Below are 72089 nucleotides of genomic sequence, written 5' to 3'. Positions count from 1 at the left end.
TCTTGTGTGCCTTGGGTATACCAAACAAAGAACCTATCTTGGGTTTAGGCGCATGAAAAAAATTGTACATGGTGTTAGAAATAATACCATCTATCAAACAAGCATATAACCATGCATCTACTTGTCTATATGCTTTGCAGATAGCATTCTTTGTGACCTTCTTATAAAAACATTGTCCTGTAATAAAAATTTAATGTTGCAAACATAATCTACTATATTAACTACTATCATGACACCCCCCCTTGTCCGCTTTCATTACTCTGATAGACTTGTCCCTTTGTAATGAAATAAAACTTTGTCTTTCTTCCACAGACAAATTGTGATATTTACATTTACTTTTACTAATCAACAAGTCCCTGATTTCCTTTTCACACATCTCCTCGAAAGCCTTTGTGGATGGGTGCAAAGGTGGATTAAAAACACTTGGAACTACAAAATATGTTTTCCTACTCAAAGTTTTATCATCAAAAAATGTCTCACATTCAGTTTTCGCACATACCCTTTCAAGTCTATTTGTTTACTAAATCAGACCTAGCAGAGGGAACAAAAGAAAAACCTCTACTTAAAACATTTTTTTCCTCTTTGGTCAGTAGTCTGTTAGCAAATTGTAAATTTTGAATTCAGACGGCATTACCTTAATGGATTCACAGTAGTACTGTTCCCCTTCCTTTAAAAAAGTGGATACAGCGCTGTTGGTGCTTGCCAGTTGTTTTTTGTCCATTGTTGTCTGGTTACCCTCTCTTTCTTCCCAAAATCTTTTTGATGCGGTCCCATTTGTTGTATCAACTGGTTGTTCTCCATTTCCCTCCTCTCTCCCAACCTTTTTGAGTGTCATGGAGATGGAAAAAAAAAATCCTATTGGTATTTGAAGTTGAAGGTGAATGCACTCCATGAACTCCGTTTTCATTGCTGACTTGATTTTCAGCCTCGTTGGTCAACATACAGTGTCTGATGCACTGTCAGAATCCACCAAGTCACGACTAACAGGAGGTGTGTTCTCTCTTTGGTAAAATCTCTTGTCCCTGTCAGCTTTCTTTTTTTGCGTTTTTTTTTTTTAGATTGTCATTTAGCCTTTTTACCTTTGGTTGGATCCTTTTGATGTTTTCCTCGATCTCTCTCCCACTGGCTGCCAAGGTTAACTTGTCCAAGGTTTTGTCAATCCATTTCCGCAATTTGGTTTCTTCCTCCTGTTGGTGGTCTCTAAGCAACTGAACAAAGGTCAAACCTGCATTTTCGCAAACTTCATTCCACTTATCGCGAAATGAAACACTGAATAAACCACTGGGTTGATCGTGAACCTGTAAGCCCTTCGGAACTCTCTTATTCTCCAAATAGTGTTCAAAAAAGGCTAAATCCCACTGCATCCTTTTGTTTTTTAACAGTGAAGCTTAAAAATCACTGAAAAGCCAATTTTTGTTTAAAATAACTCTAGGCAGTCTCTCTGGTGGATGTAAGGAATTGGTACATCCAACCAAAGAAAAATGAGGTGTAACCATAATGCTTCTAACAACAGATTGCCAAGGTCTGTCCAAAGAATGATCACCCCCATGGTTACAAGAAGCTTCATTTTCCACTCCTTGATGAATATTGTCCAAAGGATTGTGATGTACAGTCAATTAAAAGACTGTCGTCTTCTCTGTTGTTCTCAAGAGGCATAGTGGTAAACAACGAAAAACAAAATCCAAACCACAAAAGCCCCTAAACAGTGGTAACCAAACAATACAAATGAAAAACCACTGTAAGAAGAGAAACACCACACTGGAAATAATGTGTAAAAACTTTATCCACATAAGGTGTAAATCCACAGACAAATACAGGTAAAAATCCAAAGGACAAGGTTGAGCGCTTTCAACCATAGTCTTCATCAGAACACTGTACACAAAAAACACCATCTTTAAATAATGATTCAATAATGCAATCAACTAATTAAAAATCAAATACTATGGTAACCTTCTAAAAATGTTTTTCCAAAACAAATTTTAAAGACACAATGTCAGTGGTTAAAACTATGCTTTTCATTTACACTTATCATACTGACATATGTCATTTGATTTGTTTTGAATCTTTTAAGTTGGTTATGTAAGATGGAATTCTTTTAATCTGTTCACAGTTATTTGGACTAATTAGTAATTCAAAAGAAATAGCATTATGATTTGAGAGGGGACATAAATTACTTTAACCTTACCCAAACTGTTAACTCATTTGAAACATATAATCTATCACTTGTAGAATATGTACCATGCCTGTGAGAAAATTGAGTGAAAAAAAGAGAATCTGGGTCAGAAAAGTCATTAATATCTCTAATGTGGAATGCATCAGTACAGTCTTTCAAGATTTTAGCTGAGTGTAACATTCTCCTTTTACCAGAGGTATAGGAATATTTGTCTTTTAAAATATGATTAAAATCTCCTGCAAGAATAATGTTTCCTTTAGAAACTTGAACGGTCTGATTTAGATGTTTCACAGTGTTAACACCAATTCCTGGAATACAATAAATATTAATTAGGGTATATAATTTTCTATTAAGTTCCAATGTAACTGAACAAAAATAGAAGTTATGTCCTTACCATAACGTTCCATGTGGAGTGTTCATCTCGCCTTTGTTCTTACACCTGGGTTCGGAGCCGATCCTCGGCTCCGTGTCGGCCGCTTGGCAAAGCTCTGCATCGAGAAGAAGCTTGAGACCAACCTATCTCCCACAATTCCCCTCTGCCTTTACCTCAGATCTAGTTTGCAAACAAACCAGAACCCAACGGGAGTGAACACACAACATACATGCTAAGGCATAGCTGAAAAACAGCTGTAACAACTGAGAGAAACAGAAGCGGGAGAACCAAACCAGACACCTAAACTGGAAGTTCTTCCTGAGGGTGGGAGGGTGGGAATGTAAGAACAAAGGCGAGATGAACACTCCACATGGAACGTTATGGTAAGGACATAACTTCTATATGTGAGAGTGTTCAATCTCGCCGTTTGTTCTTACACCTGGGTAGCGTCCCTAGCTCTGTGATCCTGAGAAACTCACGGAAGAACGTTCCTGAGCACAGTGGAACCAAAGGTTGCCCTGTCCCTGGAAACCCTATCCACTTTGTAATGAGTAATGAATGTATGTGGTTTAGACCAAGTGGCAGCCGCACAAATAGTGTCCAATGGTAGGCGGGCCGCATGAGCCAGGGATGTAGATATTGATCTAGTAGAATGCCCTTTGGGCTTGACAGGTAAGCTCTGCTCAGAAGCAGTATAAACAAAAATAATACAATCGGATAGCCATTTTGAAAGGGTTCGTTTCGTAACTGCCATGCCCTTTCTGCTGTCCGCAAAGGCTATAAAAAGCTGATCTGATTTTCTGTGATCCTTTGTTCTATCCAAGTAAAACCTGAGTTGTCTATGAACATCCAACTTGTGTAACATATATTCCAACTTATTGGAATGGTTCTTGAAAAATGTGGGGAGCTCAGTGGACTGATTAATGTTATTGATGGAGCAAACTTTGGGAAGAAAGAATGGATTAATGCGAAGAGATACCCTATCAGGGTGAAAGATCAAATATGGGTGTTTAACGGAAAGAGCTTGAAGTTCCGATACCCGTCTGGCTGATGTGATAGCTACCAGAAAGAGGGTTTTCCATGACAAAAACTTCAAAGAACAGGAAAGGCTGGTTCAAAGGGTGGTAGCATTAGCTGTGATAATAGAAGGTTCAAATTCCATGGTGATGTAGGTATCCTGACTGGTGGCCTGATATGGAAAGACCCTTTTAGAAAGGCCTTACAAAGTCTATGAGCCATAATAGGCGCCCCATTTTCTCCCACATGAAAGTTCGAAATGGCAGCCAATTGAACTCTCAAAGTGGCAGGAGAAGCTCCTTGGTGAAATAGTACGGATAGAAACTCCAAGACTCTGTTCAGTGGGGCTATTACGGGATCCAAATGTTGTGTAGTTGCCCAGTGTACAAAACGCTTCCACTTACTAGTGTAAATTTTTGTAGTGGAAGCCTTATGAGTAGCCACTAGAATATTTTGAACCGCAGGAGAAAGAAGATCAGACCTGGCTAAGAAGGGAAGCGGAGCAGCCACGCTGCTAGTCTGGGGGAGAGAAGCGACGGGTGGGGAGCCCCTGACGAGTGGGTCAGTAGATACGGCTCCGGGTCCAGGATCCAGGGTTCCCGAATTTGGTGTGCTTGAAGAAAAGGAAACCAAATTTGACGAGGCCAGAATGGGGCAATGAGGATTATTGTCCTCTCCAGGTTGTTGGCTTTCTGTAGAAATTTTGCAATCAGAGGTATAGGAGGGAAGGCGTACAGGAGGCCCGGGGGCCAATCGTGAATCAGTGTCTCCCTGGGGACTTCCCCTGGAGGGGGTAATAGGGCAAAGTAGCTTCTGCATTTGGCGTTCATTGGAGACGCAAACAGATCGCAGCAAGGCTGGCCCCACTTGCGAAATATCTTGTCCGCAATTGTTCGTTTGAGGGACCACTCGTGAGGTAACAGGATGGCTCTGCTCAACCTGTCCGCTATGACGTTGGATAACCCCGGGATATGCGTTGCTATCAGAAAGCGACCCGTGGACTCTGCCCATTGCCAAATTCTCATGGCCTCTCTGCATAGTTGATAAGACTTGGTTCCCCCTTGTTTGTTTATGTACCAGACTACGGACATGTTTTCCGACTGAACTGCAATGGTCCCTAGAGGTAGAAGGGGAGAAAAGTGTTGCAACGCTAGAAACACTGCCCTCATCTCTAGAACATTGATGTGCAGATTGTACTCCAATTTGGTCCATTCGCCTTGGACTGTCTGTCCCTGAAAGATGCCCCCCCACCCTCACCGTAGCTGTCGGCGTGGGTAACACAAATTGTCGGCCGCCGGAGAGATTGCAAGTCTGAAGCCACCAAGACAGGTGCGATTTGCAGATGTTCGTGATGTGAATTTCGTGTGTCAGGGGTAACTGTTGGAATGACCATTGTGCAAATAGCAGCCATTGAAGAACTCTCATGTGCAGTCTTCCCAAGGGTATCGCAATGAGGGAAGCTGCCATGAGACCCAAAACTTTCAGAACCAGTTTTGCTGGGGATTTTTTGGACAACAGGAGAAGAGATATATGATTTTGTAGAGAGGCTATTCTTTCTGGAGGAAGCCTTAGAATTAAGCAACGCGTATCCAATTCTGCTCCTATGAATGAGATATGCTGTGATGGCTGTAATACAGATTTTTCGAAATTTACGGAAATTCCGAGATGAACACAGAGTTCTAGTGTGTAATCCCTGGCCTGAATCAGTCGACGCTCGGTGGTGGCAGTAAGGAGCCAGTCGTCCAGATACGGAAACACCTGGAATCCTAGGTGTCTCAAGTGAGACTGCCATACATTTGGTGAAAACCCTGGGGGCTGAGGTCAGACCAAAGGGCAGGGCTCGAAACTGAAAGTGACTGGCTCCCAGCCGGAAGCGCAAGTTGATCCCTGGATGCCCTGGCCAGTTTGATGTGGTAGTACGCATCCTTTAGATCTATTGAGCACATCCAGTCGTCCTTCTGTAAGAATGGAAGGATCGATTGAAGCGTGACCATCCGGAACTTTTCTTTCTTGACAATGGTATTGAGTTTGCTTAGGTCCAGAATTGGCCTCCAGTCCCCTGTCTTTTTTGGAACTAAAAAGAACCTTGAGTAAGTTCCGAATCCTCTTTGGTCCACCGGGACTGGTTGGATGACTCTTTTTTTCTAGCAGCTTTGAAATTTCTATAGCTGCAGGTTCTTGCAGATGGGGTGGTACATCTGGGAGTCTTTTCTGCGGAAATGGGGGCAATAGGAACGGAATTCTGTAACCTCTGGTAACCATGCTTTTTACCCAATTGTCTGATGTAAGACTTTGCCAGGCCTGAGTGTATAAAGCTAAGCGACCCCCGACTGCCTCCAGAGCAGGACAGTCGGGCCTCCTCTCAGGAGTGCTGGAAAGGTTTCCCGGGGAGTGTATCCCTGTCACCTTGGTTTTGCGGACCCCCTCTGCTGCCAGGGCGACGTCTTCCACCTCTGCCCCCCCCCCTCTGCCTCTAGCGGGGGCATCACCCTGTGTGCCTGGGAAAGAGCCTTGAGGTTTTCAAAACCACATTTTTCCACCACGTTGCCCTTTGGGGTACGGTCTGGATGGGGTGGAAAATCGGACTCGGACAGCAGACAGTGTCTTTCCCTCTTGCTCACACCGGGTAAGGGTCTCCTTTACTTTTGGGCCAAAGAGAGTGGCACCGTCAAACGGGGTGTTAGTAAAGGAAGACTTGAAGGCTTCCGCAAAGGAACATAAGCGCATCCAGGATTGTCTACGAAGAGCAATCGCTGAAGCAGCAGCCCTACTCGATCCTTCGGCTGCATATGAAATGAGCCTCATGGACAAGTTCACAATAGATGTAAGGGTATTGAGTTGTGCTGTAACTTTCTCTGAGACAGCAGCATCTGTAGTACCCTGGAGGGTATCTCCCAACTCTTTGATTAGATCCCTCTGTAACCGTGTGAAATGGGTCAAATAGTTCAGCGATCGCATGGAAAAAGCCGCTGAACTAAACATGCACTTCCCATACCTGTCCATAGTCCTAGAATCTCTGTTAGGCAGATGGACAGATGAGGAAGATTCAGACATCTCCTTTTTAGTGGCCGCTGCCACCACCATAGCGTCCACTGGAACTCCTTTTGTGAGATAAGCCTTGTCTTGGGGGGCAGTAATATATTTATTAGGCTTTCTAGGGACTGGCTCCACTGTGTCAGGTGTCTCCCACGCCCTTCGAGCAATCAGTTCCATCAACTCATCGAAGGGCGGAGTGACCCAGGAGGAGGAAGGGCGAGCACCGAATGCCTTCAGCAAGACTGACTCATCCTCAGAAGGGGGTAGGGCTTGCCAATCACCTCTCCGTTTTAGGATCTCCAGGATGTCAGAAAAGGAGACATCCTCTGAGAGTGATTTCGGGGACCCTTCTGACTCATCTAAGTCAGTGTCCGATGTCAAGGATTCTTGTGGAGAATCCAAGTGTCTCCTCTTACACAACCTTTTCCTCGGAACTTCCTCGGGGGGGACATCCGATGAAGCCTCCGAGGAAGAGGGGGCTCCCTCTGGTGGTGGCTGAGACACCGGTGCTCGACGCTTTGACGTAGCCGTGGGTGCAGAGGAGGATAAACGGATCCTTATGGGAAGGAGAAGCTGTTTCTGCAGAAGTGGTTGCCTGAGTCTACAACACCTTCCTCATGAGGTCGAAGGCCCCCGGGTCCCGAGTCGAGGAATCCCTCGGATCCGAAGAAAGCGGAGGGATCCCCAAGACTGAGGGCATCGACCCCGAGGACAGAGCCGAGTCGATCCGAGCCGAGGCACCGAGAGGGAGAGTCGGAACCGAAACATCGGTCCGACTCTCGGTCCTCGAACCAAGGATGGATTGTCGGCTCTGCGATTCCGGTAATGGGTCCGTCGGAGTCGAGGTGAACGGTGCCAACCGAGAGAAGGACGGTTCCGGCACTGAGGGCTCCACGATCATCAGATCAGCCTCTCCCGGCTCCGAAGACTGAACAGGTCTCGGAGGAGGAACAGATGGAGATAAGGGAAGGCCTTCGAGTCTCGACACCAACTGGGAAGAGACTGAGATGAGTTTGGACAAGGCCATATTCTCCATCAATTTCTGCACCACGCGGTCTACATCGGTGTCAGAGAGGGGCCTAGAAGAACGCGTCGAAGGAATCGAAGATGGAGCTGACCTCAAGAGCACAGGAGGTGGAAGCTCCGTCACCGGTTCCAAGACTCGAGGCTCGGTAACAGACAAAAGTTCAACACTCGGCCCCGAGGTCTGTGGAACCGGTGAGCGAACTTTAAATGAAGAGCTCGGAGCTGATGACATGGGCTCCGACGTCTTCGATTCCTTTGAGGATTTAGATGTCTGGTCCGATGCATCCAGAGCCTCTTGGAAAGCAGGCTTCAAAAGGCCTCTATCCATGAGTTTCCTGCGCCTATCTGTCATGACCCTTCCACTGAAAGAATGACAAATGGAGCAGTCTTCTTGCAGATGGAGAGGGCCAAGACAGTAGACGCAGGAACTATGGTTGTCTGTGACAGACATTTTCTGTCCACATTGGCACCGTTTGAAGCCTGACTTAGCTTTCTCAGACATAATTACAATAAAAGTCAAATCCAGTAAGACTATACAGCACACAGTCTTGAACAGACAGTAACAGTCAACAATAATGTCAAAGCCAGTAAATTCAGTCAAATCCGGTAGTTTGTCAAATCCAGTAGTAGTTTGTATAACTTATATAAGTTCTATAAGTCTTATAAGTTTTATAAGTTTAGAGGGTGGGGTAGGCCCCGAGGGAACTAACTTATTATATATATATATATATATATATATATATATATATATATAAAAATATATACGTACTCGAAGAAAGCCCTCGACTCACTACACACACACACAAAAAACGTAAAGGTAAACTAGAAGAAAAATCATCTAAAAATGTTAGATAAAAGTAATCTTATCTGTCAGGTGGTCCGAGCTCATCAAAAATGATGCGAATGTTGCAGCGGCAAACTAGATCTGAGGTAAAGGCAAAGGGGAATTGTGGGAGATAGGTTGGTCTTGAGCTTCTTCTCGATGCAGAGCTTTGCCAAGCGGCCAACACGGAGCCGAGGATCAGCTCCGAACCCAGGTGTAAGAACAAACGGCGAGATTGAACACTCTCACATCATACCTTTGTTGTCATTATATGTATCTGTAACTTTAGCTATAGATAAAGAATTATTCCACAATATACCTACTCCTCTCTTCGTTTGAAAATGGTGAGAGCTAGATAACACAGAATAACATCTAGTATTAACTCATTACGAGTGACACCTCCAGGTGCATTTGCAGTTAACGCCTACTGATGCCTCTAGGTATCAAATATTGCTTGTTCATATTTGCATCAATTCCAAAACCATGCTATGTAGAAGATTTTAAAACATTTTATCTTAAAGCTTATATAACAAACAATGTCAACTGCATTACTATTTGACCTTGGTCTAGAGCAACAAAATAGATATTAACTGTTTTTTATTATATTAATTTACATAGGTAGAATTTTCACAAGTCTCCCAACCAAGTAACACATAACTCCTTGACCTCCTATGAAAGCTCTCAGCTAGCTGAATAACATGCTGCTGACAGTATATGTGCAACTTGAGTGGTTGCTGAGATATTGTAAGTTGTTTTCAAAATATTACAAGTGTAATAGTTACCATGTTTACTGTGACTTATAAAATTCAGTTTAAGACCTAGAACCTAAAGAATACTATCACAATAAAACTTGTTTGTAAAGAGTTTGCCATTTATATTTCTTTAATAATCCCTATGATTCCAGAGACATGAACATTTGTTTGAAATGTGAGGACATAATTTGATTCTGTCAAAAGGTTGAGACTCCGCCCTTTGGAAGTTTCAATGCAAACTTCCTGAACTCCATTGAAGTGAATGAGTTAAGTTTATCTATATCTTCAGACAAAAGGTGCATTTCTTGTAAGAAAACAACTTGAGAATTGAGTGAGTTCAGATATTTGTGTAGACTTCCCCTCTGGCAACCATTATTCAAAAGATTGATATTAATAGATATGCATTTTAACTAAGACATGAAACATGGTGAAAGAGTTTACATATAACCATTAATTTGATTTGTGAGCATACATAAGTCATCACTCCATCAGCTTTGATATGAATAAACCTATGTTCAGTCATAAATGAGACAGTAATATAAATCAAAATCATATAGTTTAGACTCCAAAAAAGAACAAAAAATTCCAATATGAAATAAACCTGGAGTTCTGTATCCCAATAACCCCTCCATGCAGTCAAATACTCCTAGCCTGAACAGCATTCGCTGCCCAAGCCAACCAGCTAACAAGCAACAACAGTTTACTTTCCCCCACTACTTGTTAGAAATTTATTTATATAATCATCTAATAAAATATAATAAACTCAGCTAAAGCTAAATTGCACCATTCAAGGAAACTTTTCTGATTTTTGAGAAGGAAAATTAACTTTAGTTAAAAAAAGTTGTAATATTTTATGCTTATATTACTATGTAATTGTGCCATAAGATATGTTTGTATAAATGACTCTTAAATTAGTTTGATATGAAGTACGAAGTTAAATATAGAATAAGACCAAAAATAAAAAATGTTACCAATTCCAGAGTAAAACATAAAATGGTTAATTAAAATATCTTCCATATTAATTAGATAAAATTCTTAAAAAGGGAGAGAATCATTATATATGATTGAGTAACGAGTAAAAAGTTTGCAATATTTTTTTCCTCTTGAGGATGTATGCAGTTATCTAAGCTTGTATAGATGATATCTGAGTTGTGAACCAAACAACAGATTCAAACAAAATACATATATGCGTCTCATATCAGTCAAAAGTATATGCAGTCACAGCAAATGGGTCAGTAACATTGGTAAACAGAAAAACTGTTTTCTGACCAATGACATTCTAAGGTAATAATTTCTTCAGTTATAGTCTGTTCTTGCTGGTGTTTCTAAAATAGCTTTGGAAATAAAATATATTGTTACAGCTGTCCAAAATACATAAAGTAATGTATTCTGACTTTTATAAGATAGGTAAGATCAATAACCAGTACTCCATACCAGATGATGAAAGGAAGGAACAGCTAATACAAAAAAGTGTCTGACAAACATCTTCACAAGCTAAATAAATTATACAGTTGTTTGAATAAATGAAAAAGGGATAACCATCCTTTATGAGGCAGTAAATAGTAAATGAACCAGTCCCAGAAGGATGGAAAGTTAAAATGAGTCTTTAGGATGACTGAATAAAACTAGATGAAAATGTCTGTGGTGAACTGGTGTTCAGAATTACATGCTTGAAATAAAGCTGATGAGTCGGAAAATCAAAATACATTCCTCAGAGATGATCCCGGTCTTCCTTCCCATTCATCTTTTCTTTTTCTTTCCCTACTTATCTCTTTTTTTCTCCTCCTTCCTTTCCCTTTTTAGAGATCAATAAATGAATAAAACAAGAGAACTGGCATCAGCACTTGTTCTCAAAGTGTTATAAAGTCAGAAACACACACAACTTCTGCCAGTGATCGAGACCAGTTCTTAATAAATTACTACTAACTTGTCAAAAAAAGCACCATCCCACAAACAATAAAACAAAGTTAGAGGGTAAAAATCTGAACACTTTGTCTTTTATCAGATTAGTTGCTCTCAACATCATCATTCACCAAGCTACTACTGACTTGCAAACTTTTCCAAACGAACCAAAGATATGGACCAGAAGCTTTGATACACTGGATATGACTGTATGATCGAGAGGCATGGCAACCTTACTATATTAACAAAGTGTAATACACAATAAGGCCATTTGAAATTTCCAAAAAAAAAAAAAATTTAAGCAAGATGATCTATAAAAATAAAGCCCACCTTCCCCTTTAAATATACATAAAATAATCAACCAATTAGAGCCGAGGAAGCAACTAATTACATCACTCGGCTGAGAGAGAGAGAGAAGAAAAAGAAAAAAAAGATAATACTATGTAGTTTTCAGCAGGAAACCTAGTCCGCTCGAGCCACAGGAGAAACAGACTTGAGAAAGCTCAAGCAAGAAAAAGAAACCACAAAACATACAGAAAACAACACCGAAAAAAAAGAGAGACCAAGTAAAGATCAATGTATTTAACTGCAAGCACTTCAGTCAGAGACATTACACCACAGCCCTTCCAGTGCAACCACTGCAATCCCATCAAAAGCTGCCAGGCAAACCATGTCCACAATCCAAAAAAGAAAGACAAACCAGTCAACCAACAGGAAATGTACTGAAAAATGCAGACGAATTAGCCCATAAGAAACATATCGAAGGGTGCAAACAAACACAAGTCCAAACACACACATGCAAGCAAGCTATCGAAGCATAGTTCACTCAAAATATACAGACAACCTCAAGCACCCCCTCCAACCAGATAGATGTCACAGACCAGATGCAGATCAGCCCAAACAATTCAAACAGTATAGCAAACACTAAAAGGTATATTGAAAGCAGTTGAAAACAACATTGAAGTGAAGAACACGGATCTAAAAAAGTTATTTATATATCTAGTTAGGTTGTTTTCTTATGATAAATTACCTGAACAGATTAGTGAAGCAGTTAAGGTAAAATGAGCTATAAACAGTAATGGAATGAACAAGACCAAAATTATTATTTGTATATGTAAGGAAAATAAAGGCATTAAAAGATCAACATCATCAACAAAGATAAAATAGACATACTAATTACCTTTTAGGAAAGGAATCCACACTTCCGACTTCATTTTCTGAAGTATATGAAAACCAGATATATATCAAACATTTTCTATTAAGAAAGTGGCACTTTTACTACTAGGGGGAAAAGTTAAATAAGAAGTCATTTATCTTTAAATTTCTTCTTCTTGTCGTTTGTGGGTGATAGGCTTCTGATCCCTTTCTGACACCTTTTTTTCTGAGGGCATGTTCTAGTCCTGCAGGAGGCCAGGAAAACCAATGCTAGGAGAGCCTACTTTGTCTAAACGGAAGAGGTTCTGCATCTGGTGTCTGAAGAAATGGCTTGATCCATTTTCAGTGGGCATTCCCCTGGTTCTTTCTTATTTGTTTAAGCTGCTTAAGGCTGGATTGACTTGCTGTTCTGTTAAAACCCACTCATCTGCATGTCTGTCTCTATCTCCTCCTCTAGCTTCTAGGCTAGAGGTTAAGCTTTTTCTTAAAGGCATCTTTCACATCATACCTCCCAAAAAACCTGTTCTCCCTCAATGGGATTTGAATTTTGTACTGTAAAAGCTTACTGAGTGAGGTTCCTTTTGAGCCTGCAGTCTCCGCTTTGAAGTTTTTCACATGGAAGACTATTTTGCTGGTAGCCATCACCTCTGCTAGAAGAGTTTCTGAACTAAAAGCCTTAATGGCTTGCCAGCCTTTCTGCATCTTTCACAAGGATAGCATTTCACTCCATACTAACTGATCCTTCATGCATAACTAAAGTGGTTACCGACTTATTCCTCGACCAATCTATTCATCTACTACTTTCTTTCCTTCCCCTCAAAATTCTACTGAAAAGGTGCTACATACCTTGGATGTGCATAGACAACTCAGATTTTACCTAGACAAGATCCAAGTCCATTAGGAAATCAGAGCAATTGTTTGTCTCCTGTCATCCCAGGGTGCTGGGGAAACCTGTTTCTAAACAAACTATTTCCACTTAGCTCCTAAGGCATTTCCTTCTGCTGTGTGTTCCATGGAAAGACACTGTATTCCTCAGTAAAAGCTCATTCCACTACGACTGTAGCTTCCCCTGGGGCCTTCTTCAAAGGTCTGGACACTGCCTCTATTCTGGAAGCAGCTACATGGTCTTCTATCCAGACCTTCATCAAACATTAAAAGCTGGATACTATATCCAGATCCAGGGCAGGCTTTGCCAGGGCAATCCAGCTTGGCTTCATGGTGACTTCTACTGCCCCAACTTCCCTTTCCCTTCCATGAGCTTTGGTACTCACTCTAATGCTATGAATACTGCAACATGGGAATAGAAGGACATAGAATAGTTGTGTAAAATCTTACCATAACCATAGATGTCCTTCTTTTCCATGTTGCGGTATTTTCTCCCAGTCTCCTTTCCCCTTGGTTTGTGTTTTTCTTAGGATGGTATTTTCTTTTACCTCCTGTCCTTGGGCTGGTGTTCTGACTGGGACATTCAGTTCTGAGAATGGTATGTGCAGATGTCACTTTTACAGCCTATGTAGGCTACTATCCTATATGCCAAGTCACACACAGCTTGCAGTAGTAAAAGTCTTGCGCGTACTGGCCAGACATTCGGGTCACATAAATGGGGAATCCCTCATGTTACGGATACTGCAAAATGGAAGGAAGAGAAGGACATCTATGGTTATGGTAAGATTTTTACACAACTCTTCTTTCATAACTGACCGTTTGCAGATACTGCTCAGAAGCAATAATTGACAAAGAAGAAAAAATGTGTAACCATGAGGAATTAAGTTCATATCAAAAACAGAACAGAAATTAACAATAAATAAAAACTGTATAGTAGCATTTACTTGATATAACAATTATGAAAGAAATGCCTATGCTTGCATATTTACATAATGAATGTATAATATATAAATGTCAGTTTGCATATGAATCACTTCACGTGCTGGGGGTGGGGTCCCTGGAACAGTCCAGTAACCTTCAGTCCTCTGTGGCTATATTGCTTCAGGACACCACTCTTTCATTCAAATGTACTATCAAACTCAGGCTGTCTGGAACAACAGCATGCAGCACATTTATATTGTTTGTAATATTTTACTCTGATTGTTTGGCTTCTTTTCTTAAAAATGCTGTTTTTCTTTTATAATGTCTTAGTGAAATAATTTCAGATAGTATTAAATGTATAACTAAAAAAAATTGTGATGACTGAGCCTTGCATTTCTCAAGTTCAAAGATAACAGGATTCATTGTAGCCGTTAAGCATTAAAACTTCAAGTATACAAGGGAAGAAAAGCTAAAGGAAGTAAGTCAAATGTGAAAAACAGCCTGAATTCCATGACATTTCTTAGTTTTACTGACTACCTGTATTAATGATGTGACATATATAGCATAGCAGTGCTCCTTTTGTAATGTAGTGTTTCCTTAACATTACTACAGTCTGTAAAGCACATAAATGTTAAGAAAGGTATACATGTATAGATAGTGAATATATGTCAAAATAACTTGAATCACTTAATCTTCACTGACATAGCCGTGCACCAGTAAAATCTGTTTTTGACATATGAGCAGTCCGGCACATAGTTCCACCATTTATGCAGCTCAGGGTTATGCACATGAAACCAGTTGCAGGAGTTGTGTAAATGTTTTTGCTGCCATAATTTTTAAAGCAAATAAACCATCAGTAATCTAGAAGGATGAATGTTAATAAGCTTACAATGATTTTCCATTTATTCTGTTTCACTGTTGCAGTCATTACATTTGGGTAATCTGCTGGCAGGTTGCCCTCAGTCGGCCTGAATATCAAGGTCTTGGGTCCTGCGTCGGTTGCTGTCTCCTCTTCCATGACGTCAGGTCGTCAGGGGTATAAAACATGTAGCCGACGCCATTTTATTGAGTCTTTCTTGCCATGCGGTGCCCGAAGCAGAAGCAGTTCGCAAGTGCCGGTCAGCCGACACCTGAAATTTTCACATTCAAGTTTCAGAACCAAAGTCTTCAATTAAAGCTAAGTACCCCATTGGGGAAACTTTTTCTTGCTCCTTACCGATGTCAGTAAAAGTTAATAATTGCATTACTTGTGGGAAGCAAATACCTCATAAGGATTTTCATTTGTACTGTATTCCTTGCCTAGGCCCTGATCACAATGTGCCTTGCTGTCGATTTTGTGCTAGATTTAACCAACGCACTATTAAGCGTCTGTATATTTTTGCTTCAAAATATTTTGGATCCAGATTTACTTACCCTGAAATGTCGTCGGATAGCAATCCGACTACCGGAGTTCACAAAAAACGCAAAGAAAAAGACAGACTGTCGAGGTCCAAAACCGACAACGAAGTTTCTCCTAAGCCAGTCGCCAGTTTGCCGGTACTCAGTGAGGCGTTTTTGCAGCCCCTGATACCCGCTACTTTTGAGTCGCAGGCCTCTACTGAAACCCATGCGGAGTCCGGTATGCCGCAAAATTCTCAGAGTATTGTACCCGCAGATGTCTCTCCCTTGGATGGGTCTGGAGCTGCTGAGCAGGCACCGGCTTCTGAGGGGGTCTTCAGGCCTCAACATTTCTATATAAAACCGACGCCAGCTTCAAAGACAAAAACAACTTCTAAGTCTAAAAAAAATGACGCATGAGCCATGTGCTCAGGCCCCTATGCCTAAAAAACAGATGATCAAAATGGCTGAAGACTTAATTACCTTGATCAGGGGTTCCCAACCCCCCCCCCTGCTAAGAGGCCTAGGCAAAGCACTGATTATGAATCTTCAGATCAGGTTTCTGTTTCCTCTTCTAATCAGGAATTTTCTATACCACCCTATGAGGATTCAGATGCAGAGGAATCTATCCCATCTGCATCTCCTTCTGAGGATTATTCTTTTGGAGAAACCCTGCATACTTTAAGGGAGCACTTTCATTGGGAGAGTAAGGATTACTCAGAATCAAAAAAGAGACTAAGGGATTTCATTCTTCTTCCTCAGCATAGGCCTTTGGCTTATACCTCCTGTATTAGACATTGTTGATGATGTGTTTTCGGAATCAAGCATGGCTCCTGATTCCCTACCTCTGGCTTGCAAGTAAGCCAGACAGATATTACAGGGTTCCCGATTCCCACAAATTTTTATTTAAAAATCCTGCTGCTGATTCTGAAACTATTTCACAGGGCCCCAAAGGTGTAAAGGCCTCTACAGCCAAAAATCCTACTCCCTCTGATAGAGATTCCAGGGCACTGGATAGATGGGGGAAGAAGGTTTATACGTCTGCAACCTTGGCAATTAGGACCCTAAACTGCCAGTTTCATATGCTGAAATATCAACAGCATGTTATGGGCTTATTGAAACAGAAAATTATGTTGATTTCTGATTGTGTGGAGAATAAAGAATTACAGGAATTATTGCATGCAGCAGAACAGGTTGGAAAGCATACTTTGCAATGTGGTTTTGATTCCTTGGAGGCCTCTTGCAGGGCCGCAGTTACTGGATCTGTGATTAGAAGGCATGCCTGGCTCAAGGAGCAAAATCTGCCTTATGTTAAAGCTAAATTGCTGGACATACCTTTACAGCAGTTTGGTAATAAGGAGGAAGAGGTTTTAAAGAAAATCGAAGACAAAGCTAAATCTATGCAAACTGTAAAAGATTTCTTACAAATACAGCCACCCAGATTCAGTAGGCACTGGCCCACTAAAAACTGGTCCTTTCCTGCGTTCAACAGATCCTCACAAGCCAAATCCAGGCACTCAAAAGGCTCTAGATACCAATCACAGAGTTCTTAGAGGTCAAAGCAGTGGGGTGCCTCTACCTCCAAATCTGGAGGAAACAAAGCGCAACCCTACAGTAAGCAGTCTCAATGACTTCCCTCTACCATCACCAAACACTAATCTTTTGGCAGCCCCCTTGGGGGAGGGAAATTAGCACTTCATGTTCAAAATTGTCAGTTAATAACCCAGGACAAGTGGGTATTAAACATAGTATCCCAGGGGTACAGATTTAATTTCCATACTTTGCCAGTTCCAAACGGTTGGCCAGATCTGCCACAAAATCAATGGGCACAGGCTCAGAAACAAGTTATATCCCTCATGGATATGGGGGCTATTCAACCGGTACCAGAACAGGAAAAAGAACAAGGTTTTTATTCAAAACTGTTCCTGGTACCCAGAAAAGACAATGCCTGGCATCCAATACTGGACTTATCAAGTCTGAGCACGTTCTTGGACATTCCAAAATTCAAAATGCTGACTTTACAACAGCTACTGCCCATGCTGGGCAAGGAAGCATGGTTAGTGACTGTAGACTTAAAAGAGGCATACCTGTATATCCCAATAAGGGAATCGTGCAGAAGATACCTCCGTTTCAAGACAGGTTTTATGCATTACCAATTCTCTGCACTGCCCTTTGGCGTATCTCCTGCGCCCAGGGTCTTTACAAAGTGCCCAGCACCAGTAATTGCATTTTGCAGACAAAGAAGTATACAAATCTATCCTTACTTGGATGACTGTCTCATTCAAGCAGAAAAAGTACAGTTTTGTACCTACCATAAATGTAGATGTCCGATAGGTATGCATCTGCAGTCCTAACATATGGGTTGTCCTGCCTCAGGCAGCCCTTCGGTCGGCCGGATTCCAAAGTCTGGGTCTGGCCTCGGCTGATGTCGCACTTCACCCGATGTCATAGCTGCTGTGGTATAAAGGCATCAGCCGACGCCATTTTCCTCAGTGTTTTTGCCCCAGATGCCAGGTGCCCTCTAGGAAGGCTAAATTTGGATAAATGCAAATAATTCCAAACAGTAGAGAGCAAAAAATATATATACATATATATATACAAAACAAATACACCATAATAAATTCCCCCAGCCAGCTAAAAGAGGGGTAGGTACCCTAGGAATACCACAGAGGGGAAGGAGGGTGGGTAATCCTGACTGCAGATGCATACCTATCGAACATCTACATTTATGGAAGGTACAAAACTGTACTATGTCCTTCAAGGATGCATCTGCAGTCCTAACATATGGGTAGAATACCATAGCCAAACTGGGGGAGGAGGCACTAAGATAAAGATGGTGTAGTCAAAATCCCTTGCAACACAGCAGTTGCAAAACCTGCTCGGGATCTGGAGTATAAAGGAAGGTTATAATGTTTGGCAAATGTATGCACGGAGCTCCAAGTAGCAGCTTCTGAAATGTCTTTGGTAGCCACTCCTCGTAGGAAAGCTGTAGTGGTGGCTGTAGCTCTTGTGGAATGAGGTCTGATATTTTCAGGAGTTGTCTTTCCATTAAAAGAGTAGCAAAATCGAATGCGATTTCCTATCCATTTTGAGATTGTCTGTTTTGAAATTGCTTTTCCTTGCATTCCTGTTGCATATGCTACCAGAAGTTGGTCAGTTTTTCTGTTGGTCTTAGTTCTGTCCAGATAGTAGCGTAATTGTCTGTGCACATCCAAGGTATGTAGCAGTCTTTCCCCCCTGTTCTGTGGGTTGGGGAAGAATGTAGGTAAATGAATCGCTTGGTTCAATGATACTCTGGAGACCACCTTTGGCATAAAGGTAGGGTTGGTTCTCAGAGACACTCTATCCTGATGGAAGATAAGGAAGGGCTGTACTGCCATTAATGCCTGTAATTCAGATACCCTTCTTGCTGAAGTGATTGCTAGCAGGAAAGCAGTTTTCCAAGACAGGAACTGTAAATCTGCCGTTGCTGCTGGTTCAAAAGGGGGAAGTGTTAACTTTTCCAGCACAAAGTTGATATCCCATGTAGGTAAAGGTGGTTTCCTTGGAGGCTTTACATTTTTGATTCCTCTCAAGAACTGCCTGAGTAGAGGATGAGGGAAGACAGGAGGATCCATGTTGTATTCTGCTGAAATTGCTGATGCATGAATCTTAATGGAGGAGTAGGACAGGCCATTGTGGAACAGTTCTGCTAAGTATTCCAGGATGTGTGCTATGTTTGCCAGTGAGACATTTTCTCCCTCTGCTGCACTCCAAATGAGGTATCTTTTCCATTTGGCTGAATAAGTTTTCCTTGTGAAGGGTCTGCGAGCCTCCAGGATAATGTCCTTAACCCTCTGAGATAAATCTGGGTTATTTTGTTTTATGCAATATTCCAAGCAGCTAGCTGCAGTGTTATCAAGTTTGGATGTAGGATCTTGTAGTTGTTCTGTGTTAGAAGTAAGGGACATAGAGGTAGAGGCCATGTGTGTGTCCGAGACGTGCTTCTCAGTAGCGGGTACCAATGTTGCCTCGGCCAGTCTGGAGCTATCAGGATTACCCTTGGCTGATCCTCTTTGATCTTCAGTAGGACTTTGTACATCAAAGGAAGAGGTGGGAATGCATATGCTGTCAGGTTTTTCCAGCTGAAGGAAAGGGAGTCCACCATCCAAGCAAGTGGGTGGTATGCTCTTGTACAGAATTTCTTCAATTGGTGGTTGTGTGGGGAGGCAAACAGGTCTATCTCTGGTAGTCCCCATTTCTTTGTTATGGTTTTGAAGATATCTGGATGCAGCATCCATTCGTGAGCATCCATGGTAGTTCTGCTTAAGGTGTCTGCTAGTGAATTTTCTTTTCCTGGTACAAATCTGGCCTGAAGTTGAATGTTGAGATTCAGGGCCACATTCCACAGGTCCATTGCCATCCGGCATAGAGGATATGAGTGTGTACCTCCCTGTTTGTTGATGTACCACATGACTGTGGTATTGTCCGTCCTTATCAGCAGGTGACCTTGTTGAAGGAATGGTCGGAATGCCTGGATTGCATGTTTCACTGCCAGCATCTCCTTTAGATTTATGTGTAGATTCAGCTGGTCTTGGGTCCATAGGCCTTGTATGCACTTGTCCACCATGTGTGCCCCCCGGCCTAGGTCTGAGGCGTCCGTGGTGATGGTCTGGCTTGGATGAGGTTTGTGGAAAGGCAGTCCTCTGTTCAACTGACAGGCCTGAGCCCACCACAGGAATTCTTGCTTCAGGCATGGAATTATTGGAATCTGGGCTTCTAGACTGTGCTTGTGTTGAGACCATACATTCCTTAGGTACCATTGCAACTTTCTCATATGCAGCCTGGCATGCGGAATCAATATTATGCAGGATGCCATGTAACCCAGGGCTTGCAGGACTTTCCTTGCAGTAAGCTGAGTTTGTGTTGTTAATGTCATGAAATAGACTGGTAGTTGCTTTTGTTTTTCTTCTGTGAGAAAAGCCATCTGAGTTGATGTATCCAGTTCTGCACCCAAGAATGTTATCCTTTGGGATGGTACTAGTCTTGACTTTTGCATGTTGACTGTGTATCCCAAGGCTTGCAACAGTTGTATGACCTTTTCCAAATCTTTTGCTAATTTTGCCTTGTTGTCCGCTTGTATTAGGCAGTCGTCCAGGTATGGGTAAATTTGAATTCCCTGAAGCCTGCAATAAGCAATTACTGATGCCAGGCATTTCGTGAATACTCTGGGTGCAGTAGATAAGCCAAAGGGCAATGCTGAGAATTGATAATTTGATAATGCTCTGATCCTGCAAGAATTCTGAGGTGTCTTCTGCAATCTGGTCGTATAGGGACGTGCAGGTATGCCTCCTTGAGATCTAGAGTCACCAGCCAAGACTCCTTGCCCAGCATGGGAAGAAGTTGCTGGAGGGTCAGCATTTTGAATTTTGGAACAATGAGGTATGTGTTCAGAGCGGACAAGTCGAGAATAGGTCTCCATTGATTTTCTTTTCTTGGTACAAGGAAAAGCCTGGAGTAAAATCCTTGGCCTTGTTCCATAGGCGGTACCTTTTCTATAGCTCTCATCCTTAGTAAGTTGTTGATTTGTCTTAGAGCGTCTGTTTTTTGGCTTGGTGGTAGGTTTGGCATTCCTCTCTTTTTTGGTAGAGTGTGGAAGTGAAACCTGTAGCCTTTGTCTATTGTTTGTAAAGTCCATTTGTCTCCAGTAATGTAATGCCAGTTGTCAGAAAATAAGGCTAGTTTTACGCCCAAGGGTACTTCCAGTTGTTCCCTGGTAGGCGGAATCAGAGCCAAGTCATTGTGTCTGTCCTGTGGAAGTGGTTGTAGTTGAATCTGTGGCAGTACTTCTCTGGTTGGTAGGTTGCCACTGACGTCCCCTGTAGGCACCCCTGGATTGACCTCTGCCTCTTGGGTGTCTTTTTCTGCCTCTCTGTGCTCTGGAGGTGTCTGGAAAGGACCAATTCTTCGAAGGCCAATTTCTGCTAAACCTCGGAGGTTGGACCTGTAAGAAATCCTTGACTGTTTGGACAGATTTTGCTTTTTCTTCCACCTTCTTTAGAACCTCCTGTGCAGGGGAGCCAAACAAACTTTGTTTCTCCATAGGAGCATCTAGGAGTTTTGACTTAACATGGTCTGGTAAGGATTGTTCTTTTAACCAGGCATGCCTTCGTATCACTGTTCCAGTCATAGCTGATCTAAAGGAAGCCTCCAGTGCATCATAGCCACATTTTAAGAAATGGTTACTGACCTGCTGAGAGTTATGTACCAAATCCTGAAGGGACTTGCGGTCTATAGGTTCAGGAGAGGACAGTTTTTTATTTAGCTGGTCTAACAAAAATTCCTGGTACTGAATCATGTGAAATTGACAGTTTAAGGCCCTGGCCGAAAGAGTAGCAGAAGTATAAACCTTTTTACCCCATCTCTCTAATGCTCTAGATTCCCTTTCAGAGGGGAGAGGATTTTTGGCAGAGGCAGCTGCCACAGCTTTAGGGCCCTGTGAAATGGTTTCAGGATCTGCAACAGGAGCCTTATACAAATGGTAGTGTGAGTCCGGGACCCTGTAATATGTCAGGCTTGGCAGGGGCCGGAGGAAGAGAATCAGGGGCAGTACAGGCATCATTATATGCATCATCAACAACTGTTAGTACTGGAGGAATGGCTAAAGGCCTATGCTATGGTAAGTGTAAGAAAGTCCTTAGCCTTTTCCTTGAATCTGAAAAATCCTGGCCCTGCCATTGAAAGTGTTCCCTCATAGCATGTAAGGTTTCCCCAAAAGAAAATTCTGCAGGAGGAGAGGCAGAAGGAATGGAGTCTTCTGCATCAGAATCCTCATAAGGAGAATATGGGCCTTCCTGAGGGTCTGAAATATCTGAGACATCCGAGGAATAATCTGTAGAAACAGGTTCCGGGGGTTCAGTCCTAGGCCTCTTATCTGGAGGGGGTTGAGAGGCCCTGTCTGGGTGAGGTTGGGATCCCCTGATCAAAGAAATGAGATCCTCAGCCAGGCTGAGCATTTGGGAGCTAGAGGTGGGCCTGTGTGAGGGAGTTTTAGCAGGTAAGGCCTTAGAAGATTTAGCTGCTTTAGCCCTGGAAAAAGCCTTGATAGACATAGATGCAGGGGGTCTAGCAGCCCCACGTGCAGGGGTAGATATGTCTAAAGGAATAGTATCTGACAAATCCTGGGTGCCTGCTTCTGTAGGGGTAATTTCAGTAGCAGATTCAGCCATACTTTGTGAGGCCTCGGCTATTGGAGGCATGCTTTCGGCCGAAGGAAGAACCGAGGACTCGGTTTCAGCCGAAACCGAGACAGTCGCTGTTGGCCTAACCGTGGTTTCAGCCGAAACCGCGGACCGCGAGTGTCGGTCCTTTTCCTTGCGCTTTTTAGCTAATTGTGTAGTCGGAGTCTCCGACGGCATTTTGTATGCAAAAGCGGGACCAAAAAACTCCTCTGCAAACTCCGACCGACGTCTAAGTGTTCGTCGGTTGAAGGAAGCACAGGCTAAACAAGCTGATACGTCGTGGTCCGGGCCTAAACAAGGAAGGCAGTAAGAGCGGAAATCCTTATGAGGTATTTGTTTCCCACAAGTTAAACAATTATTTACTTTGTCTGACATCGGCTGAGGCAAGAAAGAGTCCCCAACGGGGTACTTAGCTTTTTAGAAGTCTTCGGTAGTAGAAGTCTCTGGATCTGACCGACCGGCACTTGCGAACAGCTTCTGCTTCGGGCACCGCGCGGCAAGAAAGACTGAGGAAAATGGCGTCGGCTGATGCCTTTATACCACAGCAGCTATGACGTCAGGTGAAGTGCGACATCAGCCGAGGCCAGACCCAGACTTTGGAATCCGGCCGACCGAAGGGCTGCCTGAGGCAGGACAACCCATATGTTAGGACTGCAGATGCATCCTTGAAGGACATCAAGGACATTCTTCTTCAACATCTAGCGTTTGTAAAAAGGCTTCTAACATGCCTAGGGTATTCAATAAACAAAAAGAAATCACAACTGGTACCCACTCAAATTATTCCTGGGTGCAAGCTTGAATACAACTGCCCAGATGGCTTACCTTACGCCAGACAAACAAAGGCAACTGAATATATACGTCAAACAGATGGCAACAAAAATCCGGTTATCTGCAAGACAAATTCTGCAGGCTTTGGGTTTCATGGCATCCTGCATTCTACTAATTCCATATGCAAGACTGCATATGAGGAAACTTCAATGGTATCTAAAAAGTTTATGGAGTCAACATTGTCACAGTCTGGAAACAATGATTCCTCTCATTCCCTGCCTACAACAGGAGTTTCTTTGGTGGGCAGAGACATGTCACCAAAACAAGGGACGGTCTTTCATTCTACCCCCGCCACCCAAACCCTAACTACGGACGCATCAGACTATGCTTGGGGGGCCCACCTGGCAGGGAGATGCATTCAGGGCATATGGAGCCCAAAACAAATGCATCTGCATATCAACCAGAAAGAGATGCTAGCTGTTCAGAAGGCCCTGACAGCCTTCAAGGACTTACTTCATCCAGGACAACTACTGATAAAGATGGACAACACCACAGTTATGTGGTACATAAACAAACAAGGGGGTACACATTCGTACCCCCTTTGCAGACTAGCTATGGCATTGTGGGACACAGCCTTGTCTTACCAAGTACATCTTCAAGCACAATTCCTGCCAGGAAAACAAAATACTCTGGCTGACGACCTAAGCAGAAATCTTATGGACCCTCACGAGTGGAAACTAGACCCACAAGTCTTCAACATGGCAACACAAAAATGGGGGAGCCCAGACATAGATCTGTTTGCCTCTCCCCAAAATTTATCAACTGGACAAATTCTGCACAAGGACTTACCCACAGTCAAGCATGGAAAGTGGATGCCCTAGCCTTCAGTTGGAAAAACCTATCAGTTTACGCCTTTCCTCCTCTGCCTCTTCTCCCCCTTCTCCCCAAGGTCTTACTAAAGGTCAGACAGGAAAAACCAAAAATGATCCTAATTGCCCCAGACTGGCCTCGCCAGCACTGGTACCCAATAACTCCCTCCTTGGTGCTTGCCTCAAATACCTCATCTACTGTCTCAGCAGAGCAAACAAATTCTGCACACTCAGCTCCAAACTCTGAACCTGGCAGCATGGCTGATCATGTAATTATTCAAACAACACCTCTCAGTAAATCTGTGATGGATGTCATTTTGGAAGCCAGAAGGCGTAGTACTAGAAAATCCTATGCTGATCAATGGAAGAGATTCTGTGCTTGGATCCGAGCACAAGGAATGGACACAGCAAAGCCAAATATTCCTCAGATTTTACAATACTTGACTGAGATGCTTGACAAGGGGCAATCTTTTTCTTCAATAAAGATCCATGCCTCTGCCATTTCGGCTCATTACAACACAGAGCCTCCGATCTTTTCTTATCCTCTGCTAAAACAGCATCTTAGAGGGGCCAAAAATTTAAGGCCTCCCAGAAAATCACCAACTCCTGCATGGGACCTCAATTTTGTGCTGGAAAAACACACCCTTCTTCCTTTTGAACCAGCAGCTACTGCGGATGTAAAGTTTTTATCTTGGAAAACAGCTTTCCTTTTGGCAATCACTTCAGCAAGAAGGGTTTCAGAACTACAGGCCCTCATGGCTGTGGAGCCATTTATTACATTTCACCCGGACAGGGTGTCCCTCAGGTGGTATCCAGTGTGGCTCTTAACCAAACTATTCACCTGCCAACATTTTACCCATATCCGCAGAACAAGGGGGAGCATATTCTGCATTCATTGGACGTGCACAGACAACTAATATTCTACTTAAACAGGACCAAATCTCTAAGAAAGTCTGAGCAACTACTGGTGGCATTTGCTGCAGGATAAGAGGGGAAGGCTATATCAAAGCAGACTATTTCTAAGTGGATAAGCCACTACATTCATTTATGCTACTTGCATCATAGTAAACTGGTGCCCAAGGGAATCAGGTCACATTTCACCAGGGCTGCTCTACCTCAGCAGCTTTTCTCAGAGGAGTCCCAACCAAAGACATTCCAGAAATTGCTACTTGGAGCTCTGTTCATACTTTTACAAAGCATTATCATTTGCCCCTCTTCTCTAAGTCCAGGGCAGGCTTTGCCACTGCAGTTCTGCAGGGCCTTATAGCCGCTCCTAATGCGATTTAGTTATATCCTTCCATCCATAGCTTTGGGATTCTACCCAAATGTAATGACTGCAACAGTAAAACACAAAGAACACCGTACAGTTGTGTACACTTACCATAAATGTAGATGTTCGAGCGTATTCACTGTTGCACTCCGGGTTACCCACCCGCCTTCTCCCTTTTTTGTAGAACTTCTCTTTCCTTCACTATAATCTAAAGCCTTTGTGGTGTATTTGCTTTTAGATAAAGGTAAAGTTTATGTTGCTATTAGTGCATTTATAGATATATTTTGCTGTTTATTTATATGTGTGTGTGTGTGTGTGTGTGTATATATATATATGAAATATATATTTTTGCTCCCCATTTGGGGGGCACCTGACATCTGGGGCAAGAAAAACTAAATAAAATGGCGTCGGCTGCATGTTTTATACCCCTGACGTCATGGAAGAGGAGACAGCAACCAACACAGGACCCAAGACTTTGATATTCAGGCCAACTGAGGGCAATCTGCCAGCAGATTACACAAATGTAATGACTGCAACAGTGAATACACTCGAACATCTACATTTATGGTAAGTGTACACAACTGTACTTTGCTTGTACATCTTTTTTTTGAGACTGAAGAGACTATTTTTTGTGCTTCTGCCATAGTAGAGCTCTACTACAGTGCCTTGAGAATAACCTGAGAGCCACAATGCCACCATAAATGGGTGCTGTATGAGAAACCATTTATGAAGAGCAGTGTAATATGTCTGGTTCTGTTTCTGGAAAAGTTTAACAGGTAGCTTCAAATTCTAGTGTTGGCAAACATTTTCTTGGAGTTCATTTGAATTTGCAGATCTTTTTGTCGTCCAAAAGCTGATTAAGGTAGTTGGAACTGGATATTGATGGTACCAAATTCATACAAGCATTCTTTTCTTAAACATCTGTAATGAATTATCACTTAAAACACTGGCAGATGTACAGTATATAAAAGAAAAGTAACCATGTTAGCATGTTCCCAGTTACAAACATTATACTTTGTTTTTGTACAACTTTCATCACTCCAAAATTACATAAATTGATCAAATTCCTGCTTTCCCTTGAATTTCACTTCTCCAAAACATTCTGCATATATTGTTCCCTCAAGTTCCATTTATTTCTAAATAATTTGCTCTTACCCTTTTCTAAAGATCCCACTTCCAGTTTATCTCTGTTACAATATTCAGTACTTCAAGTACCATTGGTTTAGACTTTGTCATTGCTGTATTCTTGTGTGTGTAACTGCGGTGGTGGTGCTGCGGTAGCGTTGTCGCCTCATAGCAAGACGTTGTCCTGTTCGATTCCCAGCTAGAGCATCTTCAGTGGGGAGACGTGCGTGAATGGGCGTACCTTCGTTGAAGGTTGTGCGTCAGGGCCAGCAACTCGGCACGTAAAAATCTACTGCCATTCATTAGCAGACCGGAGTTCCGCTGTGGCGACCCCTAACCGTGAAAAGCCGAAAGACAAAACAACATTCTTGTGTGTGTAACCCTTTGGATGAGAAGTTAAACGGAGGTCCTCTCTGCTTGAGTTGGTAGCTCAGGTGGATCTAAAAGATCCCACAGCACCTACTGAAAAGAGTACGGGTCCTTTATTTATAAACAGAAATAACTTATTTACAAATATTTGCAGGTGTACATGCGTAAATATATAAATATATATATATATATATATATATATATATATATATATATATATATATATATATACAAATCTGTTTACACAGTCATAATAAATTTTCATCCCTATTAGACCCCCCGCTCTTTTTCCATAACCGCCATCTCATTTTACTTAATTTTCTTGCTGAAATCCATTTGCCATTAAAAATTTCATTTATTCCTTCATTCCATGTAACATTAAATAACTTTTTATGTATTCTTTTAACATATTCTTTGCTTCTATTCTTATATCTGTATTTAATCATATACATGTTTATTTTATCCACTTTTTATATCTCCAAAAAATCATCTTTACATAGTTTTCTTCATAACATTTTTACTCTTTTACATTTCAAAAACATGTTCTTTAGATGTTCATCATGTTTCACTGTTGCAGTCATTACACTTGGGTTATCCTGCTGGCAGGCTACCCGCAGTCGGCCCGAGTTCCAAAGTCTAGGTCCGGCATCTGTTGCTGTCACCTCTTCCCTGACGTCAGTGCGCCAGGGGTATAAAAGATGCAACCGACGCCATTTTCCCTAGTCTTTCTTGCCGCGCGGTGCCCGAAGCAGAAGCAGTTCGCAAGTGCCAGTCGGCCAACTCCTGAGATTTTCGAAATAGAGTTTCAGAACCAAAGTCTTCAATAAAGCTAAGTACCCCATTGGGGAAACTTTTTCTTGCTCCAGACCGATGTCAGTACAAGTTAACAATTGTATTTCTTGTGGGAAGCAAATACCGCATAAGGACTTTCATTCTTACTGTATTCCTTGCCTAGGCCCTGACCACGACGTTACTAGTTGTCGGTTTTGTGCTAAATTCAACAAACGCACTATTAAATGTCTGATTTTGCATTACATTACTTTGGCCGAAGGTTTAACTATATAATGCCTTTGGAACAACTGACGACCGGAATGCGTAAAAAACGCAAAGACAAGGAAAAGGACAGGGATCCGAGGTCCAAAACAGACGATGAAGCCTCTTCTAGGCCAGTCGCCGGTTCTCAGTGAGGCGCTTTCACAGCCCCTGACACCCACTACCTCAGAGCCACAGGCCGTATCCGACTCCCACGTGGAGACAACTAGGCCTCTGGATACTCAAGGTATTGGGCCTACGGAAAATATTCCCTCAGATGGGTCCGGAGCCGCTGAGCAGGCTTCGGCTTCTGAGGGTGTTTTCAGACCTCCACAGCTTACTATTAAATCCTCTGTAGCAGCTAAAGTACAGTCAAAGACACCATTAAAGACAAAGAAACAAGTACAGCATTCTCCTGGACAGTCAACCATGCCAAAGAAACAGATGCTTAAAATGGCCGAAGACTTAATTACTTTGATCAGGGGTTCCCATCCCCCTCCTGATAAAAGGCCTAGACAAGACACTGACTATGATTCCTCTGACTAGGTTTCTATTTCCTCAGATTCCTCTTCAGATCAGGGCTATTCTCTTCCTCCCTATGAGGACTCTGATGCTGAAGAATCTATACCTTCAGCCTCTCCACCTGCAGATTACTGTTTTGGGGAAACTCTGCACACCATGAGGGAACATTTCCACTGGGAGAGCCAGGATTATTCAGAATCCAAGAAAAGGCTCAGAGATTTTCTTTTACTGCCTCAACACAGGCCCTTAGCTAGGGTCTAGATCATGAAATCGAAAGACGTAAATGTCGAATACATAATGGTCGACACCTACTACTCGAAATACCTAAACGCTGAACAACGTAAACATCGAAACTCGAAATGTCGAATGATTTTGTTTGGCCCCGCAAACAACACCCGGTGTGATAACGCCAAAAAACACAATATAAAACACACCCCACTGCAGTGCAACACGTCACTCAATTTACACCTCCAATAACACTTAAATATATAATATATGTCCTAGTGCACATAAACTAAAATAAAGAGTATGTCCCTTACTAACTCTACACTATGTGAACGGTGCATACTATCTACAGTCCATAGTATGTCACGTTATAGCTTTAACAACATGGCAACAGCTCTGAGGAATTGGGCAGTACTATACTCCTGCCTATTACAAAGGACAGATTTCAGACGTCCCTCACGTTCCATAGTCTTCCTTTTCTTGGGTGACACGGCACATGCAGACAGCAGCTGTAAACGTATCTCATCCACCCTATTCTGCTCTCGTACTAAAACAGAGAGCACACGGTATATCAGAGATTCGCCTGCCAAGTAGACAACGTATTCTGCGGTGCCAACCCTCCACATGATTTTGTGTACGTGACAGCCCATGATCATTTAAACTAGACACATTCCAGAATGCAATCGGATACATTGGAGGGAATCTACTAACAACTATTGAACGAGTAAACTGCTTACGTACATGGCCCAACACAAAAACATCGGAAAAGTATTTTAACAGCTCTTCACCCTCCACAGGGAAGGTTTTACATAGCTCTTTAAATACTGGCACAACCTCATCCTCTGGCAGGAAACTCAAAGTGATCAGTTCTTTCACAGCCCTTTGAAATTCAATGCAAGTACCATACAATGTCGACAGTTGTAGCTGTTGTACCTTACGCCATACACACTGCGAAAAGTGAAAAAGGCAAACTTTATTAATTTCACTAAAGTTAGCTGCAATACTTTTTATTGCAGCTAACTCTAAATCACGTAACAGGAACCTCACTTTTGGTGTTAAGTTCAACCGTGTGCATAATGTAAGCAAGCATTCCCACGTAAAATTATACGCTTTAAAGGATTTTTTTGTCATTAGTGCATATAATAAAGGTACACATTTTCTGTTATTATTACGATCCATGATGGCATGTACACTATATAACTGCCTACAGAACTTCCCCTTAGTCATAAATACACCATCCATGAACCACATTTTACTGTCACATAGATCTAGTAAGTTTTCCTGAGTAGTGAATACCAACACATGCAAATTAGAATGTACATCCACCTTACATTCCTGAATAAAGCTAGATTCCTTTAGCTTAAATTCATCTAACGAAATGGAAGAAAGACAAGTAGTAGGCTTTACATTCATTAAAAGACCTTTACGTCTTACTCTATTCACATGTTGTAACAGGGACCTACGTGTAGGTAATGTGACTATACACTCTAAGGAAGTACTAGCCAACACATCGTCAACTAACAGGGCAGGAGTTGCTCTACAATCTCTGGACATGTTCTTCAGCTTTGCACAGGCAATGTACTTAACTATCTCTGTTGCATCTGGAAAATGCTGATGTACCGTACACTTCACTAATATGTCCTGCAACTCATTCCATTCTGTTACAGCCCTACCCTTACACTTATGGCTTTGCTTTAAACGACAGCACCAGTACCTCTTATTTTTCACAACCTTTTCTAACACGTACAGATATCCTTCTATCACAAGCATACTTCTTCCCTTTTGTGAATGCACACACTCGCACACATTACCTATAACACCAGGTCCTGTTTTGTCAGCGTTAGCCATAGCTGCTACCAGTATAACAGGTATGCACGCCGAACTACTCTACATACTTATATTTATACAATCTGTTATATTTTAATAATTTACACCATGATACTTACATGATATTAAAGATATCTGCATTTCTCTACATTATATCTTACAATAATGTAATTGAAACATAATATCCACATATACTAATTTACATATACTGAGCAACTTCTGAGTGACGTTTCACGTAGTGTACGTGCAATGGCCAACTAAAACATTTCGGTATTTTGTTTTCTGATATTTACTGATTTCGACGTGTAGCTATTTCGACAAATAAGTGTCGACCATTACGTATTCAACATTTACGTCTTTCGATTTCATGATATAGACCCCCTTAGCTATCCCCCGTGTGCTTGATATAGTTGATTATGTTTTCTCTGAATCCAGTCTGTCTCCGGATTCTTTACCCCCCTGCACCAGTCAAGCCAGACAGGTATTACAGGGTCCCTAACTCTCATAAATATTTCTTTATAAGAACCCTGCTGCTGACCCTGAAACAATTTCTCAGGGTCCCAACGGGGTTAAGGCTTCCACTGCTAAAAACCCTGTTCCCTCTGATAGGGATTCTAGAGCTCTGGATAGGTGGGGGAAAAAAGTTTACACCTCTGCTTCTTTAGCTGTAAGGGCTTTAAACTGCCAGATGTTCATCGTGTTTCACTGTTGCAGTCATTACAATTGGGTTATCCTGCTGGCAGACGACCCGAGTTCCAAAGTCTTGGTCAGGCGTCGGTTGCTGTCACCTCTTCCCTGACGTCAGTGCACCAGGGGTATAAAAGTTGCAACAGACGCCATTTTCTTCAGTCTTTTTTGCTGCGCGGTGCCCGAAGCAAAAGCAGTTCGCAAGTTCCAGTCGGCCGACTCCTGAGATTTTCAAAATTGAGTTTCAGAACCGAAGTCTTCAATAAAGCTAATTACCCTATTGGGGAAACTTTTTCTTGCTCCAGACTGATGTCAGTAAAAGTTAATAATTGTATTTATTGTGGGAAGCAAATACCTCATAAGGCTTTCACTCTTACTGTATTCCTTGCCTAGGCCCTGACCACGACGTTACTAGTTGTCGGTTTTGTGCTAGATTCAGTAAACGCACTATTAAATGTCGGTTTGATTTTGCTTTACATTATTTTGGCCGAAGGTTTAATTACATAATGCCGTTGGAACAACTGATGACCGAATTTATAAAAAATGCAAAGACAAAGAAAAGGACAGGCATCCGAGGTCCAAAACCGATGACAAAGCCTCTTCTAGGCCAGTTGCCGGTTCTCAGTGAGGTGCTTTCGCAGCCCCTGACACCCGCTACCTCAGAGCCACAGGCCATAACGGACAGCCACGTGGAGACACCGAGGCCTGTGGAAACTCAAGGTATTGGGCCTATAGAAACTATACCCTCAGATGGGTCCAGAGCCGCTGAGCAGGCATCGGATTCTGGGTGTTTTCAGACCTTCGCAGCTTACAATTAAGCCCACTACAGCAGCAAAGGCAAAATCAAAAACACCATTAATGACAAGGAAACAAGTACAGCATTCTCCAGAACAGTCATCCATGCCAAAGAAACAAATGCTTAAAATGGCCGAAGACCTAATTACTTTAATCAGGGGTTCCCATCCCCCTCCTGACAAAAGGCCTAGGCAAGACGCTGATTATCATTCCTCTGACCAGGTTTCCATTTCCTATGATTCCTCTTCTGATCAGGGATATTCTCTCCTTCCCCATGAGGACTCTGATGCAGAAGAGTCCATACCTTCAGCCTCTCCGCCTGAGGATTATTCTTTTGGGGAAACCCTGCACACCATGAGGGAGCATTTCCATTGGGAGAGCCAGGATTATTCAGAATCCAAGAAAAGGCTCAGAGACTTCCTATTATTGCCTCAGCACAGGCCCCTGGCTATCCCCCCTGTGCTTGATATTGTTGATGATGTTTTTTCTGAATCCAGACTGTCTCCTGATTCTTTACCCCCTGCACCAGTCAAGCCAGACAGGTACTACAGGGTCCCTGACTCATAAATTTCTTTACAAAAACCCCGCTGCAGACCCAGAAACAATTTCTCAGGGTCCTAAAGGGGTTAAGGCTTCCACTGCTAAAACTCCTGTCCCCTCGGATAGGGATTCCAGAGCTCTGGACAGATGGGGGAAAAAAAGTTTACACTTCTGCTACTTTAGCTGTAAGAGCTTTAAACTGTCAGTTTCACGTGCTTAAATATCAACAGTACCTCATGTCATTGTTAAAACAGAAAATGGTTTCAAATACAGAAAGTCCTGACAGTAAGGAAATGCAGGATTTATTGCATGCAGTGGAACAATTGGGAAAGCATACTCTGCAATGTGGTTTTGATTCATTAGAGGCTTCTTGTAGAGCCGCAGTTACAGGCTCTGTTATTCGAAGGCATGCTTGGTTGAAAGAACAAAGTTTACCTGACCATGTTAAAGTACAATTATTGGATGCTCCATTACAGCATGATGCTCTGTTTGGTATTAAGGCAGAAGAGGTGTTAAACAAAATGGAGGATAAAGCAAAGTCAATGCAGACAGTGAAAGATTTCTTACAGGTTCAACCACCTAGATTTAGTAGAAACTGGCCTTCAAAAAATTGGTCCTTTCCAGTGTCAGACAGGCCACAAAGAGGCAGATCTCAGCCCCAAGGCTCCTACAGACCTAAACAATGGGGTGCTTCAGCCCCCAAAGGAGGGGAAGACAAATCACAACCTTACAGGAAACAGTCCCATTGACTTCCCTCTGCAAATGCCAAGCACTTACCTTTTGACAGCACCCCTAGGGGGAAAGCTAGCACTTTTCTCAAAATATTGGCACATGATCACCCAAGACAAACGGGTGCTGAATATTGTTTCTCAGGGTTACAAGTTCCACTTCCACATGCTTCCAAAACCAAAAGGTATGCCAGACCTGCCACAAAACCAATGGGCAGAGGCACAAAAACAGATTGCTTCTCTTATGGACATGGGAGCTATTCAAAAAGTTCCACAGCAAGAAAAGGGACAAGGATTTTACTCAAGAATTTTCTTAGAACCCAGAAAGGACAAAGCCTGGAGACCAGTACTGGACCTGTCGATCCTAAATACTTTCCTGGATGTTCCAAAATTCAGAATGTTAACACTACAGCAACTTCTGCCCATGCTGGGCAAGAAGGCTTGGCTAGTTACTTTGGACCTTAAGGAGGCATACCTGCATGTTCCAATCAGACAATCTTGCAGAAGATACCTCAGATTCATAGCAGGCTCAATGCATTACCAATTCTCTGCACTGCCCTTTGGCTTATCTACTGCGCCCAGGGTCTTTACAAAATGCCTGGCACCAGTAATTGCATTTTGCAAACAAAAAGGAATTCAAATATATCCCTACTTGGATGACTGCCTTATTCAAGCAGAGAGTAAGGACATTCTTCTGAAGCATCTGGCGTTTGTAAAAAGATTGCTAATTTGCCTAGGGTACACAGTAAACGAAAATAAATCAAAACTAGTGCCCTCTCAAGAGATAATATTCCTGGGTGCAAGCTTAAATACAACTGCCCAGATGGCTTATATCACGCCAGACAAGCAAAGGCAACTGACTCATTACTTTCAAATGATGGCAACAAAAACCCAGCTCCCTGCAAGAAAAATTCTGCAGGCCCTGGGCTACATGGCATCCTGCATTCTACTAATTCCATATGCAAAACTGCATATGAGGAAACTACAATGGTATCTAAAAAGTGTTTGGACTCAGCATTGTCACAGCCTGGAGACAATCATAACTTTAATTCACTGCCTACAACAGGAGTTTCGATGGTGGTCACAGGCCTGTCACCACAACAATGAACAGCCTTTCACCTTACCCACAGCCAGGCAGACAATAACAACGGATGCATCGGATTATGCCTGGCGGGCACATATGTCAGGAAAATGTATTCAGGGCACGTGGCCCAAGGAACAAATGCACCTTCACATCAATCAGAAAGAGATGCTAGCTTTACAGAATGCCCTGACAGCTTTCAAGGACCTAATACATCCAGGGCAACTATTAATAAAGACGGACAATAACACAGTTATGTGGTACGTAAACAAGCAAGGGGGCACACATTCCTACCCCCTATGCAGACAAGCCATGACTTTGTGGAACACAGCACTGACCTATCAAGTACATCTGCAGGCACAATTCCTGCCAAAAACAAAAAATACACTGGCAGACGAACTAAGAAATCTCATGGATCCTCACGAATGGAAGCTAAATCCACAAGTGTTCAGCATGATAACGAGGAAATGGGGACGCCCAGACATTTATTTATTATTTATTTATTTAAATTTGTTGACCGGGAGTGTCCGACTGGACGTGGGTCCATTTTCAGCGGAGGCCCGGGGAGAAAAGCTCCACAGTAAAATAAACAGACAGTAGTTACATTGGATTACATAGTGATTAACAATTTAACACAGAAATTACTTACAACATATTTACAGATGAAGAACATAGTACATCAGTAGACAACTAGAATCTTTATCTGTGAAGTACATAACAGGCATTAACAAATGTAACAATGAGAAGTTCCTGCTGTATAATAAGTACTAGGCTTATGAGCATCTGAGCTTGCTATCATCAAGGTAGTTAGTGGAGGTGAAAGAAAGGTAGTAGTTGGATGGGGTGGATGATATTAGAGTGGGAGTTGCAAGGGCATAGCCAGCATGTTTTTAGGTGTGCTTTTAATAAAGTGTTGAAGTTGGTGCATGATGGTATGGAGGTAATTGTGGGTGGGAGTGAGTTCCATAATTTGGCTATGGCGCAAGAGAATAGTGCTTCACCAGCAGAGTTATTGGCTTTAGTGATCTGCAAGTGATTTTGTTGCTGGATCTTAGTGGTCTGGTGGTGCGATAGGGTTGGAGTAGATTCTGGAGGGATGGGACATTTAGTGGATGGTTTACTAGTTTGTGGGTGAGTGAGAGTTGATACCACTGAAGGAGGTGAGGGAGTTCAAGCCTGCCCAGTTCAGCAAGTGAGAGACAGTGGTGACTACGGTAGGATGCCCCTGTGGCGAATTTTGTGATTTTGTTGTAGCAGGTCTCTAGCTTGTTTAGATCACATTGCCTTAGGTTGGTATATACTGGAGAGGCATAAAGTAGGGTGGAGATAAGGTGGGAATTTGCTATTGAAATCTTTGCTGCTTTGGTGAGAAATTGTTTATTTCTGTATAATGCTCCTAGTTTTTTGTGGACTTTTTTTATGGTCATGGATATGTGAATGTCAAATTTTAGTTTATTGTCTATTTCCACTCCTAGCAATTTGGTGTGTTCAGTTGGGTATATAGTGGTGTTGTCTTTTGCTGTGATGTTAAAGTGAGAGTTGTTTTGAGTATGTTTGGTGGGTTGGAAGATGAGTAGTTTAGTTTTGTTTGGTTTGAGTATTAATTGGGCATCGGATAACCATGTTTCAAGGAAAAGGCTTCCTGTGTGACTTTTTGCAGTTTGGGTAGGGACTGGGCTGAGCAGATGATGGTAGAGTCATCTGCGTATTGGATGAGTGTGCCATGTTTGGTGGCACAGGCTAGATTATTGGTGTAAACAGAGAAAAGTAGGGGTCCAAGGATGGATCATTGGGGAACCCCTATGGAGACAGGTAGTTGGGGAGATATGTCATTCTGCCATACAACAGATTGTTGGCGGTCAGACAGGTAACTCTGAAACCAGTTGGTGACTGATTGTGAGAAGGATAGGTTATTGAGGACAGAGATAAGTTGTTTGTGTGGGACCATGTCAAATGCTTTAGATAGGTCTAGGAAAGTAGCAGAGGAGTGATAGCCATTGTTTTTATGCTGAAGGATAGTGTTTGTAAAGGAGAGTAAGGCAGTGGTGGTGCTATGGTTTGGTCGGAAACCATGCTTGAGTACTGGAAAGGAGGTTGTTAATAAGGAGGTAGTGTGAGACCTGAGAGTGTATGCATCTCTCTAGTATTTTGGAGAGTGGAGAGAGAATAGCTATGGGACGGTAATTGGTTAGTTCTGCAGAGGGTCCGCCTTTGTGGAGGGGAATTATATGTGAGACTTTCCACAATGTGGGAACGTAACTTTCTGACAGAGATCGGTTAATCAAGATGGATACTGGGTAGGCCAGAGCATCAGCTGCGATTTGTAGGTATTCACTTGGGAGGTTGTCTGCTGCTAATTTGGTGGGTTTAAGTTTAGTTAAGAGTTTTTTTATGTTGGAGGTAGGTACAGGAGAAAAAGAGAAGGCAGTGGGGCGATTACTAGTTGAAGGTGTGGGTTGGAGGGGAGGGGGGTTGTGTTGTTTAGCTAGTGATAGTATGGTTTGGGTGAAGTGTGTGTTGAATGAGGTAGCAATATTTTCTGAGGAGTGAGGGATGTTAGGAGGAGGGGTACTGACTTTACCTGGGTGGAGGATCTTAGATCTTTTTGCCTCCCCTCTCAATTACCAAATAACTTATCACTCTCAAGCATGGAAAGTGGATGCTCTATCATTCAGCTGGAAAGGCCTGACAGTCTATGCCTTCCCTTCGATGCCTCTTCTCACCAAGGTGCTACTAAAAGTCAAGACTAGAAAGGCCAAAAATTATCCTGATTGCACCAGACTGGCCACGCCAGCACTGGTACCCAATACTAAAGAGGTTGTCTCAAGGCCCAGCTTGGCTTCTACTTCAAATTCCTCATGTTCTGACACAACAAAACAGTCAGATTCTGCACAGTCAACTCAGAACCTTAAACCTGGTAGCATGGCAGATAATGTAGCCACTCAGACTGCAGCTCTCTCTAAAGCTGTTACGGATGTCATTTTAGAAGCCAGGAGGCCCAGCACTAGGAACTCTTATGCAAAAAATGGAAGAGATTCTGTGCTTGGAATCAGGCACAAGGGCTCGAACCACTTGTCCCTAACATACCTCAGAATTTAAAATACCTGACTGAGATGCTGGACAAAGGCTTATCTTTCTCTCATCTATTAAAATCCATGCCTCTGCCATTTCAGCTCATTACAATACGGAACCTCCAATTTTTTCACATCCTCTACTACGACAGTACCTCAGAGGGGCAAACAATATAAGACCCCCAAGGAGAGCACCAGTACCTACTTGGGACCTCAATTTTGTTTTAGAAAAACTCACACTGCCTCCTTTTGAACCAGCCAGCACAGCTGATCTAAAATTCTTGTCATGGAAAACTGCTCTGCTCCTAGCAATAACTCAGCAAGAAGAGTCTCAGAGTTACAGGCATTAATGGATGTGGAACCTTTCCTCATTTTTCATCAGGACAGGGTCTTAGGACAAACCCAACATTCATGCCAAAAGTGGTCTCCAATATGGCCTTAAACCAAACCATTCATTTACCTACTTTTTACCCAAATCCCCAGAATAAAGGGAAAAGACTTCTGCACACTTTGAATATACACAGACAGCTACGCTTCTACTTGGACAAAACAAAAGCTTTCAGAAAAACTGAGCAACTGTTTGTAGCGTATGCTGCAGGATCACGAGGAAAGCCTATTACAAAGCAGACAATCTTGAAATGGATAGGGCACTGCATCCGCTTCTGTTATGCACAACATGGCAAATCAGTGCCTAAGGGCATTAGGCCTCATTCTACCAGAGCAGCAGCCACTTCAGCAGCTTTCCTCAGAGGAGTACCAACCAAAGACATTTTAGAAGCTGCAACCTGGAGCTCAGTGCACACTTTCACCAAGCACTACCACTTACCTCTCTACTCTATATCCAGAGCAGGCTTTGCCACTGCAATTCTGCAGGGCTTGTTAGCCTCTCCATATCCAATTTCGACCTAGCCACCCAACCTCAGCTTTGGGATTCTACCCAAGTGTAATGACTACAATAGTGAAACACGATGAACATAGTACAGTTGTGTACCTACCATAAATGTAGATGTTCGAGTGTATTCACTGTTGCAGTCCAGGTTACCCACCCACCATCCCCCTTTATATTGCTGGGACTTTTCTGTACTTCTCATCTCTGTACTACCTATGTGGTGTATTTGCTTGTAGATGAAGGAAATGTTTATAGTAATATATGCATGTTTTTTGGCATAATTTTATCTTTCCAGCCTTCCTATCTGGGGGCACCTGACATCTGGGGCAAGAAAACCTAAAGAAAATGGTGTCGGTTGCATCTTTTATACCCATGGCGCACTGACGTCAGGGAAGAGGCAACAGCAACCAATGCCGAACCAAGACTTTGGAACTCGGGCCGACTGCGGGTAGCCTGCCAGCAGGATAACCCAAGTGTAATGACTGCAACAGTGAATACACTCTAACATATACATTTATGTTAGGTACACAGCTGTACTTTTCTTCTTCTCGACAATGTAAACATATTCTATTGTGTTTCTTCTTTTATGGCATATTTTGTTTTACTAGCAATTAATCTATTACCAGCCTCCACAAAAAATCTTGACACTCTACTTTCTGATTATACAGTTTGTTTCTTATTTTATAGCTTTAATTTTCCCATGGTTTTACTTAGTAATGTGTTATTTCATTCTTATACAGTAAACTCTCAGTTAACCGGCACCCATAGGGATTGGTAGATGCCAGATAAACTACAGTTGTGTACACTTACCATAAATGTAGATGTTCGAGTGTATTCACTGTTGCAGTCATCACATTTGGGTTATTTGCTTGCAGTAGCCCTCAGTCGGCCTGATTAACAAAGTCTTGGGTCCTGCATCGGTTGCTGTCTCTTTTTTCCATGACGTCAGGTAGTCAGGGTATAAAACATGCAGCCGACACCATTACATCAGTTTTTCTTGACCCAGATGTCAGGTGCCCCCCTAATGGGGAGCAATTTAAATATATATAAAAATACAAGGTGATACCACCAACAAAAAAGCAAATACACCAAAAAGCTTTCAAGCATAGTAAAGGAGAGTAGAGGTATAGCCAAAAGAAGTCAGGGAGCTGGAGGGAGGGTAACCAGGACTGCAACAATGAATACACTCAAACATCTGCATTTATGGTAAGTGTACACAACTGTACTATGTTCTTCGTGTTTCACTGTTGCAGTCATCACATTTGGGTAGATTCCCAAAGCTAAGGATGGGAGGAGGAATTTAGATAACATTAGGACCAGCTATAAGGCCCTGCAAGACTGCAGCGGCAAAGCCAACTCTGGACTTAGAGAAAATTGGCAAATGGTAATGCTTGGTGAAAGTATGTACAGAACTCCAGGTAGCAGCTTCTAGGATGTCCCTGGTAGGGACGCCTCTGAGAAAGGCTGTAGAGGTAGATGCAGCCCTGGTTGAGTGGGGTCTGATCCCCTGTGGGATAGGTTTTCCATGGGACTTGTAGCAGAAATTAATGCAATGGCCTATCCATTTAGAAATGGCTTGCTTTGAAATAGCCTTCCCCTCTGTCCCTGCTGCAAATGCCACCAGCAGTTGTTCAGCTTTCTTTTGAGGTTTAGTCCTGTCCAAGTAGAATCTAAGTTGTCTGTGCACATCTAAGGAGTGCAGTATCTGTTCCCCTTTGTTCTGTGGATTAGGAAAGAAGGTTGGCAAATGGATGGACTGATTAAGCGCCACACTGGCTACCACATTGGGCATGAAGGAGGGATTGGTTCTGAGAGACACCCTGTCCGCATGAAAAATGATGAAAGATTCCACTGCCATAAGGGCCTGTAATTCCGATACCCTTCTAGCTGAGGTGATTGCTAAAAGGAAAGCTGTTTTCCAAGAAAGAAATTTTAAATCTGCAGTAGTAGCTGGCTCGAAAAGAGGGAGAGTGAGTTTTACCAATACAAAGTTAAGGTCCCAGGCTGGGGTTGGAGCTCTCCTGGGTGGCCTTAAATTTTTGGCCCCTCTGAGGGACTGCTTGAGCAGTGGATGAGAGAAGAGGGGAGGTTCTGTGTTATAATGAGCTGAAATGGCTGAGGCATGAATTTTGATGGAGGAAAAAGACAAGCCCTTGTCAAGCATTTCAATTACATCCGAGTGACGCCTCCAGGTGCATCTGCAGTTACCTCCTACTGCTCCTCTAGACGTCTAAATATTACTTGTGCATACTTGCATTAATAATTCCAAAACCATGCTAGATACAAGGTTTCATAATATTTTATCTTGAAGCATACATGATGGCAAACACAAATGTATTGATATCTGACCTCTGTCAATGAGTATTTGTTAGAATTGTAAGGTGATAACTTCATTTTTAAAGGCTCAGGCCACACCCACGAGGAGTTAAAGGTACACACTCAAAACAGTTGTCCTGGAGTGAATGAGTAGTATTGTAAAATCTGAGGTAAATTGGGTGCTGTTGTGCTCGTCCCTTGAGACTGGTTCCAGGCACAGAATCTTTTCCATTTTTCAGCATAAGATTTTCTAGGACTAGGCCTCCTTGCCTCTAAAATGATATCCATCACTGGTTTACCGAGGGATGGTAAAGGAGAGATTAGGAAATTAGCCAGGCTGCTAGGTTCAGAGTTTGAGGCTGAGGGTGCAGAATCTGGTTCTTCTGCTGAGACAGCAGCGTAGGAGTCTGAGGCAGGTGCCATGGGGCCAACAGTGACACACTGCGCAAGAGGGGGTACCAGTGTTGGCATGGCCAGTCTGGTGCAATCAAAATCGTCCTTGGTTTGTCTTGTTTGATCTTTAGTAATACTTTGAAGAGCAGAGGCAGAGGAGGAAAGGCATAAACTGATAGGTTTTTCCAGCTGAAGGACAGAGCATCCACTTTCCATGCCTCTTTGTGGGGAGTCCTTGTGCAACATTTGTCCAATTGATAGTTCTGTGGGGAGGCAAACAGGTCTATATCTGGGCTCCCCCATTTGCTTGTCAACATGCTGAAAATCCTTGGTTCCAGTTTCCACTCGTGTGGGTCCATGAGGTTTCTGCTTAGTTTGTCTGCCAGTGTATTTAGTTTTCCTAGCAGGAATTGAGCTTGCAGATGCACTTGGTAGCTCAGGGCTGTGTTCCACAATGCCATGGCTAGTTTGCAGAGGGTGTAAGAATGTGTACCCCCCTGCTTGTTTATGTACCACATAACAGTGGTGTCATCTGTCTTTACCATTAATTGTCCTGGAAGAATGTGGTCCTTGAAGGCTGTCAGAGCATTCTGTACATCTAACATTTCTCTTTGATTGATATGCAGGTGCATTTGACTTTGGTTCCATTTGCCCTGAATGCACTTCCCTGCCAGGTGAGCCCCCCATGCATAGTCTGATGCATCTGTTGTTAGGGTTTGGGTGGCAGGGGGTAGTGTGAATGGTAGTCCTTCGTTTTGGTGGCAGGCCTCTGCCCACCAAAGGAACTCTAGGTGTAGACAAGGTATGATAGGAATCATTGCTTCTAGATCCTGAGAATGTTGACACCATAAGCTTTTTAGATACCATTGTAATTTCCTCATATGCAGTCTTGCATATGGAATTAGAAGGATGCAGGAGGCCATGAACCTCTAGGCATTTGTAGTATTTGCCTTTCAGATAGCAGGGTTTTTGTGGCCGCTTGTTTGAAGTAGGTTGTCAAATTAATTTGTTTCTCCAGCGTGAGGAGAGACATCTGGGAAGTTGTATTCAAGCTTGCTCCCAGGAATATAATTTGTTGACCAGAGTAACAGGTGTGATTTCTTTTCATTTATGGTGTACCCCAGACAAGTTAGCACCCTTCGTACAAAGACCAGGTGATTTAAAAGTACATCCTGGCTTTCTGCCTGAATTAAACAATTGTCCAGGTATGGGTATATTTGAATATTTCTTTGCCTGCAAAATGCAATGGCTGGAGCTAGGCACTTTGTGAATACCCTGGGCACAGTAGACAAGCCAAAGGACAGTGCAGAGAACTGATAGTGCATGTAGCCTGCTTTGAAGCATAGGTATCTTCTGCAAGATTCCTTGATTGGGATGTGTAAGTATGCTTCCTTTAAATCTAGTGTTGCCAACCAGGCATCTTTGCCTAGCATAGGGAGCAACTGGTGAAGAGTTAGCATCTTGAATTTTGGAATCACCAAAAAGGTATTTAGAGTAGAGAGGTCCAGGATAGGACACCATTAATTGTCTTTTCTGGGTGCCAGGAAAAGTCTCGAGTAGAAACCTTGTCCCTTTTCCTCTTCTGGTACCAATTGAATAGCCCCCATGCTTAAGAAAGAATGTACTTGCTTTTGGGCCTCTGCCCACTGATTTGGGGTGTAGATCTGGCCACCTGCTTGGTATTGGTAACATGTGGAAGTGAAATCTTTATCCCTGGGACACAATATTTAAAACCTATTTGTCCTGGGTAATGAGTTCCCAGTTCTTGGCATGAAGAGAAATCCCCCCCCCCCCCCCAAGGGGCAGTCAGTTGAGAAGTGCTTGGAAGTTTTAAAAAAAAAGTCATTGAGACAGTTTACCATGGGGGGAGTTTTATTACTCCCAGATTTGGAAGTGGAGGCCCCTCACTGCTTAGTCCTGTGCGTACCCTGGGACTGAAGCCTGGGAGCTCTGCTGGATCTGGGTTTGGACTGAGACGGTCTGAAAGAGGCAGGAAAGGAAGAATTCTTGGAAGGCCAATGCCTACTAAACCTTGGCAGGTTGTACTTGTAAAAAAATATTTTAACAGTTTACATGGATTTAGCTTTTTCCTCCATCTTTTTAAGAACTACTTCTGCCTTGTTGCTAAACAGGTGGTCCTGGTTTAAGAGAGCATCCAGTAATTTTTGCTTTAGCATGATCTGGCAAGTATTGCTCCTTAAGCCAAGAATGCCTTCTAAGTACAGACCCAGTTACAGCAGCCCTGCAAGATGCCTCTAGTGAATCAAAACCACATTGCAAAGTATGTTTTCCAACCTGTTCAGCTGAATGCAGTAAATCCTTATTTTCAGCACAATCAGGAATCAACATCATTTTCTGTTTAAGCAATCCAATAATATTCTGCTGATACTTTAACATATGAAACTGGCAGTTTAAGGCGCTAATGGCCAAAGTTGCAGAAGTGTATACCTTCTTACCCCATCTATCCAGTGCCCTGGAGTCTCTGTCAGAGGGGATAGGATTTTTGGCAGTAGTAGCTTTAATGCCCTTGGGTCCCTGTGAAATGGTCTCAGGATCCGCAGTAGGATTTTTAAAAAGGAACCTGAGAGAGTCATGGACCCTGTAATATCTATCAGGTTTTCTGGGAGCAGGAGGTAAAGAGTTAGAGGCCAAGCTAAATTCCAAAAAGGCATCATCAACAATGTCTAGTACAGGAGGTATGGCTAAAGACCTGTGCTGGGGTAGGAGTAAGAAATCCCTAAGCCTCTTTTTAGAATCTGAGAATTCCAGACTTTCCCAACGAAAATGCTCCCTGAGAGTATGCAAGGTTTCACCAAAAGAGAAATCCTCTGAGGGAGATGCAGAGGGAATAGAGTCCTCAGCATCAGAATCCTCGTAGGTAGATAAGGGTAAATCCTGGTCATCAGAGGAAACAGAAAATTCGGAATCCTGGTCAGAAGTATCATAAGCAAACTCGGTCCTAGGTCTCTTAGAGGGTGATCCTAATTAAAGTAATAAGGTCTTCAGCCATTCTTATCATTTGTTTTTTAGGCATAGAGGCCTGACCATGTGGTCTGGGCATCAGTTCTCTAGGCATGGTTCGACATTTAGGCCTTGAAGAAGAAGATGGCATCAGTTTAATACGCAAGTCAGTAGGCCTGAATATACCCTCAGAAGCCGGTGCCTGCACAGCGGCTTCGGACTCATCCAAGGTAGAGACATCCACAGGTTCCACAGTTGAAGCATCTCACAGCATACCGGACTGTGAATGGGTCTCAGTAGAGGCCTGCGAATCTGAAGTAGTGGGTAACAGGGGCTGCAAAAGCGCCTCACTGAGTACTGGCGAACTGACGACTGGCTTGAAAGCGTCATCGGCAGCTTTGGACCTAGGTGGCCTGTCTCTATCTTTATCTTTGTGTTTTTTTGGAATGTCGGTAGTCAGATGGATTACCGAAGACATATCAGGATGTTGAACTGAGCACATAATATTTAGAAGCAAAAATGTACCGACGATGGATAGTGCGTGGTTTAAATAAGGCGCAAAATCGACAGCGAGGTACGTCGTAGTTAGGGCTTAGGCAAGGAATACAGTGTGAGTGAAAATCTTTGAGGTATTTGCTTTCCATAATGGGGTAGTTAGCTTTTAGTTGAAGACTTCGGTTCTGAAACTCGAAAACGAAAATTTCAGGAGTCTGCCGACTGGCACTTGAAAACTGCTTCTACTTTGGGCACCGCACATCAAGAAAGACTGATGTAATGGCATCGGCTGCATGTTTTATACCCCTGACGACCTGACGTCACGGAAGAAGAGAGAAGAGACTACAACCAACGCAGGACCCAAGACTTTGTTAATCAGGCCGATTAAGGGCTACTGCAAGCAGATAACCCAAATGTGATGACTGCAACAGTGAAACATGAAGAACATCTGTAGAATGACTGAGAGAGAGCATAGGTCCAAAACTGCCAACAGCTCTTCCGTTAAGCTAGTCCAGTCTGCCGGTACTCAGTGAGGTGCCTTCGCAGCCCCTGATACCCACTTCTACAGATTTGCAGGTCTCTGCTGAGACCCTTTCAGAGTCCGGTATGCCATGACATGCTTCTTCGACTATGGAACGTGTGGATGTCTCTACCTTGGATGGGTCTGCAGCCACTGTGCAGGCACCGGCTTCTGAGGGTGTATTCCTACCTTCCGATGTTCGATTTAAACCAACAGCTTCATTTTTTACTAAAACTATCGAGTTTTTCAGGCCCAGAGTTTGCATTATGCCTAGAAAACCGATGACCAAACCGCATGCTCAAGCTCCCTTGCCACAGAAACAAATGCTTAGAATGGCTGAAGACCTTATAACTTTAATTAAGGGAAGCCAGCCTTCCCCCTCTAAAAGACAAAGAATTGATTTTCCTTCTGCTTCTACAGACCATGAGTCCGATGACTCTGATCCCTCCAATTACCAGGACATACCCTTATCTACCTATGAGGATTCAGATGCAGAGGATTCCATTCCCTCTGTCTTCCCTCCAGAGGACTTTTCTTTTGGTGAAACCTTGCATACTTTAAGAGAGCATTTCCACTGGGAATGTCAGGACTACCCTCAGTCCAAAAAGCAACTCAGAGAATTTTTAGACTCGTCTCAGCACAGGCCTCTAGCTATACCCCCTGTCCTGGACATTGCAGATGATGTCTTCATGGAATCCAGTCTTACTCCTGATACTTTACCACCAGGTCCTAGAAAGCCTGAAAGGTACTACAGAGTACCCGACTCTCACAAATTTCTCTTTAAGAATCTCACTGTGGATCCAGAGACTATTTCCCAGGGACCTAAAGGCATTAAGGCTACTACAGCCAAAAAACCTACCACATTCGGGCAGGGAGTCTAGAGCTTTAGACAGATGGGGTAAGAAGGTATATACCTCTGCAACTCTTGCCATCAAGGCTTTGAATTGCCAGTTTCACATGCTGAAGTACCAGCAGCATATAATGGAAATAATTAAACAAAAAATGTTGTTGCTTCCAGATTGTACAGAAAAAGATTTACAACAGTTAATGCATTCTGCAAACCAAGTTAATAAAAGTACAGTTTTGTACCTACCATAAATGTAGATGTTCGAAGATCCACATTGCTGCAGTCCTTACACTTGGGTAGTCCGCTGTCCACGGTCGGCCCGAATATCAAAGTATAAGGCTGACGTCGGTCAGGGTGCATTTAACTGACGTCAGGACGTCAGGGTACAAATGCGCATGACCGGCGTCATATCCGCAGTCTTTTCTTGCCCCAGATGTCAGGTCAAAACCAAAAGACAGCAAACAAATAACCAACCACCCTTGCACTAACTATATGTACAATATATACAATATACACAATATGTACAACCCAACCCACACAACCACCTCCAACTACAGAGGGAAGGAGGGAGTAAATTGACTGCAGCAATGTGGATCTTCGAACATCTACATTTATGGTAGGTACAAAACTGTACTATGTTCTTCATCTCACATTGCTGCAGTCCTTACACTTGGGTAGAATCCCAAAGCAGAGATAAGGGAGGATGGCTAACTATAAGGAAGCAGGAGCTGCCAAAATGCCCTGCAAAACCGCAGTGGCAAAACCAGCCCTGGACTTAAAGTGGCAGGTGATAATGCCTAGAGAAAGTATGCACAGAACTCCAAGTAGCTGCCTCCAAAATATCCTTGGTTGCCACTCCCCTCAAAAAAGCTGTTGAAGTGGCAGTAGCCCTAGTGGAATGAGGCCTAATCCCAGCTGGAACCTCCTTGCCATGATGGGAATAACAGAAAGCAATGCAAAACCCAATCCACTTAGAAATAGTTTGTTTTGACACAGGCTTGCCCTGAGAACTCAAAGCAAAAGAAACAAACAACTGCTGAGACTTCCTGAACCCTTTAGTTCTGTCCAAATAATAACGCAACTGCCTGTGTACATCCAAAGTGTGCAAAATCTTTTCCCCCTTATTTTGGGGATTTGCATAAAAAGTAGGCAAATGAATAGTCTGGTTTAAAGCCACACTAGAAACCACCTTAGGCATAAAGGAAGGATTAGTACGTAATGATACCCTATCCTTATGGAAAATCAAGAAAGGCTCAACTGCCATAAGGCCCTGTAATTCAGAAACCCTTCTTGCAGAGGTAATGGCCAACAAAAAAGCAGTCTTCCACGATAAATATTTCAACTCAGCAGTAGCTGCAGGCTCAAAAGGTTGTAGAGTGAGTTTCTCCAACACAAAATTGAGATCCCAAGCAGGAGTAGGAGCTCTTCGTGGGGGTCTTATATTCTTTGCCCCTCTAAGAAATTGCTTGAACAAAGGATGAGAAAACAATGGCGGGTCGCAATCATAGTGAGCTGAAATTGCTGCAGCATGAACTTTAATAGAAGAGAAAGACAAACCTTTGTCTAGTAACTCAGTAAGATATTGAAGAGCCACACACAAATTAGGCTCAGAAACATCAAAATCTTTGCTGCACTCCAAAATAAAAATCTCTTCCATTTATCAGCGTACACTTTCCTTGTACTAGGCCTTCTAGCTTCCAAAATAACATTCAAAACTTGCTGAGGAAGTGGAGGCCCATTATGGTTCAAAACAGAATATGCCAGGCTGTTAGGTGCAGAGAGTGAAGCTTGACATTGAGCAAATGGCTGTCCTCCTGTGACAACAGGTGTGGAATCGAAGGCAAAGGCCATGGAGGCTTTCGACTAGACTTCTTAGTAATGGGTACCAGTGCTGTCGAGGCCAATCTGGAGCTATTAAAATCATCCTTGGCTTGTCCTGTCTGACCTTCAGAAGTACCTTTGGGAGGAGAGGCAGAGGTGGAAAGGCATACACATGAAGATTGCTCCAATTGAAAGAAAGAGCATCCACTCTCCAAGCTGTGGGATGAAACCTTTTCGTGCAAAACTTTGGCAGCTGATGGTTTAGTGGAGAAGCGAACAGATCTATGTCTGGAGTTCCCCATGACACTGTCAATTTCTGAAATACATGAGGATCCAATTTCCACTCGTGGGGATCCATAATTCGTCTGCTCAACACATCTGCTAAGGAGTTCTGTGCTCCTGGCAGAAACCTTGCTTGAAGATTGAGCTGTAAACTGAGAGCAGTCTCCCACAAAATCATTGCTTGCCTGCATAGAGGATAAGAATGCGTTCCCCCTTGCTTGTTGATGTACCATATGACAGTTGTGTTGTCTGTTAGAATCAACACCTGTCCTGGAAGAAGGAATTCCTTGAAAGCTATTAATGCAAACTGGACTGCTAACATCTCCTTCATGTTGATATGTAGATGTTGTAGTCTGACAGGCCACTTGTTCTGTATCCACTTTCCATTTAGATGAGCTCCCCAAGCTTTGTCTGAGGCATCTGTCGTTAAAATCTGACTTGCCTCTGGCCGGGTCACAGAGAGTCCCTTGTTTAGGTGACATTCCTGAGCCCACCACAAAAATTCCTTCTGAATGCAAGGTATTATTTGAATGACAGTGTCCAGATCCTGGCAGTGCTGTGTCCAGACATTTTTGAGATACCATTGTAGCTTCCTCATATGCAGTTTGGCATTGGGAAGCACCAGAATACAAGATGCCATGAACCCTAAGGCTTGAAGGACTGTCTTTGCAGTCAGCCCGGACTGATGAGATAGTCGATGGAAGTAAAGGGATAGACTGTTTTGTTTGTCCGGGGTTAAAAAGGCCATCTGGGCTGCTGTATTCAGTCTCACACCCAGAAAGCACATGTCTTGAGAGGGTACTAGACTGGACTTTATTTCGTTCACAGAATACCCTAGGCATCTTAGCACTGCTATCACATATTCCAAATGACGAAGAAGCTCTTCCCTTCCTTGAGCCAGAATTAGGCAGTCGTCCAAATAAGGATAGATCTGTATTCCTCTTAGTCTGAAGAAAGCTATCACTGGAGCCAGAACTTTCGTGAACACTCTGGGCGCAGTAGATAAGCCAAAGGGCAATGCAGAGAACTGATAGTGAGAAGTCCCAGCTCGAAAACGCAGATACTTTCTGCAACTGAGTCTGATAGGAACATGAAGGTAAGCCTCCTTGAGATCCAAAGTTACCATCCAATGATCTTTGCCCAGCAGAGGTAAAAGCTGCTGCAACGTCAACATTTTGAACTTGGGAATGTCCAGATAAGTGTTGAGGATAGATAAATCCAAAATTGGTCTCCACGTGTTCCCCTTCTTTGGTACTAGGAACAGGCGAGAATAAAATCCTAGGCCCACTTCTGGCAGAGGGACCGGCTGTATGGCCCCTAGTTGGAGCAACAGAGAAACCTGTTTGTGAGCCTCTATTCTTTGTTGAGGAGGAACGTCTGGCATGCCTTTGAAAGGAGGCAAGGTATGGAAATAAAACCTGTAGCCGTGGTGTATGATATCCAATACCCATTTGTCCTGGGTAATTAAACTCCAATTTTCTTTGAAAAGTGCCAACCTTCCACCCAAAGGTGCTGCCAGACGAGCAGGCTCTGGCAGCTGAAAAGGTAGGTCATTGGGTCTGTTTACGAAAGGACTGACCCCTGCCTTCACCAAGCCTGTGCAGGAGAACTCCTGTTCTAGGCCTGAAAGAGCCCTGAGCTCTGCCCTTACCACGACTAGATCTACCCCTAGACTGGGAATCATAAGAAGGATACGTCCACCCCTTAGTAGGCCAATTTCTACTAAACTTTGGAGGCTGGGCCTGCAAAATCTTTAACAGTCTGCATAGACTTAGCCTTGTCTTCCATTTTCTTTAAGACTGTCTCAACAGGAGGACCAAACAACACGTCAGATTGTAAAGGAGCATCTAAAATCCTTGTTTTAACATGTTCAGACAAATTCTGATCCTCAGCCAGGCGTGCCTGCGAAGAACAGTCCCAGTGGCAGCCACCCTAGACGAGGCCTGTACAGCATCAAAACCACATTGCAAAGAATGCTTACCCACCTGTTCAGAAACATGTACTAAATCTTGCAACTCTTTACAATCAATACCTACTGCCAGAGCATCAACCTTAGACTTCAATTGTGAAAGGAGATAGTTTTGGTATTTCAACATGTGAAACTGGCAATTCAGAGCCCTCATAGCAAGAGTGGAAGAAGTATAAACTTTCTTTCCCCATCTATCCAAGGCCCTAGCCTCCTTGTCTGTAGGAACCGGATTCTTAACAACAGAAGCCTTAACACCCTTAGGCCCCTGGCTAACAGTTTCTGGGTCTGCCCTAGGACTCTTAAAAAGATACTTGTGAACTTCAGGCACCCTGTAATACCTATCCGCTTAACAGGAGCAGGAGGCAAAGAATCAGGATTAAGAGAAGCCTCTGTAAAACATCTTCCACTACATCCAAAACAGGAGGTATAGCCAAAGGCCTATGCTGGGGTAAAACAGAAATTCCCTAAGCCGCTTCCTGGAATCAGAGAAGTCCTGACCCTCCCACTTAAAATGCTCCCTCATGGAATGAAGAGTTTCTGAAAAAGAAAAATCCTCAGGAGGAGTAGCAGAAGGAGTAGAATCATCCACATCAGAATCAGAATAAGGAGAGTACTCCTGCAAGTCTTCAGCCGAAGACTCTGAAACATCTGAAGCTTGCTCAAAACCCCCCAGCTCAGGCTCCACCCTAGGCCTCTTAGCAGGAGGGGGCATAGAACCCCTAATCAAAGTAATCAAATCTTCTGCCATTTTAAGCATATGCTTCTTGGGCATAGTACCAGAAGAGCTAGGGGTGACACCAACTGAAGCTAAACCTGGCCTGCCCCTGGGAGAAGCCTTAGAAACAGAAGGAGAGGGCCTAGCCACCTTAGGAAGGGAGGGGAGTATAGTAACCTGAGAAACCCCCTCAGCCTGACTTGCCTCCTGAGAGGCCACATCTTGCAATAATAAGGTCTCACTCTGGGAACACAAAGAAATCTCCGGTGGAGCCACCGGCTCCACCGACACCTCTAAAGAACCCGCGTCCGGTACAGACGGTTCTTCTAGCCTAGGCTTAACTGCCTTGTCCTTGCGCTTCTTGAGAAGCGGGCCGGAGCATCCGACGGCATTTTATAATTGCACCGCTTCCCAAAGACTAACCTTGCACAATCCAACCTTCTCTTTATAGTGCGTTTATTAAATCTAGCACAAGAGCGACAGCCAACAACGTCGTGCTCAGGCCCTAAGCAAGGAATACACAAAGTATGATAATCTCTATGCGGTATCTGTTTCCCACAAGAAACGCAATTATTAACTTTTTCTGACATCCGGTAAATGACTGAGGCAAGAAAAAACTAAAATATTCCCCAACGGGGTACTTAGCCAACTTTGAACTCGGTCTGAAACTTCTAAATCGAAAAATCTCAGAACGCCAACCGGCACTTGCAATGCTGCTTCTGCATCGGACCATGCGGCAAAAAAGACTGAGGATATGACGCCGGTCATGCGCATTTGTACCCTGACGTCCTGACGTCAGTTAAATGCGCCCTGACCGACGTCAGCCTTATACTTTGATATTCGGGCCGACCGTGGACAGCGGACTACCCAAGTGTAAGGACTGCAGCAATGTGAGATGAAGAACATCATGCTTTGCAGTGTGGTTTTGATGCTTTAGAAGCATCTTGCAGGGCTGCTGTCACTGGGTCTGTACTGAGAAGGCATGCTTGGCTGAAGGAGCAAATCTTGCCAGACCATGTCAAAGCAAAATTACTAGATGCTCCATTAAACCAGGAAAGGTTGTTTGGCACAAAAACAGAAGAAGTTCTTAAAAAGATGGAGGAAAAAGCTAAATCTATGCAAACTGTTATAAAGATTTCTTACAGGTGCAGCCACCTAGATTCAGTAGGCATTGGCCTTATAAAAACTGGTCCTTTCCTGTCCCTCCCAGGCTTTCAGTCCAAACCCAGGGGCAACAGGCCACCAAGACTACAGTCTCAGGGTATGCAGAGATCTAAACAATGGAGTGCTCCCTCCTCTAAAACAGGGAGTGGTAAGCCACCCCCTTATGGAAAATGTTTACAATGACTTGTCTATCTTCCTTCCTTCCCAGCAAAGGCCACGTACTTGCACCCCTAGGAGGAAAACTCACCCTGCATGCAAAAAAGTGGATGTTCATTACCCAGGACCGATGGGTCCTAAACACTGTATCCCAGGGATACAGATTCTAATTCCACTCACTGCCGACCCCAAGTGGGTTGCCAGACCTTCCGCCAAACCAGTGGGCAGAGGCTCAAAAGCAAGTACTTTCTCTTCTCAGTTTCAGGGCTATTCAACCTGTGCCTATAGAGCAAAGGGGACAGGGTTTCTACTCCAGACTGTTCCTGGTGCCCAGAAAAGAGGGCTCTTGGTGCCCTGTCCTAGATCTGTCGATTCTCAACACCTTCCTGGTGGTCCCAAAATTCAAAATGCTGATTCTGCAACAGCTTCTTCCTATGTTAGCCAGGGATGCCTGGCTAGTCATCATAGACTTAAAAGAAGCTTATCTGCACATCCTCATAAGGGAATCTTGCAGGAAATATCTACATTTCAGGACATGCTCTATGCACTATCAGTTCTCTACACTTCCCTTTGGCTTATCTACTACGCCCAGGGTATTCACAAAGTGCCTGGCTCCAGCCATTGCATACTGCAGTCAGAGAAATATTCAAATTTTACCCATACTTGGATGATTGCCTGATTCAGGCGGACAGTCAGGAATTGCTACTTCAGCACCTGGCATTTGTAGAGAGACTTCTAACTTCTCTGGGATACACCATCAACAAAAAGAAATCACAACTGGTGCCCAGCCAAAAGATTGTATTCCTGGGAGCAAGCTTGAACACAACTTCCCAGATGATAAACTACTTCAAACTACTGGCCACCGAAACCCAGCTATCTGCAAGAAAAATACTGCAAACCCTAGGGTTCATGGCCTCATGCATTCTGCCAATTCCATATTGAAGAGTGCATATGAGGAAACTTCAATGGTACTTAAAAAGTCTCTGGTGACAGCATTCTCACGACCTGGAAACACGGATTCCTGTCATTCCTTGTCTAACGGCAGAGTTCCTTTGGTGGACAGAGGCATGCAACCACAAGGGACTTCCTTTCACTCAACCCCTCACCACCCAAACCTTGACAACAAATGCATCAGACTATGCGTGGGGGGCTCACATGGCAGGCAAATGCATTCAAGGCAAATGGAGCCCAGGACAAATTCCCCTGCATATCAATCTAAAAGAAATGTTAGTTGTACAGCATGCTCTGACAGCCTTCAAATACCTTATCCTTCCAGGACAACTCCTGATAAAGGCAGACAACACCACAGTTATGTGGTACATAAACAAGCAGGGGGGGGACTCATTCCTACCCTCTCTGCAGGTTAGCCATGGCCCTGCGGAATGCAGCCTTAAGCAACCAAGTGCACCTGCAAGCTGAATTCCTGCCAGGCAAACAAAATTCATTGGCAGATGAGTTAAGCAGAAATCTACCGGACCCACACAAGTGGAAGCTGGAACCTAACTCATTCAAACTTCTAATCTACAGGTGGGGGACTCCAGAGGTGGACCTCTTTGTCTCTCCCCCAAAACCATCAATTGAGCAAATTTTGCACCAGAAATCCCCACAGCCAAGCGTGGAAAGTGGATGCCCTATCCTTTACATGGGAAAACCTCTGAATTTATGCCTTTCCCCCTCTGCCCCTCCTCTCAAAAATACTATTCAAGATCAAACAGGACAGGCCAAGGACAATCCTTATTGCCCCAGACTGGCCATGCCAGCACTGGTACCCACTCCTACACAGTCTGACAGCAGTGCCACCCTGGCACCTATATCAGACCCCCTCCCTGCTGTCCCAGCAGGAGGGGAAGATTTTGCATCCACAGCTGCAAACCCTGAACCTTGCAGCCTGGCTTATCCCCTGAATACACCACCAGCAACCCTCAGCAAACAGGTGCTGGACGTCATCCTTGAGGCCAGAAGGCCTAGTACTAGGAAATCCTATTCAGACAAGTGGAAAAGATATTGATGTTCTTCATCTCACATTGCTGCAGTCCTTACATATGGGTAGTCCGCTGTCCTCGGTCGGCCCGAATACCAAAGTATTAGGCTGACGTCGGTCAAGGCGCTTAAAACTGACATCAGGACGTCAGGGTACAAATGCGCATGACCGACGTCATATCCTCAGTCTTTTTTGCCGCATGGTCCGATGCAGAAGCAGCGTTGCAAGTGCCGTTCGGCATTCTGAAATTTTTCGAGTTCGGAGTTTCAGACCGAATCCAAGTTGGCTAAGTACCCCGTTGGGGAATATTTTGTTTTTTTCTTGCCTCAGTGTATTACCGGATGTCAGAAAAAGTGAATAATTGTATTTCTTGTGGGAAACAGATACCGCATAGGGATTATCATTCTTTGTGCATTCCTTGCTTGGGGCCTGAGCACGACGTAGTTGGGTGTCGCTTTTGTGCTAGGTTTAATAAGCGCACTATTAAGCGAAGGTTAGATTGTGCTAGGCTGGTCTTTGGTAAGCGGTGCAATTATAATATGCCGTTGGATACTCCGACGCCCGCTTCCACGAAGAAGCGCAAAGACAAAGCGGTTAAACCCAGGCAAGATGAGTCGTCCGTTCCGGACGCCGGCTCTTTAGAGGCTTCAGTGGAACCGGTGGTTCCGATGGAGGCTTCTCTGGAGTCTCAGGGGGAGTCTTTGATTTTGCAGGATGTGGCCTCTCACGAGGCAGGTCAGGCTGAAGGGGCTTCTCAGGTTTCTGTACTCCCCTCCCTTCCCAGGGTGGTTAGACCCTCTCCTTCTTTTTCCAAGGCTTCTTCCAGAGGCAGGCCAGGTTTAGCTTCTGTTGGTGTCAGTCCTAGTTCAGCAGGGTCTGTGCCTAAGAAGCACATGCTTAAAATGGCAGAAGATTTGATTACTCTGATTAGAGGTTCTTTGCCCTTCCTGATAAGAGGCCTAGGGTGGAGCCAGAGTTGGAAAGTTTTGAACAGGCTTCGGATGTTTCAGAGTCTTCGGCTGAAGACTTGCAGGAGTACACTCCTTATTCTGATTCTGATGCAGAAGATTCCACTCCTTCTGCTTCTCCTCCAGAGGATTTTTCTTTTTCAGAGACTCTTCATTCTATGAGGGAACATTTTAAGTGGGAAGGTCAGGACTTCTCTGATTCACGGAAAAGGCTTAGAGAATTTTTGTTTTTACCTCAACATAGGCCCTTAGCTATACCCCTGTTCTGGATGTTGTGCAAGATGTATTTTCAGAGGCTTCACTTAATCCTGATTCTCTGCCTCCTGCCTGTTAAACCGGATAGGTATTACAGGGTGCCTGAGGCTCATAAATATCTCTATAAGAGTCCTAGGGCGGACCCAGAAACTGTTAGTCAGGGACCAAAGGGTGTCAAGGCCTCTGTTGTAAAGAATCCGGTTCCTCTAGATAAAGAGGCCAGAGCTTTGGATAGATGGGGAAAGAAGGTCTATACATCTTCTACCTTAGCTATGAGGGCTTTGAATTGCCAGTTTCATATGTTGAAATATCAAAATTTTCTTCTTTCGCAATTGAAATCTAAGGTGGATGCTCTGGCAGAAGGCATTGACTGTAAAGAATTACAAGATTTGGTGCATGTCTCTGAACAGGTGGGTAAGCATTCTTTACAATGTGGTTTTGATGCTTTGCAGGCCTCTTCTAGGGTGGCTGCCACTGGTTCAGTTCTTCGCAGGCACGCCTGGCTTAAGGATCAGAATTTATCTGACCATGTTAAGACAAGGATTTTGGATGCTCCTTTGCAGTCTGAAGTGTTGTTTGGTCCACCTGTGGAGTCAGTCTTGAAGAAATTGGAAGACAAGGCTAAGTCTATGCAGACTGTTAAAGATTTTTTGCAAGTTCAGCCTCCAAAGTTTAGTAGAAATTGGCCTGCTAAGGGGTGGACGTATCCTTCTTCTGATTCTCAGTCTAGGGGTAGATCTAGACGTGGTAGGGGCAGAGCTCAGAGTTCCTTCAGACCTAGAACATGGAGTTCACCTGCACAGTCTTCGGGTGAGGGCAGGGGCCAGTCCTTTCGTAAACAGGCCCAATGACCTACTTTTTCAGCTGCCAGATCCTTCTTGCCTGGCAGCACCTTTGGGAGGACGGTTGGCACTCTTCAAGGAAAATTGGATTTTAATTACCCAGGACAAATGGGTATTGGATATCATACACCAAGGTTACAAGTTTTATTTCCATACCTTACCTCCTTTCAAAGGCATGCCAGACGTTCCTCCTCAGCAAAGACTAGAGGCTCACAAGCAGATTTCTTTACTACTTCAAATAGGAGCTATACAACCGGTCCCTCTGCCAGAAGTGGGCCTAGGATTTTATTCTCGCCTGTTTCTAGTACCAAAGAAAGGGAACACGTGGAGACCAATTTTGGATTTATCTATCCTCAACACATATCTGGACATTCCCAAGTTCAAAATGTTGACGTTACAACAGCTTTTACCTCTGCTGGGCAAAGATCACTGGATGGTGACTCTGGATCTCAAGGAGGCTTACCTTCATGTTCCTATCAGGCCCTGTTGCAGGAAGTATCTGCGTTTTCGGGCTGGGACTTTTCATTATCAGTTCTCTGCATTGCCCTTTGGCTTATCTACTGCACCCAGAGTGTTCACAAAGGTTCTGGCTCCAGTGGTAGCTTTCTTCAGGCTAAGAGGAATACAAATCTATCCTTATTTGGACGATTGCCTGATTCTGGCTCAAGGAAAGGACGAACTTCATCATTTACAGTATGTGATAGCAGTGTTAAGATGCCTAGGGTATTCTGTGAACGAAATAAAGTCCAGTCTAGTACCCTCTCAGGACATGTGCTTTCTGGGTGTGAGACTGAATACAGCATCCCAGATGGCCTTTTTGACCCCGGACAAACAACAGAATCTTTCTCTTTACTTCCACCAATTGTCTCGTCAGTCCAGGCTGACTGCAAGGACAGTCCTTCAAGCCTTGGGGTTCATGGCATCTTGTATTCTGGTACTTCCCAATGCCAAACTGCATATGAGGAAGCTACAATGGTATCTCAAAAATGTATGGACGCAACACTGCCAACATATGGACACTGTCATTCAGATAATACCTTGCATTCAAAAGGAATTTTTGTGGTGGGCTCAGGAATGTCACCTAAACAAGGGACTCTCTGTGACCCGACCAGAGGCGAGTCAGATTCTAATGACAGATGCCTCAGACAAAGCTTGGGGAGCTCATCTGAATGTAAAATGGGTACAAGACACGTGGCCTGCCAGACTTCAACATTTACATATCAACTTGAAGGAGATGTTAGCAGTCCAATTTGCATTGATAGCTTTCAAGGATTTACTTCTTCCAGGGCAGGTGTTGATTCAAACAGACAACACAACTGTCATGTGGTACATCAACAAGCAAGGGGGGACACATTCATATTCTCTATGCAGACAAGCAATGATTTTGTGGGAGACTGCTCTCAGTTTACAGCTAAATCTTCATGCAAGGTTTCTGCCAGGAGCACAGAACTCCTTAGCAGATGTGTTGAGCAGACAAATTATGGATCCCCACGAGTGGAAATTGGATCCTCATGTATTTCAAAAATTGACAGTGTTATGGGGAACTCCAGACATAGATCTGTTCGCTTCTCCACTAAATTACCAGCTGCCAAAGTTTTACACAAGAAGGGTTCATCCCACAGCTTGGAAAGTGGATGCTCTCTCATTCAATTGGAGCAATCTTCACGTGTATGCCTTTCCACCACTGCCTCTCCTCCCAAAGGTACTCCTGAAGGTCAGACAGGACAAGCCAACCATGATTTTAATAGCTCCGGATTGGCCTCGACAGCACTGGTACCCATTACTGAGAAGTCTGGTACGGGAGCCTCCGTGGCCTTTGCCTTCAATTCCACACCTGCTGTCTCAGGAGAACAGTCATTTACTCAATGTCAAACTTCACTCTCTACATCTAACAGCCTGGCATATTCTGTTTTAAACCCTGGAGGGTCTCAGCTTCCACAACAAGTTTTGAATGTTATTTTGGAGGCCAAGTACAAGGAAAGTTTACGCAGATAAATGGAGGAGATTTTTAATTTGGAGTACAGCAAAGGACTTTGATGTTTCTAAACCTAATTTAAGTGTTGCTCTTCAATACCTTACTGAGTTATTGGACAAAGGTTTGTCCTTCTCCTCTATAAAGGTTCATGCTGCAGCAATTTCTGCTCACTATGACTGTGACCCACCATTATTTTCTCATCCTTTGTTTAAGCAATTCCTTAGAGGGGCAAAGAATATAAGACCCCCACGTAGAGCTCCTACTCCTGCTTGGGATCTCAATTTTGTGTTGGAGAAACTCACTCTACAACCTTTTGAGCCTGCAGCGACTGCCGAGTTGAAATATTTATCATGGAAGACTGCTTTTTTGTTGGCCATTACCTCTGCGAGAAGGGTTTCTGAATTACAGGCCCTTATGGCGGTTGAGCCTTTCTTAATTTTCCACAAGGACAGGGTGTCTTTAAGGCACTAACCCTTCCTTTATGCCTAAAGTGGTTTTAGTGTGGCTTTAAACCAAACTATTCATTTGCCTACTTTTTATGCAAACCCCCAAAATAAAGGGGAGAAGATTTTGCACACTTTGGATATACACAGACAGTTGCGATATTATTTGAGCAGAACTAAAGGGTTCAGGCAGTCTCAGCAGTTGTTTGTTTCATTTGCTTTGGGTTCTCAGGGCAAACCTGTTTCAAAACAAACTATTTCTAAGTGGATTGGTTTTGTATTGCTTTCTGTTATTCCCATCATGGTAAGGAGATTCCAGCTGGGATTAGGCCTCATTCCACTAGGGCTACTGCCACTTCTACAGCTTTTTAAGGGGTGGCTACTAAAGATATTTTGGAGGCAGCTACTTGGAGTTCAGTGCATACTTTCTCTAAGCATTACCACCTTCCACTTTACTCTAAATCTAGGGCTGGATTTGCCACTGCAATTTTACAGGGCATTTTGGCAGCTCCTAATGCTTTATAGTTTTGCCATCCTCCCTTACCTCTGCTTTGGGATTCTACCCATATGTAAGGACTGCAGCAATGTGAGATGAAGAACATAGTACAGTTTTGTACCTACCATAAATGTAGATGTTCAAGATCCACATTGCTGCAGTCCAATTTACCCTCCCTCCTTCCCTCTGTAGTTAGAGGTGGTTGTGTGGTTTGGGTTGTAAATATTGTAAATATGGTTAGTGCAGGGGTGGTTGGTTGTTTTTGCTGTTTTTGGCTTTGGCCTTTCTTTTAGGGCCTTCTGACATCTGGGGCAAGAAAAGACTGAGGATATGACGTCGGTCATGCGCATTTGTACCCTGACGTCCTGATGTCAGTTTTAAGCGCCTTGACCGATGTCAGCCTAATACTTTGGTATTCGGGCCGACCGAGGACAGCGGACTACCCATATGTAAGGACTGCAGCAATGTGGATCTTCGAACATCTACATTTATGGTAGGTACAAAACTGTACTTTCTTGGTGCCAGTCGCAAGGAAAGGACACAGCCGTGCACACCTTACCTCAAATCCTAGATTACCTGGCAGAGCTACTCCACAAAGGCCTATCCTCCTCAATTAAAATTCATCCCCCTGCCATCTCAGCTCATTACAATACTGTGCCACCTCTATTTTTTTCACCCTCTCATCAAACAGTTCCTGAGAAGAGCTAACAATTTAAGGCCCCCGAGGAGAGCTCCCACCCCTGCCTGGGACCTTAACTTTGTACTAGAGAAGCTCACGCTTCCCCCTTTTGAGCCTGCTGCTGTAGCAGAGTTAAAATTCCTCTGTTGGAAAACAACCTTACTTCTAGCCATCACTTCAGCAAAAAGAGTGTCTGAGTTACAGGCACTAATGGCTGTGGAACCCTTCATTATCTTCCATGCGGACAGGGTTTCCTTCAGGACTAGCCCATCATTTATGCCCAAGGTGGTATCCACTGTGGCTTTAAATGAATCCACATTTACCAACCTTTTTCCCAATCCTCAGAATAAAGGGGAAAGGGTTCTGCACTCCTTGGACGTGCACAGACAGCTCAGGTTCTATCGTGACAGAACTAAACCTTTCTGAAAATCTGACCAGCTGCTAGTCAGCTTTGCTACAGGGGCAGAGGGCAAGGCTATTTCAAAGCAAACCATTTCCAAATGGATAGCACACTGCATCCATTTCTGCTACAAACACAATGGAAAACTTACCCCACATGGGGATCTGAACTCATTCCACTAGGGCTACCTCAATCTCTACAGCATTTCTCAGGGGAGTTCCTTCCAGGGACATCCTGGAAGCTGCAACCTGGATTTCTGTACATACCTTCACCAAGCATTACCACTTACCTGTTTTTTTTCTAAATCCAGAGCTGGATTTGCCACAGCAGTCTTACAAGGCCTGCTAGCCAACCCCAATACTTCTTGACTGCCTTCACCCTTCCTCAGCTTTGAAAATCAACCCAAGTGTGATAACTGCAACAGTGAAACATGAACAACATAGTACAGTTGTGTACACTTAACATAAATGTAGATGTTCGAGTGTATTCACTGTTGCAGTCCTGGTTACCCTCCCTCCAGCCCCCTGACTTTTCTATTCTTTCCACCTATCCTCTTTTTGGCCATATCTTATGGCAATGATATTTACGTTTTACTGGAGGTGTTCCACACCATGTAATTGCTTCCTATTTTGAGGGCTCCTGACATCTGGGGCAAGAAAAACTGATGTAATGGCGTCAGCTGCATGTTTTCTACCCATGATGACCTGACGTCATGGAAGAGGCGACAGCATCCGATGCAGAAATCCCAAGACTCTGGTATCCAGGACGACTGAGGGCTACCTGGAGGCAGATAACCCAAGTGTGATGACTGCAACAGTGAATACACTCGAACATCTACATTTATGGTAAGTGTACACAACTGTACTTTTCTAGTTGCTTGAGAGTTACTATTAAAAATAGACCTAATACTGTACCCTATACTATTTCTTTGGTTTGACTTGTTCTTGGGTTAGGGAGAGAGGGAATTTATCCCTATCTTCCCTTTACAAATCTAAAACTGTAAAAATGTAAGGCATGTTTCTGCAGGAGGAAAACAAAGTGCAACGCATGAAAATTGTACTTTATTTCTCTGATTTTTTTTTTGCTGACTGCTTAAGAGTGCTGGTTGCTTGAGCTCTGGTTTACTGAGAGCTTACTGTACCATACTTTATCTTTTTCTATATCACCAATTTTTATTTTCCATAAAAATATTTTTTTTCTTGTTAATATTTTATATTATGTTGTTCTGTCTTGCCTTCATTCTTTGCTGGTTGCATTCAGAACCGAGAATCGGTTCCAACTTGGCCTTATACAAAAGCTCGAGAGCTTCCACTGGCTCACTATTCCCTATCCCATGATGCTCAGGGAAGATTACCCAGATCTTGTTTGCTGCTAAACAAAGTCAGGTGCTTCCTCTAGGCTAAGTGGAAACATTTCTTCTTTTTCTTGTATTTTTCATACAAATATTTAGTGTGTATTTTGTAGAGTTTATTATTAGGATTGTTTAATAGGTTCTTTTCTGGTTTGTTGTTGCAACTATACTGTTTTTTGTTGGCCGTCTACCGCTAGGGCTGTTTGTGTTTTTCCCCCTATCCCAGTCCCAAACTCATTTAAATTAGAGTTTTGGGGTCTTTTTGCTGTAAAAACTAATTTATATTTCTTATCCCTTTATCGTTGGGTAGTCCATTTGAGCTACAGGGCTCCCTTCGGCCCTTTTAACTTAGATGGCTTTCCCTTCCTTACCCCTTTCCTTTTTCTGTGAAGAGTTTGTCATTTAAATTAGAGACGTCTCCTCTTGTTACTATTTGAGTTTCTTTTTGGTTGGTGTGTTAACTAAAAAAGTTATTGTCTTTCTGGTAGTGTTATCTTAGTTTTTTGGCTTCTTGTCGAGTTATGTCTAAGGATGCTAAAGAAACAAAGCCTTTGGGCTTTGACAAATGTGACAAATGCAGCCAGAAGATGTCTTTGACAGATGGACACACCAGTTGTGTGTACTGTTTAGGTGCCATCCAGCTACGAGTCATGTTCATTTTGCCATGTGTTCAGCTCTAGAGTTTTAATGGAAAGAAAGAATAAGCTGATAGGGGCTTGTTGAAGGTACCTTTTACCGAGGCTGTAGAAAGGAATCAGAGTTCCTCTAAATCCTCCCATCAATCTCTATCTTCAAGATCGGAGAAATCTTCAAAAAGATCATCTTCCATGGCTCCATCATCGGAACCTTCCGAGAAGCATGCAAAAGAGTCATCTACAGACCCGACGGCTTTCGGGCCCGAGAAAGCTACCTCTAAAGCTCTCCTAGTGATTTTGGAACCGACAGAGTTCGATCTTCGAAGCTGGTCCCCAGTTGTGGAACTGATCACTTCCATGTTGCATCCTCCCATCCTTCAATTAGTGAGATCCTTGACCCTGTCCTCTTAATCCTCCAGGAGCTTTTTGGATGACAGTGTGGAGCGGGTAGTCAAGAGGCTTTTATGGATGCCGGCACTGGCTACGATTTTGTCATCCCTGACCCAAAAGGATTTGGGACCGACAAATATCACTTCTCATTTGTCGATTCCTCCTCCGACCAACTCTGTGGCTTTTGAGCTGAAGTGCTTGGATCCGATTGTAGTGGAACCATCAGTGCCGAGACCTGCTCTGGGTTCTTTGGCCCTGACCATCACCGCTCCAACCTCCTTGGTTCCATCAGATTTCAAGGGGTCTAGGATCCGTTGCTCACTTGTCGGGTCCAAGGAGGAGAGTCAAGCTGGACAGTTGTCTGACCCGAATCTACCTCTTGGGGCTTCAGAGCAGGTGAACTTGGTTCCCACATTGGCCTCTGAGTCCTCTCCTTTGATTCGGGGGGATTCTTCTGGTTGCTCGGAGCCAGGAGTACCCTCAGAGTGGGGCTGTGGTGTTTTTGAGGTCATCAGGAGAGTGCTGTAACCTCAGATGGTTCCACTCTCAGCTCCTAGCTCTCTTCCTCCCAGACCAACAGAGTCTGTCTCTTTGCCAAAGCTCCTTCCTAGCCGTGGAGTCCTGAAGTCCCAGGATGCCCCACTGGGTGAAGCCATCTCTTCTGAAACCTCTCCTGAGTACCCCTCTGAGGAGGTCCCTCGGAAGAGGTTATGTAAGAGGAAACACCTAGACTCCCCTGAGGAGTCCATCACTTCAGACACAGACCTCAATGAGTCAGAAGGGTCCCCACAGTCACCCTCTGAGGATGTCTCCTTTGTGGACATCCTAGAGATCCTTAAACAGAGAGATGGCTGGAAGCCCATTAACCCTTCTGAGGATGAGTTTGTGTAACTGGAGGCTTTCAGGTCTCGCCCCTCCATCTCTTAGGTGACTGCGCCTTTCGACCAGCTCATGAATGTAGTCAGTCGTTAAGCATGGAGCTCCCTGGATTCAGTAGAGCCTGCTCCTAGGAGGTCAGATAGGTTCATCACTGCACCTGCAGACAAGGATTTTCTGAGTAAAGGTGTCCCAGTAGATGATATGGTGGTGGCAGCGGCGGCCACTAAGGAGGAGTTATCTGAGGCATCCTCATCTGTCCATCCACCTAATAGTCTCGAACGATGGACAGATATGGAAAGTGTATGTTTTCTTAAGCGTCCTTTGCCCTTCAATCACTGAACTATCTAAGCCACTTCACCAGGCTTCAGAGGGATCACCTTAAGGAGATACAAGATACCCTCCAATGTTTTGTAGCTCCGGGGTTCTCAGACAAGGTTACCTCCCAGCTCTCCACCTTAAATTCTGTTGTGAACTCCTCCATGCGGCTTATTTCCTATGTAGCCGATGGAACGAGCAGGGCAGCGGGTACAGGAATTTCCTTGAGGAGGCATTCCTGGATGCGCTTATGCGATTTCGCGTAGCCTTTCATGTATTCCTTTATTAACACCCCTTTCAACGGCTCATCCTTGTTCAGGCCAAAAGTTAGACACAACGAAAAAACATCCAGCCAGCGTATTCCACAGATTTATTAGATACAAATAAAACTCTGACGTCTCGGCTCTATCCCAAAGCCTTCAAGGAGTAAAATACATTCAGAAAAACTTGCCTCTTATACTCTAAAAAGTAATTATTCAATTAAAAAAATCAAATCAAGTATTTCCAATTGAGCTCTTCATTGAGACCACATGGATGCAGTGTATTAAATTTAAGAATAATGACTCTTTAGTCAACAGTCTGTTGGTTAAAACATTTTCATTAAACTTTGAAGTTTTAATCTTTTCCAAAATTGTACCTTGTAGCCCCCCACCATCACTATTATGAAAATGTTCAAAGTGAGTAGCAATAGAGCTCTCCTGTTTCTTATTTTTTATATCCCTAATGTGCTCTAGCAATCTGATTTTAAAAGCTCTTTTCGTTTGTCCAATATAATATAAATCACATGGACATTTAAGCGCATATATCACTGCTTCTGTACTACATGTAAAAATACTACTAGTATTAAATGGAATCTTATTAATAAAATCGAATTTTGTGTACTATGAACTTACATGCTTTACATCTGTTACGACCCACTGTTCCAACATTGGATATATTTAAATTCATCTTGACCTCTGGAATGCTGAATTTACTTCTAACAATAAAATTCTGTATGTTTCTGCCTCTTTTATAAGAAAAAGCTAACTTGCTTTTCAACCATGAAGTTACATTCTTCAAAGAACATAAATAATTCCAAAAATATTTAACTATTTCCGAAATTTTGGAGCTATACCATCCATAAGTAGAGACAAAGTATATAGTCTCTAAAGATTTATTAGCAGTGTCCTTACATAAAATTGTGTTTGAAAAATATTTAATGTTATTACCATTAATAAAAGAGCATAACTTTTTCCAACTATATTCCATCAGGCCTTTTTCATATCCTCTTTTATTAAACATTTCCACTGTTATTTTCATTTCTTTCCGTAGATCTTCCATGTTGTTACATAACCTAAGTATTCTAAGCATTTCACCATAAGGAAGAGCTTCTAGAGTATGTACAGGATGGCAACTATCCCTACGTACATAATTAGTACCCGAATCTACCTCTTGGGGCTTCGGAGCAGGTGAACTCGGTTCCTACATTGGCCTCTGAGTCCACTCCTTTGATTCGGGGGGGGGGTTCTTCTGGTTCCTCGGAGCCAGGAGCACCCTCAGAGTGGGGCTATGGTCTTTTTGAGGTCATCAGGAGAGTGCTGTAACCTCAGATGGTTCCACTCTCAGCTCCTAGCTCTCTTCCTCCCAGACTGACAGAGTCTGTCTCTTTGCCAAAGCTCCTTCCTAGCTGTGGAGTCCTGAAGTCCCAGGATGCCCCACTGGGTGAAGCCATCTCTTCTGAAACCTCTCCTGAGTACCCCTCTGAGGAGGTCCCTCGGAAGAGGTTATGTAAGAGGAAACACCTAGACTCCCCTGAGGAGTCCATCACTTCAGACACAGACCTCAATGAGTCAGAAGGGTCCCCACGGTCACCCTCTGCGGATGTCTCCTTTGCGGACATCCTAGAGATCCTTAAACAGAGAGATGGCTAGAAGCCCATTAACCCTTCTGAGGATGAGTTTGTATAACTGGAGGCTTTCAGGTCTCGCCCCTCCATCTCTTAGGTGACTGCGCCTTTCGACCAGCTCATGAATGTAGTCAGTCATTAAGCATGGAGCTCTCTGGATTCAGTAGAGCCTGCTCCTAGGAGGTCAGATAGCTTCATCACTGCACCTGCAGACAAGGATTTTCTGAGTAAAGGTGTCCCGGTAGATGCTATGGTGGTGGCAGCTGCGGCCACTAAGGAGGAGTTATCTGAGGCATACTCATCTGTCCATCCACCTAATAAAGAGTCTCGAATGATGGACAGATATGGAAAGTGTATGTTTTCTTAAGCGTCCTTTGCCCTTCAATCACTGAACTATCTAAGCCACTTCACCAGGCTTCAGAGGGATCACCTTAAGGAGATATGAGATACCCTCCAATGTTTTGTAGCTCTGGGGTTCTCAGACAAGGTTACCTCCTAGCTCTCCACCTTAAATTCTGTTGTGAACTCCTCCATGCGGCTTATTTCCTATGTAGCCGATGGAATGAGCAGGGCAGCGGGTACATGAATTTCCTTGAGGAGGCATTCCTGGATGCGCTTATGCGATTTCGCGTAGCCCTTCAAGTATTCCTTTATTAACACCCCTTTCAACTGCTCATCCTTGTTCAGGCCAAAAGTTAGACACACCCTGATCAGGTGCGAACAGGAGGGAAAGATGCACTCTGCCATGGGAGTCCGTTTCTCCCTCCCTACCAGACCTTATCCCAAAGGTCAGAAGGGGGGAAAATGTGGTTTCGTAAGTCCCAGTGAGCTTTCCCAAATCCATGTGGTGATTCTTCCCCCAAAGGCAGAGGGGTAGGTAGCAATGGAAGATGCCGAGCATGCGGCAGAGGGGGTCCACAAAACCAGAGTGACAGGGATACCTTCGTTGGTAAACCCTTTCAGCACTCCTGAGAGAAGGCACGCCTATCCATCTCTGGAGGCGATTGGGAGTCGCTTGTCATACCCAAATGCCTGGCAAGATATCACAAATGAGAAATGGGTGCAAACGATCATATCCAGGGGTTATTACATACAATTTCCCTTTCCTCCTATAGAAAGAAAATCAGCCCCAGATGTTCACCAAGTCAAAGATATCATGCAACTCTAGAAATACAAAAGTTGCTAGAAAAGTCATCCAAAATGTCCTCGCAGACCAAATTGGATCTGGAACTTACTCAATGTTCTTTTTAGTTCCAAACAAGACAGGGGACTGGAGACCCATTTTGCACCTCAGCAGACTAAACAAGTTTGCCAATAAGTCGAAGTTCAGGATGGTAACACTGCAGTCTATACTCCCCTTTCTGGGGAAAGACAATTGGATGTGCTCGATAGACCTCCAGGATGTGTACTACCTCATAAAAATGGACAGGCGAGCCTGGAGACATTTTAACTTTCGGCTGGGAGCCAGCCATTATCAAGTTCGAGCTTTACCCTTTGGTCTCACTACAGCTCCCAGAGTGTTCACCAAGAGCTTGGCAGCAGTTACAGCTCACTTGAGGCATCTAGGATTCTGGGTGTTTCCATATTTAGATGACTGGCTCCTAACCGCCACCAACAAGTATCTGCTAACAAGAATGAGAGATACCACTATTCACCTTTGTTTCCAGCTAAGCATCACAATAAACTTTGAAAAATCTGTCTTGTTGCCATCACAGCATATCGTATTTGTAGGGGCAGACTTAGATACAAGAGAAATGTTGGCCAGATTTCCCCCGAGAGGATTCAAACCTTATGTCTTCAGGTCAAGAACCTCTTAACCACGAAAAAAGAACAACCGAAGGTTGTCTTGAAAGTTTTGGGCACCATGGTGGCAGCAATAATTTTCATACCTTTAGCTTATTTATACATGAGGATCCTTCAGTGGCTATTATTCACCCAGTGCTCCATGCAGCAGCTACCCATGTCTCACAAAATTATAGGTTCATAGGTTCATACTAGGTAATCTGCCCAAGGGCATTTATAAGCCTAGCCCATAGTTATTTGGTTTTCGCCACCCCTTTAGTTTGAATAAAACTATGCCTATTATTTTGCTGTGCCTCTGTCAAGCAGTGACACTGATGTAATCCCTGGGGTATATCTGCGATCTCCCATCCATTGGTCAAGATTCCTCTTGAACAAGGCCAGCGAGGTGCTTTGCATCACATGCACCGGGATTTTGTTCCACAGCATAGGGAGTCTCTGGGTGATGAATCTGTCCCTCCAGCACGTTCTATTAATAACCGTGTCAAGGTTTAAGTCTCCCGCCCTTGTGGTTCTGAGGGATCTAGATTTTTTGAGGTGAAGCATATTAATCAAATCTGGGTTTGACATGGCCTTATATGTCAGGCACAGGTCACCTCTGAGCAAGCGGTATGAGACTGAATAGAGCTGGAGTTCTTTCAGTCGGGCAGCATAAGACATATTTTTGAGACCCTTTATCCTTTTGGTGAGGAACTTATGGGGCCTTTCCAGCTGCTGCAGGTGTCGGGTCAGATACATTCTGAATGGGGCATTGTACTCAATCATAGGTCATAATGGAATCCTGCAGGATCTGCGCTGGTGGCTTCACTCCACTCAAGTGACCTTAGGTCAACTGTTTGTCCTTCTCCACCTGTAGCCACAGTGACCACAGACGCTTCCCAAATGGGGGGGGGGGCATTGTCTGGGGAAAACTGTCCAAGGTGTTTGGCAGGAAAACGAATACCACTTGCATATCAACATCCTAGAGATGAGAGCAGTGCTGTTGGTATTGCAAGCATTTCAGAGCTCCCTTCCACTAGGAACAATTGCAATTCAGACAGACAACCTGTTGGTGGTATGGTATATAAACAAACAAGGAGGAACCAAATCCTACTTACTATGTCACGAGGCCCAGAAAGTATGGCAATGGGCAGTCTCTTCCCAACGCTGTCTCATAGCAACACACATCCCGGGGAGGTCCAACATGATAGTGGACAAACTCAGCAGAGCTGTTCTGATGCCTCATGAGTGGTCTCTAAAATAGGAGGTTGGGGAAGAGATTTTCCACAGGTGGGGCCAGCCTTGCTGCAATCCCTTTGCCACATCCATGATTGCCAAATGCAGCAGCTACTTTGCCCTGATCCCCCCTCCGGGGGAGTCACTAAGGGATGCACTTGCACACGATTGGCCCCCGAGTCTCCTCTCTGCCTTTCCCCCTTTTCCCTTGATATTGAAACTCCTGCAGAAAGCCAGCACGTTGAAAAGCAGAATAATACTCATTGCTCTATACTGGTCCTGTCAGATTTGGTTTCCCTTTCTATGGCGCCATCTACTGGAGGAGCCGAGGATTCTGGACCTAGTTCCGGATCTCCTGAACCATCCGTCAGGGTCGCTCCATCCATCTGTTCAAACCCTCAAATTGACAGCTTGGCTGCTCCAGTTCCACAAATAGCCAGGCTTCCTGAGATTTTCCCTGCAGCAAAACATACACTGATTTTGTCTCATAAGCCTTCAATCAGAAAATTATATTCTTGCAAGTGAAAAAGATTTCCCTGTTGGACTTGCAAAAATCATATTGATCCCTTTACTGCCCCTGTAACAACCGTGCTAAGCGTTTTAATGAAGGTGTGGCGGCAGCTACCAATAGAGTTCAATTAGCTGCTATATCTAATTATCATATTGGGGAAATGGGTCTAAGAATCATGTCCCACAGACTTTGTAAGGCTTTTTTGAAGGATACTTTTTTACTGAGGCCCCCAGTAAAGGAACCTCCAACACCATGGGACCTAAATTTTGTTCTTTGTTGATTCTGCCTCCCTTTGAACCCGCATCCTCTTGTGACATGAAGTTTTTAGTGTGGAAGACAGCACTGTTGGTGGCTATTACTTCTGCTAGACAAGTGTCTGAACTTCAAGCACTTCAAGCTTTGTCAGTACATCCCCCTACTTGATCTTTCACAAAGATAGTTTCCTTACGAACCAACCCCTCTTTTTTTAACCAAAAGTGTGTTCGGAAACCATTTTAAATCAATCCCTTGATTTACGTGTCTTTTTCACTAATTATAGCAATAAGACATAGTATAAATTACACCGGTTAGACATACATAGGCAGTTACGTTTCTACCTGTATAGAAAAAAAGACTTCAGAAAATTGGACCAGTGGTTTGTATTTTTTTCAGACAAAAAAAAAAAAAAGAATGGAGCCTCAATATCAAAAGTCACACTTTCAAAATGGCTTACCGACTATATAACTTACACATATAGATCTCAGAACAGAGTACTTCCAGGGAAAGTGAAAGGCCATTCCACAAGGGTTATGTCTACCTCATATGTCTTTCAAGCGAGGCTACCCATGGATTCCATTTGTGCAGTAGCAGCATGGGTAAAGCCTCATACCTTTATCACTCATTACAAAGTTGATTTGGCCTCCAGGAACAGGGCCTCTTTTGGGTGTACTGTTCTGAAGAGTTTTCTCCATTGAGCCACCCAAGAAAGAGGGTGCTAGGGACGCTGTCCCAACCAGCAAAGAATGAAGGTGAGATAGGGCAACATAACATTAAGAAGTTATGTACTCACCATAACGTTCCATGTTTATTGTCCATCTCTCTTTCATTCTTGTGTCCCACCCTCCTTCCCCCACCTTCGCTCCTGGAGGATCGAGTGGTTCTTATTAAGATTGGATGTCCTTCAAGAATGCAACTGCAGTCATAACATATGGGTTGTCCTGCCTCAGGCAGCCCTCGGTCGGCCGGATTCCAAAGTCTGGGTCCGACGTCGGCAGATGTCGCATTTCTCTCCGACGTCAGAGCGGCTGGAGTACATAAGCATCAGCCGACGCCATCTTCTTCAGTCTTTCTTGCCGCACGGTGCCCGAAGCAGAAGCAGTTCACAAGTGCCGGTCGGTCAGCTCCTGTATTCTTCAAACCAAGTCATCAAAAGCTAAGTACCCCGTTGGGGACCTTTTCTTGCCTCAGCCGATGTCAGAAATTACTGAAAAAGTAAATAATTGTTTGTCTTGTGGTAAACAAATACCTCATAAGGATTTCCACTCTTACTGCCTCCCTTGCCTTGGCCCAGACCACGACGTTTCGGCCTGTGCCGCCTGTGCGCGCTTCAACAAGTGCACTCTCAGGCGCCGGGCGGAGTTCGCTGAAGACTTTTTCGGCGAAAAATTTGATTATACAATGCCGTCGGAACAACCGACAACGCAGACTCCTAAGAAACGAAAAGACCGGGACCGACATCCTCGGCCCGCGTATTCCACCGACACCACTCCAAAACTAACCGCGAGTGCCCCGGTTCCCTCTGAGGTGGTTATTCCACCGCTCCGAACCGAAGACACCGCATTACCGATACCTCCGATACCGGAGGCCACTCCGACGCCAGTTATTGATTTTCCTCCGGATACTGAAACCGAGGAAATGCCCGAGACCATTGCTGTTGATAAGGTCACTCCTGCACGTGGAGCGGCTAGGCCTCCCATGTCCATGTCTATCAAGGCCTACACACGTGCCAAGGCAGCCAGCAAGTCCAAGCATATTACTGTTAAAACCTTACCTCAGCCTACTCCTGAAACTCAAATCATGTCCATGGCCGCAGATTTAATTTCCCTGATCAGAGGTTCCCAGGCCCATCCTGAGAGAAGATCCCAGCCTCCTCCTGATAAGAGGCCCAGGGTTGAACCCTCTGATCCTCTTCCTTCAGATGAAGATTCTGAGGACTCTGTTCACTCCGAAAGCCAGGAAGAGCCCTTCCAGACCTATGAGGATTCAGATGCAGAGGACTCCATTCCCTCGGCCTCTTCTCCTGAGGATATTTCTTTTGGGGAAGTTCTGCATTCCATGAGGGAGCATTTTAAGTGGCAAGGCCAGGAATTTTCAGATTCCAGAAAGCGCCTTCGAACCTTCCTCAAAAAGCCCCAACACAGACCCTTAGCTATACCTCCTGTGCTTGATGTTTTGGATGACTTATACTCTGACTCCAGTGTTACCCCTGATACTCTTCCTCCTGCTCCTGTCGAGCCTGACAGATACTATAGGGTCCCAGAAACCCATTCTCATTTATTTAGGGCCCATACTGTTGATTTAGAAACAATTTCCCAGGGGCCTAAAGGGGTTTCAGCTACCACCTCCAAAAACCCTTTGCCTTCCGACAGGGAAGCAAGGTCCTTAGAGAGATGGGGGAAGAAGGTTTACACCTCCACTACTTTATCTATGAGAGCTCTCAATTGTCTCTTTCACATGTTTCAATATCAGGATTTCCTGTTAGATGATTTACAGAAAAGATTGGCCTCTCCTGAACCTTTAGATAGGAAGTCTTTGCAGGAGGCTGTGCATAATTCTCAGCAGGTTAGCAATCACTTTTTACAGTGTGGATATGATGCATTGGAGGCTTCATGTAGGGCAGCTATGACAGGGGCGGTCATTCGTAGACATGCATGGTTAAAAGAACAACCTTTACCGGATCATGTTAAGGCAAAACTTCTTGACGCACCCTTGGA

This window comes from Protopterus annectens, chromosome 8.part1 (assembly GCF_019279795.1).
Source record: "Protopterus annectens isolate FY-2018-M chromosome 8.part1, PAN1.0, whole genome shotgun sequence".
Classification (NCBI taxonomy): Eukaryota; Metazoa; Chordata; order Ceratodontiformes; family Protopteridae; genus Protopterus; species Protopterus annectens.
This window is presented reverse-complemented; position numbering follows the sequence as displayed.